Raw genomic sequence first — 71,908 nt, 5'->3', positions numbered from 1 at the left:
ATTCCGTAGGTAGTGATAGAAATATTAAAAGAAAGAAAAGGACTTTAATAAAAAAAAATTCAATTAAAAAACCCCACAGAAGTAAACACAGAACAGTTTAGTACTGGACAATAGCAGACAGGGCAAAATTGTTATTACTGTATTTAATATGTACTCTTTGAAAAAAATATGTAATAGAAGTTCATAATTTCTAATATGACTGTTTGCAAACTGACATGTTCATATTTGATGTTGCTAAGTTAATAATTGAAAAGACAATTTTTTTTTAAAGCACAAAATAATGGTGTCACATAGTACTGGGTCTGCAATAAGAGGGTTTTAATTTTAGAATCCTTGATGCCCCCAGGGCTCCATCCTCTTCTCTTCTCTTTGTCTCTTCTGCTATTTTACTTGATGATCTCGTCAGTTCCCCTGGATTCAATTGTCTTCTCTGCAGATGATTCTCAGGACTTAACCTCAGGATTCAGGCTTAACCTCAGTTTTCCCATCTCTGACCACCTATTGGTCATCTCACCTGTATATCCTGTAGACATAGTAAACTCAGCACGTGGGAATCTGAACTCATCATCTCTTCCCCTGAACTCTTCCTGCTTCTGAGCTTTTGTTACTGTGGAGGACACCACCCACCTCCCAGTTCCCCAGCCCTGCATTGTAGGTCTTATCCTTGTCCTCACTCTCTCTCAACTCTTATTTCCAATCTGTTGCCAAGGCTTGTGGATTTGACCTATATAACATCTCTCATATGCATCCCCTTCTCTCCTCTGATGTTTCCACCATCCTACTGCAAGGCCTTATCGCCTCAGTCCTATACTGTTTCAGTAACCTGTTGTTTGGTCTCTCATCCTCAAATCTCTCCCCACTCCAGTTCATCCTTCATTCAGATGCCAAATTGATCTTCCTAAAGTGTGGGTCCAACCATCTCAGGTCTTCATTTGACAATGAGGGGACTGAACTAGATCGGTAAATTCTTTTAAAGTTCTAATGTTCTAGGCCACCCAGACTTGAAACTTTGGGCCTTTCTCTCTCCTGACCCTAATCTATCCCACCTTCCACCCCATCTACCTAATCAAATCATTTTGATTCCATTCCCACAATTTCTTTCTACTTTAGTTGTTGCAGTCTTTGTTCAGGGTTGAATTATCTCTTGCTTAGACTCAAAGCCTCTAGACACCTTGGCCTGAGAGTGCTGAAAGCATTCATCACCCTTCAGATGCTAGGAGCATCGAGGTTTAGTAATGTTCTTTCCCCTGCCTAAGAGTCGTGCCCAAGTGAAGGCCTTCTTTCTGCCTGGCCAAGATATCTCTGCACTGCCCCCCTCCCCACTGCTGTCCTGGAATCTCTGTAGGAGGCATGAGAGAAAAGAATTGTGGTGATTGGTTCCCAGTACATAGGGGTTGGTGAAACCTCAGGGTCAGCACTGGTGGGCTTGTAGGAATGATGAGGGAGGTCTGACAGTTCATCTTTTCACACACTCCCCCTCACTCCTATCCCCCCCAACCTGCCCAATTCATGCCTTACCCCATCTCTTCCAACCTTCTCATTTTTACAGAAGAGGAAACTGAGGCCCACATAAATGAAGTGGCTTGCCCAGGATTATGCAGGGTTATAGAATGATGGATCTGGACCTGAAAAGGATCCTGGAGTCATCTAATGCAACTTCTTCATTTTATAGATGTGGAAACCTCTGGGGGAGGGGAGGGGGATGGAAGGGGAAGGAAACAAAAGCATGTAAGCACCTACTATATGCCAAAGCATTTTAAAAACACAACAACCTTGGGAGGTAAACAATGTTATAATCTTCATTTTACAGATGAAGAAACTGAGGCAAACAGAGGTTAAGTGACTTGCCCAGGGTCACACAGCTAGTAAGTATCTGAAGCTCTATCCACTGTACCACCTAGCTGAGGCCCAGATAGGAGGGGTGTGACTTGCCTGTGGTACTTCAGGTAATGAGTAGCAGAGTCCAAATTTAACTCAAAGTCTCTTTTCACTTTTACACAACAAAGGAAGGCTCCAGGGAGTGCAGAGAAAGAGAGAGAGCTGGGAATTCATTTACTATTTGAGGTTGGCAACAACCCATATGGCCAGTGGAGAGCTGACTTTGCTACTGACAGGGCACTAAGTTCCAGTTTGGCTTGGGTCCCCAGGTCAGATAATCTTGTTGCAGCCCATTTCTAGTGGGAGAAGAGCCCAATAGCAATAGTATTTATAGATCACTTTAAAATTTGCAGAATGGCCCTTACATATATTACCTTATTTGGTCCTTTTCAGTGCTTTATTTTTTGATATAAGACCCTTTGACGTGGTACACCAGGACCTGAGAGGGAGCAGGTAGTCAGTGGAACAATAAATGTATGTAGAGGTCAGTGTAGATAACAGGAATTGAGGCAGCCAAGATACTGGTAACCAAAGCACAGCCTTAGTTCCTTCGTACTAGTTTCTACTCTGTACAGTGTACGTTAAGCCCTTGCACTCTATGTGATGATAGGACTTCTAGGCAGTGCAGTGGATACAGTGCTGGCCCTGGCATCAGGAAACCTTGAGCTCAAATCTGGCCTCAAATACTTACTATCTAGGTGACCCTAGGCAAGTCACTTAACCCTGTCTGCCTCAGTTTCCTCATTTGTTAAATGAACTGGAGAAGGAAATGGAAAACCACTCCAATATCTTTGCCAAGAAAACCCCAGATGGGGTCAGGAAGCATCAGACATGACTGGAACAATTGAACAACAATATGATGATAATATAGCTGATCATTTTTGTCAGTCAATAAAAACTAAGAGTCTAGCTGGCTTACAGGGGAAGAAAAACTGGATGAATTGCTGAGTCACTACTGTTAAAACAGTTAATCTGGAAATTCTGTGTCTAAGACTCTATCCTGTGAAAACATAGAAGATTAAGTTAATGAGTGACAGTTGTTTGAACCTAATGCCTCCTTCAGGTTGATTTACTTCCAATAGATCAGTATCAAATGTCTTATGCTGGACATAAGGGTCTCCTCATCCGAAGCATAATAATTGCTGTCTGCCTCACAGCACTGACTGATCAAAGTGGGATAATGTAAGTGAAGTGCATGTTAGTGTGAGGTATTATCTTTCTACCTAAGATACTACTCCTTTCTCAGTATTCTCTTTTTTCAGTTGCTTATGCATAGGTTTTATCTCTGCTAACACCACCAAAAACCTACACGTATTTAATGTTTTTAAGATTTGTTTTGTTACTGTTGAGTCATTTCAGTCCTGTCTGACTCTTCATGACCCGATTTGGAGTTTTCTTGGCAAAGATACTAGAGTGGTTTGCTGTTTCCTCCTCCAGCTAATTTTACCAATGAGGGAACTGAGGCAAACAGAGTTAGATGACTTTCCCAGAATCACATAGCTAGTAAGTATCAGAGGCCAGATCTGAATTCATGAAGATGAGTCTTCCTGATTCCAAGCCCAATGCTCTATCCATTGTGCCACCTGCCTGTTCCTCGGTTCCTTTATAATCCTATGTATTTAATTTTATGCATTTAAAAAAACATTATCATGAGAAAAGGTCCATAAGCTTTGCCAGATTGTCAAAGGAGTCCATGACACAAAAAAAGATTAAAGATTCCTGTTCTAATGGGAGATGCTGACAGGTTATTACTTGACTATGGTCATACAACTAGTATGTGTCAGGGGCAGGCCTTCCTTCTTGCAAAGTTTGACCTCTATCCATAAAGTACACTTCCATCATATAGGAACTTAATTTATTGAATTGAATTCAGAGATACCATCAAAGAAACTTTTTTTTTCACACTCTGACCTTAATGTCTCCATCTCCTTTTCTAGCTCCTCATTTCCTCCCAATCACTTAGGTAACTTATCTGTACACATGTCATATCCCTCTAAGCTCCTGGTAGTCAGAGAATGTTTATTTTTTTTTCTCTTTTTCCTCATTGCCTGGAAAAGGACCTTGCAAACTGTAGGCACTTAATAAACGTTTAAATTACCTACTGTATCAGCAAGCACCCCAGCATCCCCAGGGTGTCTGTCAACACAGGTTCTTAGATCTGCTTTGTTAAAGGAAAGCAACTCAAAATGGGTTAACAAGCTTACTTTAATCAGTCAAATATGTATTGTTTACCTAGTTCAGGGGAAAAAGATCAGCACCCCGAACTTCAGAGTATACAAACAGAATTATCAAGACAGAGAAACAGATCAAGTAGACAGGTTTCCAAACTGTCCAACCATTACATCCATACCAAATCAACATCTGGGTTTTGCAAAGCTGGGGGGCTCTCAACAACGGCTTCCCAGAGTCTCATGTGATCAAATCACAGAACACTTCTCAAAGTGAGCCCCAAAGCAAAGCCTCACATCAGGGATTATATAGCCTTCTCCTGGGTCAGAAAATGTAACCACCCTCTTGACCCACTGCCCAATCACACAGCATCAAGGTGTGGGCATTCCTAAAAACCAAGCCTCTTGCCACAGGCTCCATGTGACCATATTCAGCCTATTAGGAGGTAGAGTACATTTTCAAATCAAGGAAGGTTCTCAGAGTCTCTAAAGCCTATCAAAGGGCCTAGGGGCAGGGAAGATCTTTAAATTTGCATTTCCATTACACCTACTTCTTTTCAGAGTCTGACATTTGATATAGGACACATAAACACAACCACTGTTAAATATATTGATTTTAAAAGTAACATGTTAAATTGAATTATGCTAAATATATTAAAAGTAATATGCCCATTCTAAGGCCTAAGATGGTACTATTGTATGGAGACACAAGAGGGTGCTAATTTAAATATCCCTTTGCTATGGTAGCATCTCAGATTGAGATCTGGGAGGGACCTCAGAGGTTATTTTAGCCCTATTAATTTTATAAATGAGGAAACTGAGGCCTCAGGAGGTTAAATTACTTTCTCAGGATCACACAGGCAGTAAGCATCAGAAGCAAGATTTGAACCTAAGTCTTTTGACTGGAGTGCTCTTTCTGTGTGCAGCAAATTCATAGATTGATAGAGCTGGAAGCAGTTTTAGAGCTTATCTTAAACCAGGGGTTCTTGGACAGACTTTGAAAAATAATGGAGTATGGAAGAGTCTGGTGTGCTATGATCCATGGGGTTGCAAAGAGGTGGACATAACTGAATGACCAAAAAACAACACCAACAAACCAGGGTTTTTTTGTGTGTGTCATGGACCCTTTGGACAATCTGGTGAAGCCTGTGGATTCCTTCCCAGAGTTACCATTTTTAAATGCATAGAATAAAATACCAAGGATTACAAAGGAAGCCAATTATATTGAAACATAATTATTAAAATATTTTTAAAAAACAAATTTGCTAACTCCAGATTATAAAGAGGCTTTATAAAGAGTTGTGCCTAAAATCAGACAGCCAGTTAATGGCAAAAGAGAATTAGGGGCCTGGTCAGCTAATTCCTTATCTGGAACTCTGTTTTTTTTTTTTTTCCTTGAGAAATTAATTGGTCATTAAAACTTGGAAAAAATAAAGGTAGCAGCACATTGCTGAGGGCACGTTGGTGACTTCTGGCTTCTACCCTTGATCAGGTTGTTATTCTTGTTCTAAACAATGTGTAACAATTAACATGAACAGAAACCCATTTTTGCAACATTTCTTTATTTTTAAAAGTTTTTTTTAAAAAACTTACTTTTAGAAATTTATTCAGTATTTTATTTTTCCCCATACCTGTAAAAAATAATTCTTAATATTATTTAAAAATTTTTTTGAGTTCCAAATTCTCTTCTCACTCCCTCCCCTTACCCCTTATTGAGAAGGCAAGCAATTTGATATAGATTATATATGTGCAGTCATGCAAAACATGTTTCCATATTAATCATGTACAACATTTCTTTAACTACAGTGTTTATTTATCCAGGCACAGGTAATGAAAGGTAATGAAATAATTGTGTTCCTTAAGAGAATTATAGCAGATTTTTACTCTATAAAAAGTCCTAAGTAGTGATGTTTAGGTCAGATAAAAATAAATGTATTTCTTTAAGAGTTCCTACAACCATGAAAAGAGACTGAATGAACCTGTTTTCATCCCACAGATGGATTTCTGCTCTTTCAACAAGTGCCTTTGGTCGAAATTGATGGAATGAAACTCACCCAAACCCAAGCCATTCTTAGCTACCTGGCTGCTAAATACAACTTGTATGGGAAGGACCTGAAAGAAACAGCATTGTACAGTATCAGTTCTGCCTTTATTTGATTTGGCCATAAGTTTCCCATAATAGAGAACCTATTCTGATGTTACGGCCTTTGGGAAGAGGCCAACCTGAGGGTAGATTGATTAGAAGAGAATGATGGTGGGTTAGATAACAGCAGACTAGACTGACCCAAGGGAAATTTTTTAAATCAAAATTTTTTTTCATTTAAAAAGCATTCTTTTTTTCTAACTCCCCCCTCCCCATCCTTCACCCCCAAAGAAAAAATAAAACCCCTATAACAAATATGCATAGTCAAGCAGAACAAATTCCTGTAATGGCCATGCCCCAAAATGTGAGTTATTCTGAATATTTAGACTGTCACATCTCTGTCAGGAGGTATGGGTATCATTCTTCATCACTGATCTTCGGGAAATCATGGTTAATCCATTGATCAGAATTCGGAAAACTTTTCAAAGTTGTTTTCTTTACAATGTAGTGATTATTGAATAATTGTTCTTCTGGTCCTGCTCACCTCATTCTGAATCAGTTCATATATAAGTCTTCTCAGGTTTCTCTGAACCTATTTCTTTCACAAGACTACTCCATTACATTCGTATACCATAATTTGTTTTGTCATACCCTAATTAATGGGTACTTCCTTAGTTTCCAGATCTTTTTCACCACAAAAAATATTGATATAAATATGGGTCTTTCTTCGATTTCTTTGGGTATAGGCCTACTTGTGATATTTCTGGGTCAAAGAATATGTACAGTGTCGTAACTTTGGGGGTATAATTCCAAACTTCTTTCCAGAACTACTGAACATATGTAGCTCCACCAACAATGGTTTACCATGCCTGTTTTCACCTAGTTCCTCCAACATTTGTCCTTTGCCCTTTTTGTCATCTTTGTCAGTCTTGATGGTGGGAACTAAAATCTCAGAGTTGCTTTAATTTATTTGTGTTTTGGTACATTTTTTCATATGGCTATTGATAGCTTGGATCTCTTTCCTTAAAAAAGTGCCTGTTCATATCTTTTGTAATTTCTTAATTGGGAAAGTGATCCTAAGGGGAATTCAGAAATGGGCACAGTTTGTCTTTACTGTTACCTCTTCTCCTTTCTGGGTCTTTTCCCTAGCTTTAGTGACACCTCCTCCTCCACTCCTCTGCTCCCCCCAGTGTTCTTACAATCCTTGTTCTCACATTTCCTTTTGTAGCTGCTATCAAAATCTGTTTCCCAGGGAAGGATCACATAAACGGGAAAACTGAGATGAAATTATCTAAAGGGTCTTAATAGGTTATATATCCCAGAAATATTTTAGGATCAGAGTATTTGGAGTTGGAAGGGATTTGAGATACCATCTATTCCAATTCCTTCATTTTAGAAATAAGGTAACTGAATCCCAGAGAGAAATGACTTCCCCAAGGTAATAAATACATGCAGTGGGAAGCAGAGCCAGATATAAGCTCAAGTTTTCAATGGCATTCATGGATCTTGGGCCAATTGTTCTAGAAGGCATTGGGAGTGAGCATTAGCACTTGTCCTTCTCTGGAAAAGATAATGTTAGGTAAGAAATATCTTCTTTTAGAGTACCTGTGGCAGGTCACTGCTGCCCAAATAAATCTACTACAATGCAGAAATTAGAGAGGTAACATGCAAGGTTTTGTTATGTTTAAGCACCAGCTCAGGAGGTAGAAAAATAATTAGGATTATAAAGAGGTTTTTTGTAAACAAAATTACATCAGAGTGATGGAGAAATAATTCTTTTACATATTATAATTTCATGCATTCTTTTAGGCTATAAAAATTAAGGCAGATTTATAATCTCATGCCTTCTTTGATGTCAGAAAAGTTGAACAAATTTAAACAGCATCATAATCTCATACATTCTTTAAATAAACTAGCCAGTTAAACAGATTATATAGGTAAACTAAGTCAAGTTATAGATTATATTTAGAAGGTTCATGATAGGCTGGTTGAAAGGGGGAGATTTACATTCCTACAGAGTTGGTATCAGATTAATCCTTCCTCAAATAAGCCGTGTCAAATTACTTGGGTAGCCTTGATTCGTATTTTGGCTGCTTATCTGAGGCCTTAAGTAAATTTTCATATCCCATGGGTTGTTTTTCAGTCAGCTCAATAACCTCCTAACTAAAAGAAATCTCCCACCCCCACCAACAAAAATTAATTAAATTTAAAATCCCATAATAATAATGATGTTAGTAATAGTCTTTTTATGTCATATTAAGGTTTTCAAAACCCTTTTTTTTTTTTGCATTAGCTTATTTGCTCATGACAATTCTGTGAGGTTAGTGCTATTATTATTCCCATTTTGCAGATGAAACTGAGACTGAGAGGGATATGACTTGCTGGGGTTTCAGAATTAGTAAGTGACTGAGGAAGGATGTGAGCTTGGGTCTTTCTTGACTCCAAGTTGTATGCTCTAGTCTTTACACCTTGGTGGTAATCTCTCCAAGGTGAGCCAGCATGCCCTGGTGTACCTAGTCTTTGTTCTATGCATACCTGTGTTTCTGATTATCTTAGAGTGAATTATCTTTCTACTATATTACTCAGGAAAGTATGATGTAGAATTATAGCATCAGCAAGTCAGTTGCAAAAGGTATTTGGTAGATGTGGATCACTCCTCAGCACCCTTGAAATCTCACCACCATTGCCAAAGTCCACTTGTAAGTCTGGCCCAAATCAAATCCAGTTTCATAGCTCCTGAATGCAAGAGATAAAAAAAAAAAGTAATGGCTGGGAAAACATAATTCCTGTCAGTGTGTTAATAGTGAATAGTTAAGGCAACAAGCACCTACTATGTGCCAGGCATGACTTGGGTTTGAATCTTCAGACAATCCTTATCTGTGTGAGTCCAGGCAAGTCATTTTACTTCTCTATGTCTCAGCTTCCTCATCCGTAAAATGAAGGAGTTGGACTGAAACTAAGGTTTTTGGCAGCTCTAAATCTATGAGTCTCTGAACTACTAATTAGCACAGAAAAGACTGGTATGGAAATTAACTTCTCCAAATGCTCTGCTTTCAGGATTAACATGTATACAGGTGGCATCTCAGACCTGATGTTTTTGATAATGGTACATTATTTCAAGCCAGCTGAAGAAAAGGAAAAGGAGATTGAATTTATCCTGGAGAAAGCCAAAAGCCGATATTTCCCCGCCTTTGAAAAGGTAAATCTTTGTCAGCCAAGGATTTCACATGCTCTAACATGACAAATTCCAGTTCTTTGCCACCCCAAAGAGCTGTTGTAAACATTTTAGAACATATAGGTTCTTTTCCTTAATCATCTATATTATGGAAATGCTTATTTTAGTCCGTAAATTTAAAAAAGCGAAGAATTCCTTTTTCTCTTTCTAGTCTTGAACCTAGAACCTCTTTGTTCCAGAGAGACTGACCTGAGAGTTGTTCCCTTTATGCAACATTCTAGGTCCTAATTTCATGATTTTGCATAGCTCCACCAGGGTCTGGAATGTATTTTTCTCTTCACTTCTGCCTCAAAAAATTCCTGGCTTCCAACAAAGCATAATTCAGGCCATTTGTGAATCCTTCCCCATCCTCTTATTGAGGCTCTTTTCCTTTTGAATTTACTTTGCATTTACTTTTTGAGCTTATCTCTGTTGGTATTGTATTCCCCCCCCCCCCCCAGGAGAATGTAAACTCCTTGAACACAAGGACTATTTTGTTTCTGTTTTTATTTCTAGCATGAGACTTTTACTGGAGTGTATACTTAGAACTGTTTGTTAAATTGGATTGGATTAAATTGAAGATTGTCCCAAAAGAGAATATTGTGTATATTGTCTCACAAGGAGGTCATATCAGCTGAAAACCTTATGGGCTTTGGCTAACAGCCATAGAAAAGCTTTGAGGGTGAAGAATAGTTATGAAATTAAGAAAAAAATATTTTAACACTTTAGACAGAACTGGTTGAGTTTAGGAGTTTGAAAGTATGTAACATGTTTCAAGGGAAGCTAGGTGTCAAAGATAGAACACTGGGTCTGGAGTAATGAAGATCTGAGTTCAAATGTGGCTTCATTTACTTACTAGCTGTGTGTGCCTGGGCAAGTCACTTTCCTTCTTTACCTCAGTTTCCTCTTCGGTATAATGAACTAGAGAAAGAAATGGCAAACCACTTCAGTATCTTTGCCCAGAAAGCCCCAGATGAGGTCATGAAGAGTCTGACATGACTGAAAAGGCTCAACAACAACAAAAACATATTCTCCACCTGCCGCCCTCCTCCACCAGCTGCATCCTAGGGGAGTACCTGCTCAGCTCACTTTTCCCTTCCCATCCCTTTCCCCTTCCTGAGGCTCATTGTCCCAAGGTCTCTGCCTCCATTCCACAAGGTAGTGTCCCAGAGTTCCTCTTCCTCATTCATCTGAAATCTGTCTTAAACTGAATTTGTCTTAAAAAGTAGATTTGAATTAGTACTTCATGTTGCTTACTCTGGATGCCAATATTACCATACAGATTTGGACTGAATGAGCTTACTGGCCAAGAATATACACTTTGGGGGTGACCAGTTAGGAGCTCATTATGTGACTAGTACAGTAGAGGGTGGCCAGTAGATCTCAAAACTATAGGTGAGTTAGGGGGATGTCTACCCCAAGTATGACTTCCCCTGGTAGAATGGGTGAATAGAACAATTTGCTCTAATGGCCATGAAAGGTGGCTGAAGCAGGCACTGTGGAGCACTTTAGAGCTTGGTCAAATGTCACGATGACTGCTGGGCTCTATCTCCAGCTGTCTTGACTTTTGTCCTGTCACTAGACTTAGGTGACTTGGTAAAACTCGGCTTCCCTAGAGAATCGAGACATCAACTGGTGATGTTATTATTGGTCTTCTTTGAGAACAAAGGACCAGACAATAAGAATACAGTGGAAAGAGAGTGTGGGATCTGGAGTCAGAGGCCTGTGGTTCCACTTCTGCTTCCGTCACTTATTACCTGGGCGACTTTGGACAAGTCCCTTTACCCACCTCAATTCCCTCATCTTCTACATAAAGGAGTTGGACTAGATGGCCTCTGAGGTGGTCCCTTCCAGTTCTAAACCTGTGATACTATGACTGAAGCAGTTTATCCCAAGGGCCAGCCATTATGAGAATTAAACCTTGGTCTAAGTGCCAACTCAAAGAACCCAGTTCTTTTCCCAGCCTATGAAGGTTTTTTGCATAGTTGTGTCTGACTCTTTGTGACCTCCATTTGAGGTTTTCCTGGCGAAGACATACTGGAGTGGTTTGCCATTTCATTCTCCACCTCATTTTTACAGATGAGAAAACTAAGGCAAACAGGGTTAAGTGACTTGCCCAGGGTCACACTAGTAAATGTCCGAGGCCACATTTGAACTCAGGACAATAAGTCTTCCTGATTCCAGGCCCATCGGTCCATCTGCTGCACCAGCTAGCTGCCCAAAGCAATGTACACAAATGACTGTAATCCAAGTGAGTAAATGATGGCATACTTTAGTGTATACTGAGCCCAGATCAGATAGAGTTTACTTTTATCCAGCATCTGTTTGTTTTTTCCCTTCTACAGATTTTGAAAAACCACGGACAAGATTATCTGGTTGGCAACAGATTTAGTTGGGCAGACATACACCTGCTGGAAGTTATTTTAATGGTAGAAGAATTACGTGCTACCGCCCTCTCTGAATTTCCTCTGCTTCAGGTAGATGGTTAAGCTTGGGGGAAGGAGGGGAAAAGGAGGAAACCCATCTCCCCACATACACCTGAAAGAAATGAGCAGGAACAAAGATTGAAATAGAAGTGATACATCCAAGTTGGTCCCTAGGGCTCTATGTGGTATCTAGAAGAAATTAAGGAGACCAGCTGAGTGTCTCTAGTTAGTGTTTGTTCTTTTGTTGGCCTAACATCTCTAATTTGGAGACATCTTCTGGATAGGGAAAGGATTAAATCCTTTGGACTACTAATTTGACGGTTTAGTAATTTGCCAGGATGTTTTGTTTTGTTTTATTTTTTTAATGGAAGCAAGGACTGACCCTAGGCAAAAAAAAAAAAAATTATTTCTACAGAGATTATCTTGGGTACTGCTCCTACCAAAGCCATCTCACTCACAGCCCTTTCTACATCATACCAAGTGTCCCATACTATCCACTGGCTGTCTAGGGGATCAATCTCATAGTTCCCACACCTATTTATTCTCCAGCTACAGTGATCTGCTTGGAAATACATGTTACTCTATTTCTAGACTCTCTGTGTCTTTATCCTGGCTGTCTCTCAGGCCTGGGATACTTTTTTTTTCCTCACCCATCTCTATCTCTTGGCTATCCTTGTCCCTGGCTTTTTGCAAATCTGACTTGCTGAAAGTGGCCTTTAAGGGTCCCCTTCACCTCCCCTCCCTTTCCTAGTATATTACCTCTGAGACTACTTTTTGTAATCTGTGTAAAATAGTGGGATGGCTATGTGGAGCAGTGGATAGAGCACTGGACCTGGAGTAAAGATGACTGAGTTCAGATGTGACCTCAGATACTAGCTGTATGATCCTGGGCAAGTCACTTGTTTACCTCCAGTTTTCTCGTATAGATATAATGGACATAATATTTTTGTAAAGTATAGATAATATTTTAATGTGCCTGGCATATAGTAGGCCTTATGTTAGCTGCTATTATTATTACTGGGCAGCTAGGTGGTACAGTGGGTAGAGTGCCAGGCCTGGAGTCAGGAAGACTCTTCTCTGAATTGAATTGTAACCTTAGACACTTACTAGTTATGTGACCTCAGCTAGGCACTTAACCTGTGTTTGCCTCCAGTTTTCTCATCTGAAAAAAGAGATAATAATTGTATCTACATCCTAAGTTGTAGGATGTTGTGAGGATAAAATGAGATAGTATTTTTAAAGCTCCTGGCATATAGCAGGCCCTATATAAATGTTAGCTATTCTTCTTCCTGGGCAGCTAGGTGGTGTAGTGGATGAAATGCTGGGACCTAGAGTCAGGAAGACACCTCTTTATAAGTTCAAATTTAGCTTCAGATACTTACTAGCTGTGTGACCCTGGGCAAGTCTCTTACCCTCCCCACTCTGCCTCAGTTTCCCCATCTGTAAAATGAGCAGGAGAAGGAAATGGCAAACCATTCCAGGATCTTTGTTGGAAAACCCTAAATGGGGTCATGAAGAGTTAGGCATGATTGAACAACCAAAATGACTATTATAAAACTTGTATGTACATAGTTACCTACCTATTATATTCCCAATTAAGATATGAATTCTTTGAGGTTGGGAAGGGTGAGATGACTTTGGTAAGAGCAGCACCCAAGATAATCTCTGTAGAAAAAAAATAATTTTTTTGCCTAGGGGCAGGTTTTTTACTTATTTTGTATCCCTAGTGCTTAGCACAGTGCTTGATGCATAGTAAATACTTCTAAGTGCTTGTTGACTGACTATGCTCTGACCTTTCCCCAGCATCAAAACTTAGCTCTCCTCAGTTGTACCAACAATCCTATTCTTCTTGGTATCTGTGAGTAGTGATTTCTTTGAATCAGATAAACTAATCCCTACTAAAGAAGCTGATGTAGCTCCTTATTTTTCCTCCTTACACAATGTCTCAATTCACATAGATCGAGTAATTCTGTCAATATCTTTGGTCAGGGGTCAGTGTGCATTTAGGTAGATTTTTGATCTGCCTTGTGAGTAGTATTTTTTTGCAATTCACCTCCTAATTATGTTTTTCCCCTTGAATTAGGCATTTAAAACAAGAATCAGCAACATCCCTACAATTAAGAAATTCCTTCAGCCTGGTAGTCAGAGGAAACCCCCACCAGATGACCACTATGTGGCCACCGTGAAGAAGGTTCTACAGATTTAATGGCCAAAGGTAGACGAATTGGGAAAAGGAAAGAGATTTCAGCTCATAAATCAGAAGATGTGGATTCAAATGCTGCCTCTGATGCTTACAACTTGTCCTTGGCCCTCAGTTTCCTCATCTGTAAAATGAGGGGGTTGGACCTGATGGTCCCTTCGAGCTTTATATCAACAACTATGAAGTAGAGAGTATAAAGATTTTAGCCGCTTTATCGATAGCACAAACTCAGCATCGTAGTGGATAGCTGAAGCCCATCTTAAGTACTAAAAATAAAATGTTAGATGAGTAGAAAACTAATGATGTCACTAATGGCAAGAGTTGAAATCGAATGCAAAGCTGATTAAATTTAAAGGTGTCTTTGTGGTGTATGGTGTGTGGTTTTTAAAAAAAAATGTATTGCTATTTTTATATTACCTTTATCTCCTAATAAACTCATTCTCTCTGTCAAAGAAAACCATCCCTTAAAATAAAGAATAAAAAAGAAAGGAAAATAAAATAGTTCAGAAAACTTGCCAACACATCATTGAAGTCTGACAATATATGCCATGTTGGTATATTATTAGTTTTTCAAGCAGCTGTTAATTTAGAATGAAGTTCTACAATTTAAAATAAATGTATTATGTAAATAAAACGTAGTAAATTTAATCATGCTTCAAGTGTTGGGTCTCCCTGAGACCTCCCTGAATTCTTTCTGTTCCCTTCCCCCTTCCCCCACTCCAGCCCCAAGGGCTCTCTTTTTCCATGCAAAGACTCCTGGGGCAGGGGGGGGGGGGGTGTTAAGTTCCCTGCTGTTCAGATACAACATCTGTTAGCATTCTTGCTTGCTTCCCAGACATAGAATCTTCTGTGGGTCAGGCACTAGTTTGGGCAGATAGACTCTCTTTCTCTCTCATCTCATCTCTTTCTCTGTCTCTCTGTCTGTCTCCTCTCTCTTCTCTTATCTCTCTTGTTTTGGGGTTTTGTTTTGTTTTGTTTGCTTTTTCAAGGGGAGAAGGCCAGGCAGTTGGGATTAAGTGTCTTGCCCAAGGTCACACAGCTAGTAAGTGTTAAGTGTCTGAGGCTGGATTTGAACCCAGGTCCTCCTGACTCCTCACTGCGTCACCTAGCCACCCCTCATCTCTCTATTGTTAGGCATGCCATCAGGGCTCTTGCACAAGCTGCTGCAAAGCCTAGGCAGTCTTCTGTTGATTACCAGCCTCTGAGGAATGTCTAATCTCTCTTATCACCTAGGACAGGCCTGCACAACATGTGGCCTTCAGCCTGTTTGTGACCCACCAAAGGATTTCAGGCAGCCCCCCAAAAAATGTACAGAATGTCAAAGTAAAGATGTAATGAGTGCTTTTCCCATGCCCTGCTTAACCCATTTTTTCCACTAGTCACTATTGTGCCCATCATGTAACTTGGCAGGTGGCTTGCCACTGTGCACTCTCTCCTGTTTGTCACGTGAGCTACACCAACCAACCATCATCAGTCTGTCTGAGAGGAGCAAGAATCATATCTTTTCCCTGTGTTTTGGTGGTTACTGGCACTGAACAGGGACAAAGTGAGTGTAGCTACGCACCTACACATCTGACTTCCACTATGTGATGAAGGGCAAAAACTCTAGGGCTTCTTCCCCTCCTTGGTCACTCTCCAAGTGACATGAGTGATGCTCTCTCCTAGGTCAGACGCTCAGTTCTGTATTTCTTTGTATGTGAGCAGTTGCTGTGGAGACTATTTGGTTCTAAGATTAAAGTTTTTGAGGTGACTTTGTAAAATGGTGATAAAAAGAAACAGAAGATCAAATAAGAACATAGAGTGTTTAATCCAGAGGGGACAAATAGATACTTGTTTACTTACACGAGAGACAAAATATTGTGCCTTGTTTGCTGAGAAGTAATAGCTGTTGTGAAGAAAGACAATCTTTGTCACCATTTCGAATCAAAACATTCTGACTTAAGCAAATTGAACACCAATGAAAAACAAAGCTTCCAAATTGGTGAAAAATCTCAGTGGGGAATAATGGCATTTCAAGAAAGTGAACTCAGAAAATGAGATGGCTACTAATGTTAGTTTCCAGCTTTCTAAAGAAATCACTTTCAAACACAATTCCAGAGTATGATAAACTGCTGACAAGAAATATAATATGTCGTACTGACTATATGTAAACAGCAAGAAAACCTGAAAAATGTATTAAAACTTGTAGCACTTAACAAACTAATTTTTAACATTAATGTGATTTCATGATAAAAATTTAACTAAGTATAATTAACTGATATTAATTTGAATTTCCCTTTTTAAAAATATTTATTTGCACAATAGTTTAATCATTAACTATGCCTTTACTTGCAAAGTGAGCCACTAAAAACCTTTCTGCAGCCTGAAGAAGTTTAGCCTATTTTAATTTTGGCCCCTACCTACTGCCGAGTTGTGCAGGTCTGACCCAGGAGAACCCCTTCAGACTCTGCAAATGTGAGGCAGATGGTTTGAGGTCACTGGCATAAACAATGCTCAGGGGCCTGGCAAATGATGTGGGAAGCACATTCATTTCAGCCTCCAATTTAGACTGTGCTCCTAATAGTAAGAAAGTGACAACTAAGGGAAGCTCACCCTGGAAATCAAAGGGACTGCACCTGACTCATAAAGGACCATTATGGGTTTCTGGGTGATACCCTTGAGAAAACTTAAGGTGGCTCAGTGGATAGAGCACTGGGTTTGGAATTAGGAAGACTCATTCTCCTGAGTTCAAATCTGACCACAGACACTTCCTAGCTATGTGACCCTGGGCAAGTCACTTAACCCTGTTTGCCTCAGTTTCCTCCTGTGTAAAATGAGCAGAAGAAGGAAATGGCAAACTATTTTAGTATCTCTGCCTTGAAAACCCCAAATGGGGTCACAAAGAATAGGAAACAACTAAAATGACTGAACAAGAAGAGGAAGGAGGCCTCAGTTTTTTGTTGTTGTTTTTTTGGCAGGTGAGGAACTCTCACCACCACAGATATCAATTCATTCAACAAGTGTTTTATTGACCTAGCCTAGGTGTGATGGCTCACACCTACAGACCCTGCTGCTGGGTACACTGAGGCTGGTGGATCACTGGAGTTCAGAGGTTCTGAGCTGCTGTAGGGCTAAAGCTGACCCAGTGCCACACTAAGTCAGGTACTAAAAATGGTGCCACGATGAATCAAAGGTCAGAAAAAATGAAGCAGGCTGACGCTTCCATGCCAATCAGTATTGGTATCGGACCCATGAGTGGTCATTAACTTTCAGCCTGGGTACGTCAGGAAGATACAATTTCCAAAAAAAAAGAAAAAGGCTTAGTGAATGACTACCATGTATAAGACATAGACTAAGCCCTGAGGGGGATAAAAAGGTGAGAGGAGGTCTTTACAAAGTAGTATTGACAATTCACATTTATATATAAGGGTTACATAACCTATCCCTCATAACAACCCTATTAGGTAGGTAATGTATGTATGTTATTCCCAGTTTTACAAATGAGGAAACTGAAGCACAGAGAGAAGTGAGGTTACATATCTTGCAAGTGTCAAAGCTGGGACACAAAACCACATCTCTCCAGACTCTAAATCCATTATTTATTTATTCTACTACTTCTTATAACCCTCATAGAGATAATCTATGTGGATAATCCAGTGGAGGAGATAAGATAGACCATGAAAGCCCTACAATAGAAATACATATGGGAGCTCAGAGCAGGAGAGATCACTTTTCTATAAGGGGATGAGGAAAAGTTTCTTAGAGGAGGTGGCATTTTGACTAAGCCTTGAAAAGCAGGTAGGCATTAATGCATTGTTAGTGGAGTTGTGAACTGATCTAATCATTCTGGAGAGCAATTTGGAACTATGCCCAAAGGGCTCTAAAACTGTGCATACCCTTTGATCTAGCAATAACACTTCTAGGTCTGTATCCTAAAGAGATCATAAAAAAGGGAAAAGATCCTACATGCACAAAAATATTTATAGCAGTTCTTTTTGTGGTGACCAAGAATTAGAAATTGAGGGGATGCCCATCAATTGGGGAATGGCTGAATAAGTTGTGATATATGAATGTAATGGAATACTACTGTTCTATAAGAAATGATGAGCAGGTGGATTTCAGAAAAAAACCTGGAAAGACTTATATGAACTGATGCTGAGTAAAGTAAGCAGAACCAGGAGAACATTATACACAGTAACAGCAACATCGTGTGATGACTAACTTTGATAGACTTAGCTCTTCTCAGCAATGCAAGGATCTAAGACAACTCCAAAAGACTCATGATGGAAAACATTACCCACATCCAGAGAAAGAACTGTGGAGTCTAAATGCAGATTGAAGCATACTGTTTGCTCTCTCTCCCTCTCTCTCTTTTTTTTGTTTCTTCTTTCTCATGGTTCCTCCAATTGGTTCTAATTTTTCTTTATAACATGACTAATGTGAAAATTAAGAAGAAATGAAAAGAAAAGTAGGTAGGGATTGGACTCTAAAATTTAGCAGGTGTTGAAAGTCCCCGTGTGGTGCAGTGAACGGTATGTATTTGGATTCAGAGAATGTGGGTTGGAAGCCTATATCTGTTTTACTGTGTGACCTTGGGTAGGTGACTAAAGCTTTACGAGCCTCATTTCTTCACTGGCATAGTGAAAGGATCTCTAAGATCCCAGCTAGTTCTAAATCTATGATTCCTTTAGCAGCAGGGAAAAAACTGCGTTTACCCCCTAGTTAGCAAGAATAATTAGTTGTTTTTTTTTTTAAAAAAGGGGAAGTTATAGGTAGCATAAAGGCAGCTAGGTGGTGCAGTAGATAGAATGTTGGGCTTGAAGCCTAGAAGATTCATTTTCCTATTAGAATAATTTTATATCTCTATTCAATTTAATCAGTATTTACTTAGTTCATGGTGATTTATAGGTATCAATGATTGTTTTTAAGTAAGATAAATCGGAGAGAAGTAAATTTGATTTAGTTAACACTGTCAGAATAAGAGAAATGTAAATTAGGATTAATTAATCCACTCAGTAGAGATGATTATATTGCCTTTAATTGATTTATAGAATAGATTTATACTGTATTAGGCCTATTATAAAGATTTATATTAACTTGTGTATTAATCTTGCTCTACCCCATTCCTATGAATATGCTATGAGAGCTGTGTTCAAAAAAAAAAGTTTTCCCATTTCCTTTGTTCTCAGGAGAAAGGCACTGAATTTCCAAACCCACAGTCACACTGGCAAATCTGGTGCCCTTAGGCAACACATAAGCCACAAGACTGAATTTGTCAAAACAAAGGGAATCTACCAGATTGCCTGAACACTGCTTCCACTGTAAGTGGCACAAGTTTACATTTTTAAAAGTTAAAAGGGAAAATTATCTATGCAATAACAGAAAATAGTGGGAAAATAGATAAAAGATATTTAATAAATTCTAGTTGATTGATTGTAAGAGATAGTGTTTGAGCTGAGAACCAAAGAATGGATAGGAACTAAAACTGAAGGGGCAGGGCATTTCAGGAGAAGGGAACAGCATGACTAAAGACCTGAAAGGAAAATTGCATGTATTCAGAGAACAGTGAAAAGTCCAGCTTGGCTATAATATATATTAAGTTATTGAAGGGACACAAAAGATAATATGATTTAGAAATGGAGGGAACCTTAGCAATCATCTAGTCTGACTCACTTTACTAATGAAGAAACGAAGGTCAGGAGAGTTTAAATTATTTAGACAAAGTTGTATAAGATAGTAAACAACAGAGCTTAGATTTAATCCTAGGGCTTCAAACTTAGCTAATAGTGTAAAATAAGGTGGAAAAGGTAAATTTTGGTCAGATTTCAAAGGGTTTTGCTCATATACATATTAGGTCCTATTGTTGACTTGAAAACTTCAACCTTAGGAAGTTAGTTCACTATTTTACCATGGACCAGGTCTTGGTCTCCTCCACCAGGAGTTTAAACCTGCTGATTTGGATGGCACAAATTTGAAGGATAGAATGTTTTTGTTGGTCAGAGTCAAATACAATATTTGACTTTGACTGGTAACATAATGATTTTGCCTAAAATTAGGGTTGCATGTTTTTCACCAAAGGGCTGTTGGTCCTAGTTGCCTCTGGAAGAATTATAAATAATCTTCTAGGATAACTTGTCCTAGACTTTAATTCCAATATCTGTATGTTTCCACCACTCTTTTCTTTTCTCTTCCCTTCCCTTTCCCTCTCCCCTCCTCCCCTCCCTTTCCCTTCCCTTCCCTTCTTTTCTATTGGATTTAAGATTTCATTGGTGTAGGGAACTCACACTGTGAAACTTCCCCTGTCAAGAACACAAACAGATTGGTGTCTGTAACCACTGGTCTTAGATAATTGCCTAGCCACTGAGAGGCAGGGCGTTCTAATGGAGAGGCTATTGAAACACGCCAGGTGAGAGTCCTGATGAGGGCTTGACCTAGAGTGATAACCTGTGAGTAGACAGAAAGGAATGAACATGAGATAGAAGCAAAAAGACTTGGCAACTGATTGAATGGTGGGTGAGATTAGGAAGAGTTGAGGATTACTTCAAGTTTGTGAACCTGAGTGTTTAGAAGACTGATGGTATCCTCAATAAAAACAGGGAAGTAAGAAAATGGGTGGGTTGTAGAGAAAAGATAAAAGCCAGCATCCCATTTCATTTTGGGCATATTGAGTTTGAGAAAACTGTGGGGCATCCAGTTGGAAAATGCTCAATAGGTAGGTAGTGATGTGGGCCTGGAGTTCAAAAGAGAAGAGTGGGGAATGGATATGTATATCTATTAATCTATATTGTATATATATATATATATATGTGTATGTACATACATATACATACAATATCATATATTTATACACTCACAAATAATGTCTGGGAGTCATCTGCTGATAATTGAAACCATGTTAGCCGATGAAGGTCATCAAGAGAAAGAGTATAGAGAGAGTAGAAGAGGGCTGAGGATAGACCTTTGGGGCACATGTGAAGGGGCCAAAAATGGATGAAAATGCAGCAAAGGATATTGAGGAGTGGCGTAAGAGAGAACCAAATGGGAGGAGTGTCATAAAGACCTCAAGAGGTGAGAATATTCTGGTGGGGAGGAATTAATCCTAATCAATCTTGCTGAGATGATAGGAGAGTCCTCTTCCAGTCCAAACACAGAACTGCATGTGCTGCCAGGCCAGGGTGGGCTTGAACAGAATTATCAACAGATAGTAAATTAGCACAAGATAACATTATTGCTTCCTTAGTACAGACTGAATCTAGCCAAGAATTCAAGAAACTCAGAATTCAAAAAGGCCATCTTGAAAGGTCTCAAGTAAACATGATAAACTCCCTGTTCTGCACATAGCTATGTTTCCCTTTTAATTTTCCTAATTAGATTGCCCTGGTGTGGTGCGGAGGAAAGAACATCGGACTAGAAGTCAGTAAGACCTGGGTGCTAATTTGAACTTTGTCTTGTGGGATTTGGGGAAACCCCTTTTACTTACTTAAATTTATTTTTCTCATCTATAAAATGAAGGGGTTGAACTATGGTCTTTCAGCTTTAACATCCTATATTCTCTGCCAAATCTTGTTAATTAATTATAGATAACAGTAATACAATGCATTCCTTTTCTAAAGTTCTCCTGTGATGCTTCCTCATGGCATGGAAATAATCCCCACTTGTCAAAAGCTTTGTCAGCAGGATTCAAGGTCTGGCAGGTCCTACCAAACTAAAAAGACTTTCAATTCAGCGTGCATTTATTAAGCACTCAATGCGTACCAGTATATACTAAATGCTGGAAATGCCAATGTAGCCTCGAACATAAATTCTCAGGATCCTTATCCCAACTCACACTTACACTGATGAGCAGGGTCAGTCAATACATATTAATTAAACACCTATTATGTATCAGTCTGTACTAAAATGCTGGAAATACAAATGTAGCTTATGTAAAAACTCTGAGGAAACTTATCCCAATTTCTACTCACAATGATAAGTCAGATCTCCAGAGTATATGACTGGCTATGTATTTCCTTCAAGGTTCTAGAATATTTGAGCAGGGGAGTGCCTGAGCTTTAAGAATATTGATTTGGCAGGTGGGAGGATGATTTATTGAGGCAGGAAGCCCAACTGGAGAGCTTAGTCAAGGCAAGAAGTGATGAGGGCATGAACTAGGGTGGTAGCTAATGGAAAGGGATGAATATAGGTCCAGTGATGGACCATTGGTCATCCAAGGACCAATCTTATTGAGTTCAGAGAGATTCATCACCAGATTAGCCATTCTGTGATAACTCTTTTTCAGTCACAGAAACTCACTAAGGTCTTTCAAATAAAAAGGTTTAGGTCTGTATTGATGGAGTAAGTATCCACACCAAGAAAACTGTCAATTCTTGCAATATTTTTTTAAATTCTGTTTACCGAGCACTTGACATGTATCGGCTAGAGTATATGTCTCAACTGTGGAGACTAAAGGGTGTGTGTGTGTGTGTGTGTGTGTGTGTGTAGGAATGGGGGGGGACTTTAACTGACAGAAACTTATTTTTTGTTGTCAGTGAGAACAATGAACAGCATACACACAATCAAAGACCAATGGAGCATAAGCTATGGGCAAATTTCTAAAAGAAGAGTGGAGTGAAAAACAAGCTAGAATCATAGATTCAGAATGTCAAAGCTGGAAGGAACCTTAGAAATGGTGCAGTTGGACCCCTTCATTTAAAAAAATATATACCTACTTATTAATTTGTTCTTTGAAGGACATCTAGTCTAGCAGTAGATCAGTATTTCTGATAAATAAAATATATTTATTTAGTACCTACTTTGTACTGTGCACTGTGCTAAGCCACTGGGGATACAAAAAAAGTCAAAAGACGGTCTGTGACCTCAAGGAGTTTACAATCTAATGGGGAAGACAACATGCAAAGAAATATAAACAAAACAAGTTATATTCAGGATAAATAGGAAATAATTAACAGAGGGAAAGCACTGGAAATGAGAGGTTGGGAAAGACTTCATATAGAAGGTGGGATCTTAGTTGAGGGAAGGAAACCAGGTAGGTCAGTGGTCGGCATGGAGGAGAGGAGAGTGTTCCAGACACAGAGGACAGCTAGAGAAAATGTCCAGAACCTAGAAATGGAGTGTCTTATTTGTAGAAAAGTTAGGAGACCGCAGTGTCACTGAATCCAAGAGTATGTGGAAGGGAGTAAGGCATGAGACAACTGGAAAGGTAGGAGGGGGCTGGGTTATGAATGGCTTTGAACGCCAAACAGAACATTTTGCATTGATTGCCGATTTTTTTGTTGTGAGAGGATATATGTTTTATTATATTTTCTGAGACCATTACTGACTTTTCTAGGAGTCAGTAAAGTACAGCCCACGGGCCAAATCTGTTATTTTAAAATGTAAAAACGTTTCTTATTTTTGTAGGCACAGTCAAGTGCCCAATGGCAAGAATGAAGATTAGTGACAGAACAGAGCTGAGAGGGAGAAGGTAGGATAGAATGAGATCACTTGTTTATGTAGAGGCATTTATTTGTCTTTCAAGGAAAAAGTGCTCCTCTACACATAATATAGGGGAAAAGGAAATATTAGTGGAAAGGATCTAAGTGATGTGAAAGGAAGTGGCAACAAAAGGGAACTTTCCTTGAATGACCTCAATTTTTTCAGTGAATTATGAGAAAAATTTCTCAGCTGATGGGGGCAGGGAAGAGGAGAGCCAGGGGGTGTTTGAGGTGTGATGAACAGGCTTGGAAAAATGACTGTGAGAGGGATGCTGAACTGATTGGGGGAGATATGAAAAAATTACCTTGTTACAGTGAGGTCCTGGTTGAGATTGTGTAACAAAAATTTATAATGGACCCAGGCAACATAGTTTCATGACGTTTTCCAGCTGTTGAGAACAGCAGTGGGAGGATGGTAGGAATGATCCAAGGCTGAAATTTAGTGAGGCTATATTGGCAATAGGTTGTGGAATAAGAGACCAGAGAGAAAAGGACAGTGTATAGTTGAACTGCTTGACTAAGAGGTCAAGATGGCACAGGGAGGAGTGTATAGCCAGAGCAGGGTGATAACTTGGGAAAGAATGGAAGGGAAGAGAGATTGAAGGTCAAAATGAGGATGAGAACAGGGTTGCAAGGCAGGGGGAGAAGTGGAATAATGACAAGTTGTGATCAGGTAGGGGAATTTCAGAGTTGAGGCTAATGTTCATAATACATATGAGTGACTTTGGCAGGAACAGGGCTCTGAGATTCTGATGTTCTGTTTAATCAAATGTTTTGATTTATAAGTAATTTATATAATTTATATAAATATATTATATTTAAATTATATTTATATTAAATATATTTACATAAATAAATTTATAAATAATTAGTGAAGGAAGACAGGGATTTGGGTGCAGTGACAGGAATTCAGGGATGAGGTTGCCATTTCTGCCCTCCCCCTTCAGAGCCTAAGTGGCTCCTTGAGGGTTATCAAAACTTTAATATAACTTTAAAATGGCCTATATACCATGTGCCAAAACCATGATTTACTCTTTCCAATCTAAATATCTAGGAGGTTAGGAGAATTATTCTGAAGGAGGAGGTTGAGCATTATTGGAAAAAAAAAATCTTGGCAGTAGGTTGAGGATCGCTTGTTTACTGGCTGAGCCTGGCTGTGGGCCTGAGAAACCAAAGGAGCTGAAAATGGTGTTAACTCCAGGCATGTTGCCTAGACACTCACAGAAAAGAATGCTAACACTTTCTTTGAAGAAAGAGCTCCACTCCCAGCCCCAGAAGAAAACTCCCTCGGGGCTGCCAGGTAGCACTGCGAGTAAGAGTAGGCTCCAGTATCAGGATGACGTGGGGGATCGAATCCGGGCTCAGACACTTAGCACCCACCCATAAACACCTGGCTGTGTAACCTTGAGCAAGTTACTTAACCCCAGTTGCTTAAAAAACAAACAAACAACTCCCTCGACTTCAGAAGTAAAGCATCAGAGAGGCACAGACAATTGCTGGGAACTGAACTGTAGAACTCAATTGTAATGGTATTACCACTGCAGCATAGCTCTGGGAGCTTGTAGCTGTTCAGGGAGTATTCCTATTCTCATTGGCAGCTTGGGAATCTATGTAAAATTGTATACCTCTTTAGGTATGAGGTTATTTCCCTTGTTAATTTGAAATGAAGAGGAGAGGAAATGAGGCATATATAGATAAACAAGCCATTTCAGCCGCAGGAAGACCTGGGTTCTAATTCTAACTCTGACTCCTACTGGCTGTGTGACCCTGGGTAAATCGCTTAACCTCTCTGTGCCCCAGGCGAGTCTCAGACTAAAAACCCAAGAACAATGGCACATTTCCTATTGGTAGAGGGAATTTCCTCTCCAGGGAGCTGACTACATAAATGAAAGCACAAGTTCATATCATTTATTTGGTTTGACCTAACTGAAAGATTTTCTATTTGACTTATGAGTTCTGGGTTTTGATAATTAATTCCCTAGAGGAAGGCTTGAGTTATATCTGTAAATAGGATCACACCCAAATAACACCTGGAGTAAAAAAGGGAGTTATAAAGGATCCGTTATGCCCGGACTTGGATGATTGACTTTTATATAATGTTAAAAATTATCCTAGTGGATATTCCTTACACAATGACAGAAACTCCATCTTTACATTTCAAATATCTTATCTGGACCTGGTTAAACTGATAAATCATTGCTCACCGAAGTCCCAAATGCATTTCAATCTGTTCCAAGCCAAGCTGCCTGCAGCCCATATTTGGCGTAAATGGGAGGTCTGAATCCTGCCTTTCACAGGATTCTCCTCCCCCTTCTCCCCTCCACAATCTTCCTCTGGATCCTTGGCCCTGAGAGTTTGGACTTTACAAACAAGTGGAGTGCAGATTACAAAAAGGGCGGCTTGTTCACTTAGGTCCTGGTCAGATTGTTTGTTCTCTCCTGTTTTTCAGAAAACCAGGACTTGAACATCATGGCTGCGAAGCCCAAACTTTATTACTTCGATGGCAGAGGCAGAATGGAATCGGTGCGCTGGCTGCTGGCAGCTGCCGGTGTGGAGGTAGAGCTTTCGCGTCTTACAAGTTCCTTCTTTTCTTTAAGTGGGAGGGAATGTTTACTAGGGGAGCTTCCTGAGCGACTCCCTCCCGAAAGGGGGGTCTAATCACCATGATCCTTAGTCTCCAGAGCAGGTTGAAAGTCACGTTTATCTTGATAATTAAGTGTTGATTGAGTTCTCCTACAAGTGGAAAAGTCACTGCACGTGGAGTCAGCAGATGTGGGTTCAAGTCCTGGTGATACCACCAGCCAGCTAGAAACCTTTTGGCAAACCTCCTCGCATCTCTGAGACTCAGTTTCATCCTTAAAATAAAGGAGTTGGATTAAATTCTCACTGAGATTTAACATTCTGTGATCTTTGCCTATTCTGTAATGACTTTTTAAAAAAAGTTTTCTGTGCTTTCACATAAATTATGACACTAGTTCTGATTAATTTCACTAATAGACAGACTATTATTGCTAACTGTTGTTATTAATTAAAAAGTCCAATATTTTTGAGAATTGACAAATATCAAAGAACAGAGGTTTTGTTGATTTCTAAAGAGATTTAAACAATATTTATTTTTGTGGACTTTAAAAAAAGATTCAGTCAGGATTAGGGAAGGTTCAGATTCATTATATACAAGGTCTTTCTAAAGTCCTTTTGAAGTTTCTAAACTTTTAAACATTAATAATTCAGATTGATATGCTAGAAAACATGTGCAGTAATCTTTCAGGTGGTAATGAATGATTTTTCTGCCTCCTCTCTTATACTGGCAAATCATTTCCCATCTTCTGGGTTCAGTTTCCTCTCCTGCCCAGATGAGGTGATTGGAGGGGATAATCTCCAATGTCTTTTCCAGCTTTGCCTGCCTCCTAGGATCTGAGGGCCTTAGGTTCTGCTAATCACAGTATCTGCTCTGTCACAGGATTGAAAATACATCGACTTTGTGGACAGATGTGTAATGTGATTACTGTAAACTTGAACAAGCTTCTTTTTAAATATTGAAAAGTTCTTTCTACTGTACCTACAACCTAGGTTAGGCATAAAATTCTGCAGAAGTTTTAAGAAGACCCTGGGTGGATACACATATTAGGTTAGTAGGTAATGAATATATTATTGTTATTCTAAATGAATTAAAATTTAAAAATTGATTTGTAGTTACAATATATTGAAATTTAGCTGTTTTAATGTCCACATGGCAAATATCAATAGATAGAACCCAAATAAACAGAAGCTCTTTGGGTAGGATCTCAAAAATGTTGCATTAAGAATGTAAAGGGGGATTCTGAGAATAAAAAGTTGGAGAAGTATTGGATGAGAGCATCATAGAATCATAGATGCAGAGCTGGAAGGGAACCTTGGAGGTCATTTAGTCCAAGGTCCTCATTTTTGCAAAGGAGAAAATTGAAGAGCAGAGAAGTTAAATGACTTGCCCAGGGTCACACAGCTGATAAATATGTACCTAAGGCAGGATTTGAATTTATGCTCTCTCTACACATGATACTATTGAGTTATCTTAGGTGATCTCTAAGGTCCCTCCCAGTGCCCACATTTATGATTCCATTGCTCTGATACCCTGGTGTGTCCTTTTCCTTCTAGTATGAAGAAGTGCTTTTCAAGACAGCTGAAGAGTTTGAGAATTTAATTAAGGGTGAGTTCAAAGCCTTGCTGTTGTGTTGTCCATGAAGACCAGATTAACTACCATTGCCTTGCCTGGAACGATACACAGAAAATCTCTAAGATCCCTCAGAGCTCTAAAATTCTGATTCTATAGTTGTGAAAAAGCACATCATAAATCATAGCCAGATGGGGAATTACATGGTACAATGCGCAAGTGTGCTTCTCTGTACCTCAGAGGTAGGGTTTGAATTTCAAAACAACCACAGCAGGGAAGAAAGTAAGGCTTGTTTCCTCCTGAAATAAAGGGCCCTTGCCTTCCACAGAGGATTTAAAGGCTGGAAAGGTTAGGTTGCAGTTGGGTCATGTGATTCCTTTCATGCATTCGAGGAAAGAGCAGGCAAATGGGGGTTATTGGAGGGTTATTTGTAGAAATAGCTCGATAGGGGCGGCTAGGTGGCACAGTGACTAAAGCCCTGGCCCCAGAGTCAGGAGGACCTGAGTTCGGACACACACACAAAAACAAAACTAGCTGTGTAACCTTGGGCAAGTTACTTAACCCCAATTGCCCTCCAAAAAGGCAAAAAAAAAAAAAAAAGCTTGATAAATGCTGTGTGTTCTTGCTGTTCCCTTGACTACAAAATGGGGATGATGATAAAGTACCAACATCCTAGAGTTGTGAGGATCAAATGAGATATTATTTTAAAAACACTTAGCATAGTACGTGGCACATAGTAGGCACTTAATAAATTCTTATTTCCTTCTTTTTCCCCAGAAGTGGGTCCCCTAAGCCTCCACTCTCTTAGAAAGTAAAACTTTATCCTCTGAAGCAGAGTCCTAGTTCTCTATAAACTGTCTTTACTTAAGGCAGCTCGTTGGTGCAGTGGATAGCCTGCTGAACCTGGAGTCAGGGAGACCAGAGTTCAAATCTTTCCTCAAACCCTTGCTGTGTGACCTTTGTGCTCTGTGATCCTGAGCAAGTCACTAAACTTTCAATCTCAATTTCCTCTAAATGGTTCAGGGTTGTTGTGAGGATCAAGTGAGATAACATATGCAATGCAAAGTTCTTTGCAAATTAAAAATGCTGGTGATTTGCCCAGGAGTCAGAAAATAGGAATGCTGTGACACTGAGTAAGGAGAATTAGGGGACAGCAGACTTGACCTAGCTCAAGAAGGAGAATGGGCAATATGGCAACCCTAGGCCTTATAATGAACCAAGTAAAAATTTAAGACTTATTGCAATACAAGTAGTATTAATCCCATTTTATAGATGAGAAAACTAAAATTCAGAGAGGGTAAATGAATTCTCCAGAGCAACATAGCTAGTAAGTGGCAGTAATCCAAAGTCAGGCCACCTGATTTTAAATCTAGTGCCCACCACACAATACTACATTACTGTGACCTAAAGAGTACCAGGAAGTTCCCATCTACCTGAAATTCTTTGGGGCTAAATATTAATGTGTTCAAGCATATTCATGTAAAATGTAAGCACCAGAATAATGTTTGCTAACACCAGGATATGAATTAGCTTTCATTCATTAAATAAGCATTTATTAAATGATTAGTATTTGAGGAGCTCTAAGCTAAGCAGCTCAGAAAAATACAAGGATAAACAAAACTGGAATCCTGCCGTTAAGAATTTTGCAATCTAATTGAGATGGAAATCTCTAAGATCCTCTATAGCTCTCAACCTAGGATCCTATATTGCAAAGTTTTACCCCCAAATAGTCCATATATAATATTAAAACATGACTAGAACACGGTATGTAAGAGGAATAGAAAGTACTGTGATATCAGCAGATCAGAGAAAATTGCATGGAGGAAGTGGTGTTTGAGTTGGATCTCCCAGGATGGGTAGGATGCCAACAGAAGGAAATAATAGGGAAAGACATTCTAGGAGTAAGGCACAAATATCTTGTGTATGAAATTTGTGCAAGTAATCCATGATTAACAGAAGGAAGAGGTGTCAAATTCCTGGCAAGCTGCCTTAAATGAAGCAAAAACCAGATTAGAATGTAATTGGGAAACATTGAAGAAAATAAATGAAAATACAACACAGATAATGTTAATTTGTTGTTTTCTAAATCAATAGTAGCCCACAGGGATCCCTTTACAGGTGGTATCAGTGGCTAAAGTGCCTGCCCCATAGTCAGGTAGATTCCAATTCCTAAATTCAAATCTGGCCTTGAATACTTCCTAGCTGGGTAACCCTGAAGGGTTAATCTTGTTTGCCTCAGTTTCTTCATCTGTAAAATGCTCTGAAGAAGGAAATGGCAAACCACTCCAATATCTTTACCAAGAAAACCCTAAAAGGGGTCACAAAAAATTGGACATGACAGAAAATGGCGATAGAGGCCACTAAGAGTATGAACTGGGGCGAAGTAGCTACTGGCCAAGAGACGTCTAGGGAAAGAAGTGAAGCACTGATGGGGCCAGTCTGCTATAGGAGACTCTTGGGGCACTCACCAATCCAATCAAGAGAGGCCCAGATCAGGAGTTCTGGAGTTGAAAGGGTTAAGTCTACCAGGCATCTCCTCTGGACCGGTGAACAAAGGCAGTCGATCTGGCCGGAAGAGGGATGAGAAGTAATAGTGATGGGATAAGAGCAGAAAGATTATGGAGGTCATGAAAGAATTTGAATATTTTTTTAGTCTTATGATAATTCTTTAATAGATTTTTAAATGATAAACAATAAAGCTGATACTTTGACAAATGTTATTAAATGATCTGATGAAAGTCTCTAGAGAAATAAATCTTATTTGTTCCTATACAAGCACAGCATTGCCTTCTTATGGTACCAAAAGGACTAAGATTTAAATTCAGCAAATAAATTTTAGCTTAAGGAAAACCATCCATTTCTACACATCTTACTTATAAAACTTAAAAAGAAAATAATCAGATTAAATCTTTTATTTACTCACAAAATAAGCTTCCAGTGAAGTAGCGGTATGGGGAAGTTTGTTTCATATGAGCCCCCAAATTGTTTTTCAGGTATTTCCTTCTGCTTCTTAGTCATTAAGTCCACAGGTTTAAATAGTAAGTCAGTACAAATACAAAATGAACACAAGTCGGCAAAGCTATAAATGTCTGATTAATTATTTATAAAAGGGAGAAAATGTAATTGAAAAACTGATTAAAGATTTAATCATTACTACCCAAAGCAGAAATATGCTATTCTGTGGTACTAGTTTGTCTCTATAAAATCACAAATATAGCTCCTGCCTTCAGGGTAGCTACTTATGCAAAAATAAAGAGTTGATAGTGAAAAGTTTTGGCCATCTTGTTAAACAATCTGAGGCTAACTGCTCAAAAAAAAAACAACCTGAAGAATTTCCAACAGGCAGTTTACTTATCATTTATCACATTTAAACAGAGGAGTATTAATGTGTTATACACAAAAGCTGCTTTACAAAGAGGGAGTTATGAGAGGGGTTTTTTTTGTGCAAAGAAGTAACTTGAAAACTGTAATTGTTCCAAAAGACTAGGAAGGATAGATTGGAAGAGACAGAGACTGGAGGTATGGAGATCAATGAGAAACATATTGAAACAATCTAGATGGGAGTTAATGAGAACTAGGGTATGGCAGTGGGAGCTGGAGGGAGGATGGATCAGTCTATCAACAAGAATTTATTAAGCAACTACTGTGTACCAGCTGCTATCTGAGGCATGTCAAAGATAAAAAAATGAAAGTCTTTTCTCTCAGTGAGATTATATTCTTTAAAAGGAAGCAATACATAAAAATATAATAATTTATATGGCACTTTAAGGCCAGCAAAGCTCTTAATAAATCTAATCCTTACAACAATCCTATAAATTTGGTGCTATTATGATCCCTGTTTTACAGGATGCTAATATTAATAGGTTAAATGATTTGCCCAGAGCCACATAACTAACAAGTGTCTGAGATAGGAATTGAAATCTGGTCTTCCTAATTCCAGATATTAATGAATATTTATTCAGAAATGATTCCATGACCATACTCCAATGAAAGGGAGTAAGCTACTGACTTGACTTTTCTTTCTGTTATTAGGTGGAAACCTAATGTATCAACAAGTGCCAATGGTTGAAATGGATGGAATGTACATGGTACAAACCAGAGCCATCCTGAAATATATAGCTGCAAAATACGACTTGTATGGGAAGGACCTGAAGGAGAGAGCACTGTACAGTAACCATTGCATGCTTATAACAGAACATAGAAGTCACCTTTTTCCATTTTAGGAAATTTCTTCTTAATAATTGAGATTGACCATTGATTTGTCCTGGATCATATGGTCAGTAGAGTTCAAAGGCAAGACTTAAACCCAGGAAATCCTGCCTCCACAGCTTGCTATTTATTTATTACAACCTATCTCCCAATGAAATTGTGTTGAACAGTTATCTTCTTTACTGTATAAAAGCAGTAATGTTTTTATCAGCATGTTATGCATATGTAAAACTTTCTAACTTCCTTTCCTCATCTGAGATGTTCTTGGACTGGGTTTAGCTTTGTAGTGGGTATCTCTACCAGGTGGGAGCAGCAAAATAATGGGAGGTCAAAGGAGAAAACAAAATCTCAGACTTTGTATAATATATATTGGCTTTTGTAGGCTACTTATCGATCAATCAATAAATATTTATTAATCATCTACTATGTGCCAGACATGTGCTACACTTAATAATGAAAAAGGCAAAAAAAAAAAAATCTCTGCCCTCAAAGAGCTTATATTCTAATGGATTGCTTATTAACATTAACATTTTAACATTTAACATTTAACATCCCATTAACATTTTAAGGCCCATTTGCAATGGGCTGGCCTACCCACAAATACCTAAATAACTTGCTCAAGAGAGAAAAAATAATGGCTTTGGGTCTCAAAAACAAAACAAAACAATGACAACAATTTAAAAACAATTTTTACTGATTTGAAAAAGCATGAAATAAAACCATTAAATATCTTTACTACTTATTAACTAAGTGAAATTGGAGGTGTATTAAAAATTAGTGTCTATGTTTATTTGCTCATCATAGGGAGGATGTTGTATAAATGAAAAGCAACCCATAATGGATGAATCATCAACAAGCACTTATTAAGCACCTACTGTATGTTAAGTGCTGTTCTAGGGTATGGGGATATAAAAACAAAGAATGGAAATATTGAAACAATTTTTATTCTCAAGGAATTTTTTATACTCTGGAGTAAGAAAGAACTGAGTTCAAGCCTGGGCTTGGACATTACCTGTTTCACCCTGGAAAGGTTTTTTAACTTCTCAGTGCCCCTTGAAGTGATGTGACAGGTGATTTGTCAGTTTGTGTATTTAAAGGAGAAGCCCATACTGATGAAATCATAAGTGCAGACAACAACACAAAACCAAAACAACTCATGGTGAATTCTGCTTGACAATGGTGATCATAGAACTGTGAGCTCCTTGAAATCAGGGGTGTCTTTTGTCTCTGTATTCCCAGCATTTAACATAGTCCCTGGCACATAGTAGGTGCTTAATAAATGTTGATTTGTTGATTAGTTTTGCATATTTGTCTAAACCAAGTGAAAATGTCCTTAAAAGCAGAGGTTCATGTTTTAAAAGTCCCAAATCAAGCTTTTTTCCATTCTAAAGAAGATTTCTGGTGGCCAGTCTGTAATTGGACTATATTCTCTATCTGGGCCCTAACATATCTGTGTTTGATTAGACAGTGTTCTTCTCCTGGGGTTTGTGACTTTAATTTAATTTAATTAATTTAAATTTAAATACTTTGATAACTATATTTTATTTATTTTTTTCCCTTATAATCTTATGTATTTTGTTTTATGCATTTAAAAATATTATTCTGAGAAAGGATACACAGGCTTAACTAGATTGCTAATGAAGTTTGTGGACTCAGTAACAAAAGGTTAAAAATCTCTGGAATAGAAGAAAAGTGGGAAGTGTTCAACACAATAGGACCATAGATGTAGAGCTGAAAGTGACCTTAGAAATCATCTAGTCCAGCCCCCTTATTTTACAGATGAGGAAACTAAGGTTCAAAGGAGTTAATTATCCTATTCAATTTGAATTGCATCTGCTGCCTGCTCTTGAAATGAATGCGTCTGTTTCAAGAGAGAGACAACAATTTCAAACTAATACCTTTTCTGTTGGTCGATCTATTCTTCAAGGTAGGTCAGGTATTCAAAGTTTCTCCAAGAAGTCTTTGGTCCAGCCCCTGGTAGTACAATTTTGGCCTGACTTAGGATTTCATTGGTAAAGAATTCCAGGAAGGCAACCCTTTCTAACAATACAAGTCAGCAATAGCTATGACTTAGGGTCTATGAGAATTGCTTTCAGTCACCTGTCTTGAGTCATGCAGCCAGTATGTGTCAGAGATGGGACCTGAACACGGGAACCTGAACACGAGTCACCTAATTCCAAGACTGACTCCATAATGAAGGGTTCTTAACCTGGAGTCCATGAACCTGGTTTGTTTGGTTTTTTACAATTTGATAACTGTCGTTCAACATAATTGGTTTCCTTTATAATTCTATGTGTTTTATTTATACATTCAAAACATTATTCTGAGAAAGGGTCTATAGGCTTAACCAGAAAGGATCCTAAAATGCCTTATGACACATAAAATGTTCCCTGCTCTTTACTTCTCCATGATGAATCTTAAAGCCTACACTATAATGATGGAGTAATAGCTTATGTATGACATCTTTCACTGGTATGTCATAACAACACTTTATACTTTTAAAAGTATGGTCATGGACAAGATTTCATTTTATCCTGACATTAATTCTGCAAGGTAGAGTGAATTATGATTCCCATTGTATGAGATCACTAAGGTCCAGGGAGGAGAAATGGCCAAGAAATGCCCTAAAGTCTTTGGGTTATTTTGTGCTAACACTGGGATTAGAACCCATGTTTTCAGAGAATCCCAGAATTTTAGAGCCAAACTCTGTGTTAGAAATCATCTCATCCATCTAGGTTTTCAAAATCTGAGCCACTGTTCTTTCTATAGTTCCATTTGGGCTCATCAACATGTTTCTTCCCATTCATTCTGGAGAGGAGGGATTATTGGTGTTGGCAAAGGTGAATTGATGAAATAAGTCTTTTTTCCCAGCAAAGGGGTCCTGGGACTGAAAATAATTAAAAAACAAAACACCATATGCTTAGAATGTATTTCCTTCTCACTTCCACTTCTTAAGACTCCCAACTTCCCAAGGCTTAGTTCATGGACCACGTCCTATGGGAAGTGTTTCATAATTTCCTTAGTTGGTATTTCTCTCTCCTTTATCAAATTATCCTTATATATACCCCAAGGAGACTGTAAGCTCCTTGAGGGGAGGAACTGTTTCATTTATGTCTTTATATCCTCAGGCCTACTATAGTACATTATAGTACACACTTCACATAGCTACCAGAAAAAGAACACTATCTTGAGTTGGAAGACTGGAGTTCAAATCTTACCTCTGATACACACGACTTGTGTGACCTTTTGTAATTACCCTGGTTCTCTTAAATATAAAGTGTTGGGGGAGGGGTTGGACTAGTTGGCTTTTGAGATCCTTTTTTTATATCTACATCTATGATACTGTATTGTTGTTCAGTCATTTCACTTGTGTCCAACTGTTTGTGACTCCATTTGAGGTTTCCTTGGCCAAGATACTAGAGTGGTTTGCCATTTCCTTCTCTAGCTCATTTTACAGATGAGGAAACTGAGGCAATCGGAATCAAGTGACTTGCCTAGGATCACACATATAATAAGTGTCTGAGGCTGAATTTGAACCCAGATGTTCCTGACTCTAGGTCTGGCACTCTATCCACTGAGACACCTACTGTGTTTCCCCGATAATAAGACCTATCCCGAAAATAAGCCCTCCCCTTACTGTGTAAGATTCCTCTAAAATAAGCCCTCCCCCGAAAATAAGCCCTATTGAGATTGCTACTGTAGTGAAGGTGATCCACTGCGCTACACACTACATTACGGTACCCTCTGTATGCACTGTCCCCCCCCCCCGGGGTGAAACACACGCCGCGCTCCGTGATGCATCCAATCAGAGCTGCAGCAGTGAGCGCGTCATCCTGTTCTTTCCCAGTGATTTGCTTGCTGGTGCCATTGAGAGCAGTGCCGTGGAGGAGAGCTGAGGCAGGACAACATAAGCCCTCCCCTGAAAATAAGCCCTCTGGTGTTTTTCTTAAAAAAAAAAAAAAAAGACAGTGTCTTATTATCGGGGAAACACGGTAGCTGCCCTATGACTTGAGTTCAAATCTCACCTCTGATGTTATACTACTTATGTAAACTTTTTTAATTACTCTGGTCCTTAGTTTCCTTATCTTTAAAATGAGGTGGTTGGACTGATTGGCTTTTGAGGTCCCTTCGAACTCTATTTCTATGATCCTATGACTTAAGTTCAAAACTCACATTGAGGCTTACTATTTGTACGACCCTGGAAAAATCATCAAACGTCCCTGAGTCTCAATTTTCTCATCTATAAAGTGAGGGGTATACTGGTTTTGAGGTTCCTCTTGTTCCAAATCTATAATCCTATATTTTTAGAGTGCAGGTATGAAAGTTTCTGTGTGGTGACCAATAAGATGCCAATCAGACATTTTCTCTGGTCCTCACTAATTCTCAAGCCCCCTCTCAAAAGAGTAACTGTGCCAGATGTTGAATAATACCATTGAATCTATAGGAAAAGAACGTAAGATGCCAAAAAAGGTAACAGCCTTATGAATGAACACTGGGCAACACTAATCCTTAAAATATTCACCTATCATCCTCCTATGAACAATGTCATCATGCCCCATAGGGCATACAAAGCAATCTGTGGGCTGGTGCCTTGGATCTGCATAAGTACTCTCCTCCTGCTGCAGACACTGAGCACACATCCCACCTCTAGCTGCCACTGAAACAAGCAGTAGGCTTTGGTTCTGCCTAGCTATGTGAGGAGGAAGTGGATTGGGGAAGGAAATCTGGCTTCCTTCTGCCTGGGGCAGTCCCTAAGGAACCTCAAGACTATAGAGACCGTGCAGAAGATACACTTCATCTCCCTCAAATCTCCAAAAGCAGTAGAAGCTGATGCATTCCAGTTAGAGGAGAAAGAATCATGGAAGGAACTTGGTTAAGATCTCAAGGTGTTTGCACCCCATCTAAAGGAAAGGGAATTGAAATACAACTGAAACAGCTCTGTCCAACCTCTAAGGTACTTAGGCCAGAGACAAGGCCCTAGCCTGGGAAAAGCCTCCTTCAACAGGAGAAGAGATTGAGGCAGATTTGCAATACAGCCCTGGGAATATACCTACCAACAAAGGGAGAGTTTTAAGAAGTGAGTAATACACTTTTAAAGGGAAAAAAGGCTAAAACTACAGATAATTTTAAAGAGATGAAAATTTGAAACCCTAAAGCACAAGCAGACATACAAATTAGAAGGAAGCCTGAGTACTAAAGTCTCCAAAAGATGATCAAGTTCTACAAATAGTACAAGACAAAGGAAATTGGACCTTGCTCAAAAGTCTCCAGGGGTTTCCCAATTCCAGATAAAATACAAACTTTTCTGTTTTACATTCATAGCCATTCAAAACTTAGGTTAAGCCCCAGGCTATGTCTTTCTAGATTTCTCACATGTTACTCACTTTGACACACTCTACCTTCTGGCCTATTTTCCTTCTTGCTGCTTCAGGCACAGTATGAAGGCTCCAGTCTCTGCCTTTGTAAAAGCCTTCTGGTCCGTATGTCTGGAATGCACTCCCTCTTCACTTCTGCCTCTTAGAATTCTGAAATCCTTTCAAACCTCAGCTCAAGGGCCTACAAGAGACCTTTTTTTACTTCCCTCATTACCCATCTCCCCCAATTATTTTGTGTTTATTATACATAAACTTTTCATTTACCTATATGTTCACATCTTATTTCTCTCAATACGATATAAATTCTTTGAACAATACTATTGTTTCTTTTTTAGCTTTATCTCCCTAGCATAGTGCCTGGAACATAGTAGGTGATTAGTAAATGCTTATTGATTGATACTACATAAAAGGGACTCAAGAAGTGTTTGTTGCCTACAGTGAACTGGAACCATTGTTCTAAGTGACAAAGAGAGGCTGCAGGGGCCACCTTGAATCTCTTCTCCTATAGGAACTGTCCCTACTTTTGAGGCCACTTCAGTATTATTTGAGGCCACTCAATAGAGTCAATTTTAATCTTTCTTTGCCCAGCTGACCATTTCCTGACTCATTCAAATACTGTATATTTTGGGGCATCAATTATATTCCCTACATTTATTAAGTGCTGAAATTTATATCTTTTGAGGTCTACATTTCTGAACATTCCTGGGGAATAAACATTCTTTTCAGGAAAAAATTCCAATAACTTTGATTTTAGGTAGTGGGACCCTGAGTCAACTGCCTTTTGGGAAGGAATAAAGTGAATAGATGTCAGGATCTGAGATTTAGAGCAGGAAGAGACCTTAGGAGTCTTCTAGTCCAAACACTTCCTTTTACAGATGAGGAAATGGAGGCACAGAGAGTTCAAGTGACTTGCCCAAGGTCACACAGATAGTAAGTGGCATATCTAGGATATATACATTAGACATGGAGCCAGAATGGCTAGGTGGTACTGATCTCAGACACTTACTAGCTGTGACCTTGGATAAGTCACTTAATCCTGTTTGCCGCTTCTTCATCTGCAAAATAAGCTGGAGAAGGAAATGACAAACACACTCCAGTACCTCTGCCAAGAAAACCCCAAATGCAGTCACAAAGAGTCAGGCATGACTGAAATGACTGAGCAAGAACAATAACAGGAACACCAGGTTCTAACCTTGTCCCTGACTCATCCTAGCTGAGTGAACCTTGGGCAAGTCATTCTCTGAACCTCAGTGTTCTTAGCTCTAAAATGGGGATAATACTACTGCAGCATGTAGCTTATAGTGTTGAGAAGCTTAAATGAAATAATGTCGGCAAAATGCTTTACAAATTTTAAAGCCTTTTCTCTCTGTCAGTTATTATTAAATGCCTCTTCAGTCATGTCCCCTAGTAATCATGTTTTTATTTATGCCATTTTTCTTTTCCAGTATTGACATGTATGTGGAAGGGATGAGGGATCTGAATGACATGATTATGTTCTTCCCATTTTCTTTACCTGAAGAAAAACAAAAGAATTTCAACTACATCCTGGAGAGAGCCACTCAAAGATTCTTCCCAGTGTATGAGAAGGTATGGAACAATGAGGCTGTGGGTGATCTGCCTGTATAGTCACTGAAATTACATGCATCTTGTCTACCCCATTCTGAGCAAATATGGGAAGCATTGGATGCCCCATTGTACAGAGGGAAGACTGTAGTACAGAAGGAAGGCTTTGTAGATGGAGGATCTGAATTCATATCCTGCCTCTGACCACTTTTTAGTTGGGGAAATGTGGGCCCATCACTTATTAACCCTGGACTTAAGTTTCCTAAACTTTACAAATAAGGCAGCAATATATAGAGGATAGAGTGCTGGACTTGGCGTCAGGAAGACCTTGGTTCAAATCCTATATGAGATACCAGTTGTGTGACCCTGGACAAATAACTTTTCCTCTCTGGGCCTTAGTTTCTTCATCTGTAAAATGAGGAATCTGGACTTCACGACCCCTAAGGTCTCTTCTAGCTCATAATCTATGATCCTGTGAATTCATAGAGAACTAGAAACAGGGGGAAATAAGATAGGCAGTCACCTAGAACTCAGCATCAGGGGATGTGATGAAGGGCATTTAATGTTCATTTTCAATGTTGAAAAACGATCTGGCTAATCTTGACGCCAATCTTCTTGGGTTTGTATGCACCTTTTTAGACTGGTAAATGAGAGAAATGCTGGTGGCAAAGCTCCGTGTGTTCTTTCCATAAAAATGGAATGTTTCTGAATCTCTCTACAAAGTTAGTACAATCTAATCCTTTTGGGACTCAGACTTACTAAATTATTTAATACACACACATTAATTACACATTTTTTAATCAGAAGACCCAGTAGTATCAACCTATGCACAAGCATTTATTAAAGAGCCAACTGTATATCAGGGACTGTGCTTATCCCTGAGGACACAAAGGCAAAATCAAATAGGCCCTGCCCTCCATTTGGGGGGAAGATATTACTAAATAGGGGGGAGGGCCAGTCAGGGAGGTCATGTTGTAGGATGTGATTTTTGAGATGAGCTTTTTAAGGAGACTCTGTGAAGGCTGAGGTAAAAAGTGAGTATATTCTAGGCATGGGGTCAAACTGTGCAAAGATATGTAGTCTGGACATGGGATGCAATGTGTGGGGAATAGAAAAAAGGCTGGTTTGTCTGGACTTTAGACTGTGTGAATAGGAGTATTGTAAAATGAAGACTGAAAAGGTAGGTTTGTGTCAAGGTGGTAAAAGTTTTAAATCCTATAATAACAGCATCTTACACTTATCAAGTGCTTTATGTTTATGAAGTAGTTTATAAGCACCATTTTGCTTGATCCTCACAATAACCCTGTTAGGTAAGCAATGCAAGTCTTACCCCCATTTTGTGGATAATGAAATGGAATCTCAGAGAAGTGCAGTGACTTATCCACGGTTACACAGTAAGTGGCAAAGCTAGAAGGAGAATCAAGTCCTTCTGTTTCCAACTTGAGAATTTCATCCATAAGACATCCTCAGTAAATTACTAGACTGTGAGTTTCCAGATCATAGTTTTACTGGAATATGGAAGGCAACAAAATATAACACTAGGTTTGAGATCTAAAATCTAGGTTCCAATTCCAGTTCTGCCATTTTCTACCTGTGTACCTTGGGGAAATCCCTTTAACCTCAGTGGGCACCTTTTCTTCACCTGAAAATGAAGGGAGTTGCACCAGGTTCTAGGTTCCTTGCAAAACTCAATCCTATATATTATTTTCAGTGACAACAAAGTGAATGCTTTACACAGCCCTTCATCGTGCTTTTCACCATATATACTGTCTATGTATATTCTCTTCCTAGTGTATTACAAGCTCCTTGATGACAGAGATTGGTTTTTTGCTTTTATCACCTTACCCAATGCATAGCATTGTTATGGTTATTCAGTAGTTTTCAGTTGCATCTGACTCTTTGCTGCTCCATTTGGGATTTTCTTTGCAGAGATACTGGAGTGGTTTTGTCATTTTCTTCTTTGGCTCATTTTACAACTCATTTTACTGCTTCATTTCGTCTTCATTTCATTTTACAGATGAGAAAACTGAATCAAACAGGGTTAAGTGATTTGCCCAGGGTCACCCAGCTAGTAGAGGTCTGAGGCTGATTTGAACTCTGGAAGATGAGTTTTCTTTACTCTAGACATGGCACTCTATCCATTGTGAGACCTAGGTGCCATGCATGGAGAAAGTATTTAATGACTGTGTGATTTGTTGACAAATGTCTGAAACAGAAAAATATGTTATACCAGACTTGTTACACAAATTGTTGTGTTGTTACACAACACAATTGTTGTGTTGTTACACAACACAATTGTTGTGTTGTTACACAACACAATTGTTGTGTTATACCTAGATCTTTGTCATAGTGGAGAAGAAATTTATCCACGGTTCTGTCAGTTTCATTTTGTATTGACAGATAATTCACAGACTCTGTCAAAGGAAAAAAATCTATTTCAAACTGTTTGGGGTTTTGGTCCTTGGTGGAAAAAAAAAAGTATTTTATCTTCTTTTTGAGACAACTCTGAAATTATCCTGTCTTACTTGTTTGTATGTAGTTGTTTACATGTTGTCTCCTCCATTAGACCAACATCCTTGAGAGGGGTACCTTTTTTGGGCTTTACTTTACAGGTTTACCACTTAGCACAGACCCCAGTACACAGAACATGTTTAATAAATACCTGTTTCCTGAATAACTAACAAGGTAGAAATAAAATTGCTCTCTATCTTCTTTTACCCTATGTTTTCTTCTGTGTATTTTGGCTCTTTCCATTATAATACAACATTGTCATAACTTCTTTCCTTTCTCTCCTTGTCGCTAATCCTACAGGGATTAAAAGAACATGGGAAAAATTACCTTGTTGGCAACCAGTTGAGCTGGGCAGATGTACAGCTGCTTGAAGTCATCCTAATGACTGAAGAACTCAAGTCTGGCATTCTCTCTGCATTCCCTAAACTTCAGGTAATTCCATCAAAAGTGGTCACCATTTATCTTGTACATATTCATTGCTTTACATGTTGTCTTGCCCTTTAGATATAAGTTCCTTGAGGGCAGAGATGGTGTTTGTTTTTTTCTTTTTATCTCCAGAATTTATTGTAGTGTCTAGAACATAATGAATGAGGTGCTGTGGCCCAAAACAGTCAACAACTGTTGAGGACTCTTCTGTTGATGAATCTTAATGAATTTAGCTGAAAATATTTTCAGGTGGTGGGCAGACAGCCTAGGGCCAGGTCCAAAACTCAAAGTCTTTCCAGCTTGGTGGGACCCCTAAAACTTTCATTTTACTAGTACAGATTTTGAGAATTAGTGGTCTCTTCTGCACCAGTTTGAGCAAACAGAAGAGAATTTTAATGGAAGACATGCTAGAACTAGGCCCTAAATTTGATAAATTCATCAATTTATTCACTAATAAATCAGGACAGCATCTATTATGCACAAAATACTGAACTAGTCTCTGGGAGTGGAGTTAGGGAAATATATATATAAATGAATGTCATGATCTTTGCCCTCTGTGGGCTAACAATCTATCAGATTTTGCTAAAACTTTCCTTTTTTAATTTCCCATGTAGCTATTTTTATTGTGGGCAAGAGTGATCTAGTGTAGGGAAATCCTGTTGGGCAAACGCAACCCATCAATGAAAATCAACACTAACTTTGTAGCTTAAAGTCATAGAAGAGTGTCTGGGAGTGATAAGAGGTAAGTTAGTTGCTCTGAGTCACAGAGCCAGTATGTGTTAGAGGCAAGACATGAACCCATGTCTTCTTTGAGTATGGAGGCTAATTGGTGCTCCATCCACTACCTCAAGTTGCCTCTACCAATTTGGTTTTTAACAAGCGTATACAAAAAAAAAAATTAATGGAAAAACATGTACTTGTGATATACATTTTGAAAAGAGAAGCCTGTTTCTTCGTATTTTATATAACGGAAAAGTGGGCCTTACACATTTACAGAGCTGGGAGTGCCTTCAGACTTTCAAAAGTCACTGCCCATAGGGTGAAAATGCTTTCCACAGCTTTCTCCCAGGATGAAATAGTTTCCAAAGGGTCTTGGCAAGAGCAACCCTGGATTCCTGCTCCAGTGTGCAAGGCTTATTGTTTCATTTGCTGGTGGTCATTTTTTTCTTTTTAATTTTAGGAGTTCAAAGCTAGAGTCAGCAAGTTCCCCAGAATTCAGAAATTCCTTCAGCCCGGCAGTCCAAGAAAGCCACTAACGGATGATGCCAGTCTGGAAGCCGCAAAGAAGGCATTCAAGATTGCTAAAAACTCATTTCTTAAACCCATGAGCTGAATATTCACAAAGAGTTAAAAGAGCAAAATGAATATTTTAGTTTGCCTCTCTAGTCATGCCTACAGAAAAAATAGGATGTGCTCTCACAGCATTCCTGGGTTCTATAACTAGCAAACATGATTCCTTTCTATAGAGCTTATTGTAAACCAGAAAACCTAATCTTTACATTGCTTAATATAAAACTTCATTCAGTTAGAACTTCACCTTACTCAGGGTTGTAGAATCATAGATTATGTTCTCATTTTTATTCCAAATTTGATAAACAGCTAAATTTAGAGCCAGAAGACACCTTAGAGCTTGTTGAGTATAATTCTGCCCCCACCTCCAAGCCCCTCCCCAGTGTTTTTTATTGGAACAGTAAGTGAAGTATCACAAGGTCACACACATACAGTAAGTGATGGAGCAGGATTCAAGTTCAGGTCAACTATAAAATATGGATGATAATAGCACTTACTTCCAAGGATTGCTGTGGGGACCAAGTGAGATAATATTTGTAAAGTGCTTAGTATAATGCCAGGCACATAGTAGGTGCTCAAGAAATGCCTGTTCCCTTCCCTGGCACCCCCCATTACAGATTGAACACTAGTTCCACTCTTATGCTACCTCCCCTCCAATTAATCTGAAGTTTTTCTGCATTCTGCCTTTGGGAGAAAGTTATAAATCATGAGTAAATAAGAAAGTTTTAGTGTAGATCCGAACCTTTTATACCTATCCTCATGCTCTTAAGGATCCTCAACAAAAGAAGAAATATTCAGTCATATTCATTCCACAGGATTTAGGCAGGAACATAGTCTGATAATATCTTCGAGAGATTTTCAGTTTCAAAAAATGGTTAACACTCAGTTAACTAGAAATTTTGATTAAAGAAAATGCCTTTTCTCTCTCTGTGTAACATTGCTTTATTATGGTTTTTTATTTGTGTAAAAAAATACTTTTAATGCTATCAAGAAAAACAACTGAAGATTAACTTTGAAAATTTCTGCCTTTGAAATAGCCATTGCCTTGTAAATTCAAGCAACAGTTTCAGGAGAGAACCAGTGGTTTCATTTTTCCAAGGAAATGATTCACCTGTGCACCTTTTTGTTAGAATTTATTGTAAAGCAAGTTAAGAAGAAACTTACTAGCACTTAGAGGTAGGGTCAAGGGAAGTCTTAAGTTTTTATTTGGGTTACCTAGTTTTTGTGTGTCTCTTCTATCCTTTCAGTGTTACTTATTAAAGTGTAATCTTGTAAACCTAAAGTAAGTGTAACAGTGGTGGCTTAGAGTGGTAAACAGTTGTTGAGTTAATCTTCCTGCCTCATTTTATTGCTTAAATAATGACTAGAGAAGGATGGTTCCCAATATAAAAATTCTCTCTTAACTCTGGAAGTTGTTAAAAAAAAAAAAAGGAATCTATAATTCTCTACCTTTTTTCCTTGGAAAGTGTGCCCAGGTCCAAGATGGACTGAACAGTCTGACCCTACTGGAACCTGAAAGGTGTCAGGCTACAATGCCCTCCCAGTCTGCCTAGGTGTTTGGAGAGCAACCCCCAACCGCTGAGAGAGAGGAGACTTATGTGGCTTCTAATTTTGAATGGAGGAGGGCCTGAGAGTCAGGCAGGTCCCAGTACCAGGCTACCAATATGATGAAAGTAAGGGTGATAGGAACCCCAAGAATGCCAGGGCATTATTGCCTGGGACGAATTCATGTACTCAAGCCTTCCCTTTCAAAGTGGCAAAGTTTATTTTAATGCTTTAGGAAAGGAGGTGAAGTTCCCTGGGAACTTGAAAACTTGTAAGGATGGTGCTGGGGCTTATGTGAAAAAGGGACAAAGGGAATTAATTCCAAGGATGCTAATTAGGTAATCTAGGGACTTAGAAGAAATGTGCAAGGGGTCCAGGTGCCTTTGGAAGCAGGCATCAGTGATCTATGGATAGGAAAATACAGGGAGTCTGCAGAAATACCTTTGTAGATACCAGATACTGAGGGAGAAAAGATAATTTTTGTTCAGTTGCCATAGGCATGGACCTGGGGGATCTGGTGCCAAAGAGAGTCTTTGGGTCAGTTTACCTGTATCTGTTCTGATAAGGGAATTGCAGAGTCAGGCCTGCATGTGTTCTGCAACGAGAGTAAATTTTCTCACAGGCAGGGGCCTACTGTATTGCCTCTTTCTTGAGGTTCTTAGGACTTTTTGGGGTCCAGGTCTCAGCACCTCATCAAATGGAATAAACCTTTTTTGATCCCTAAGAAAATAAGCCTGAAGACCAGAATTCGGCAAACTAGAAATTAGTGAAAGTTATTCCACTGACTTGAGGAAGAAAATGGAATCATGGATTCTTAAATATTTAGTCTATTCACTCAAACTTCAGGGGAAGCAATTTGAGTGAGGCAATAAAGTAGAACCAGTTCCCCCCACACACAAATTTTTCATTTTTCTATATAAGTTTCAAATCCATGAACATGCAAAAGATCTGTGATTTCTTCTGCATGGTGATTCCCTCCATTACAGTTTTCAATTAATCTATTACTTAGTTGTGTGTGTGTGTGTGTGTGTGTGTGTGTGTATTTTTTAAGAATGACCTACAGAATTGCTAAAGGAAATTTAAACACTTAGGTGATTTGCCCAGGGTCACAAAGCTAGTAAATGTCAGAAGTTGGATTTAAACCCAGGTCTTCTTGATTATGGGTCCAGCACTCTGTCCACTGTTCTACCTCACCTCTAAAGTTGAACATATAACATAACCAATGTATGGATTTGTTTCACTTGACTAAATTTACTTGTTATGAGACAGTATTCTATTGGTAATGGGCAGAGAAAGTGGAAAGTAATGGTGATGTACAAAAAAGAAAAAAAAGGAAAATATTAACAATAAATATTTTTAAGAAAGATATAATTACTTGGTTATTTTGAGGAGGTGAAACTGTAAAGAAGTGGTGGGTTCAGCAACATTGCAGGTCAAAGTCTATAAGCTGATGCGCAGGAAGATTTGGTTCACGAGTGACCGCTGCACTTCCAGCCAAAATGAGATGAGAGTTGGGGACAACGAAAGGCAACAAGCATTTATTAAGCACTGACTGTGTCCCAAGCACAATGTTAAACACTTTACAGATAGTAAAACCTCATTTGATTGAAGTAGGAAGACACAGTCTCAAAAAGAAACTGTACTGATCCAGGTTTCACCTATACCTTATGTTTTAGAAATTAAAAAAAAAGGACCTCTAATCTGAACTTCTGGGTCTTAATGAATTTCCCTAAGCAGTACTTCACCAGTTCTGCGAGTAGCTACAGCAGTACCAATAAGAGGGCTGGATATTTCAACTGTGAAAATGTCATCAACTTTGATTTGCTAAGTGATATCGAAAAGTGTGCACATTGCATTAATTGTACAGGTTGTGTTGGTAACCTTAATCTTGCCAATTAATTCTTCAGTGAGAGGAATGTCAAGATTACCAAGGATTTGGTGGATCTTCTTGTTGAAAGTATGTTGTAGAAAGTATGGCTGATGAACATCACTATAAGGGAAGCAGAGGTGGACTTCTAAGAGAAGTAGATTCAGCAGAAGTTTTGGTGCCAGAGTCCATTGACAAAGTAGTGATGCCAGCAGTTCTAGTCAAGCAAGCAGTGATCACAATGGCGGTAGTCATGGCAGCAGCAGAGGATTTGGTGGAGGTGACTGGAGGCATCAAAAACAGCGATGAATATGGAGGAAATAATAACTCCCAAGGGGTTGACTGGTGGGGTAATTAAATCTGCTCACAGCAGGTCACCCTACCAAACAGACTACACCTCATGTTGTTTCAAGGGTATGCAGTATATTACCAGCTATGATTCTCCATTGAAATATTTATTTCAGGAAGTTCAAAATCACAAGAAGAAATGAAAGGAACAATCAACAGCCCTATTCAGGAGGTGGTTTGAAGACTTCATTGCTGTATTTTGGATTAACTCCCCTTCCCCCAATCCCTTATCCAAACCACATTTATAATTTTGTGACTGAGGATCATGTTTATTAATGCACCGTGCCTTTAACTTTAGACAACTTTTATTTTGATGTCCTCTTGGCTCAGGGATGCTCAAAATATCCATTGTTTGGACAAAATAAATTTCCTGAACTTGAGCTAAAATCAAACCTTGGCACAGAGGTATGATATGAGTTAAACAGGAATCACTGAGTCATCCAAAAATATTACAAAGGAAAACTTATGCAGTAACCAGCATTAGGGCTTTTGATACTTGTAGATTTGGAAAACCAAAACCAAAAATCAAAAAGACACACCTTGAAGCACATCAATGCAATTATTTTCTAATGTGGCAAATTGTACTAAGTTAAAGTTCTAATTTATGCACTTTAAACTGGACAGGTACTTGGTAGTCATTGAAAAGTCATTCTAGTCATGATGGGGAAGCTAAGTGGCACATAGTACGTTAAGTGCTGGACCTGGAGTCATGAAAGCTCATCTTTCTGAGTTCAAATATGGCCTCAGACACTTACTAGCTGTGTGACCTCGGGCAAGTCACTTCACTTCACAAGCCTCAGTTTCCTCATCTCTAAAATGAGCTGGAGAAGGAAATGGTAAATCATTCCAGTATCTCTGCCAGAAGAACCCCAAATGGGTTCACAAAGAGTCTGAAAAGACTGAATAACAACAACCTGTCATGATGAGGTTCCATATGAATACATGCATACATTAAAAGCACTGTTTTTGAACTTAATGCAAGTAAACACAACAATTCCTCTTTCAATGTTTAGACCAGTCATTAATGTGAGCTAGCCAAATGTGGACAGAATATTACAGGGAAAGTTTAGAGGTATAATAACTTGAAATGATTTTTAGGAGAATTTGTCCATTTAGATTTTTTAAATGCCTGCCATAAGTGAAAATCGAATGGTAGAATGGCAGACCACAGCAAGGAACTCTGAAAGGGTCTGGTTGATTTTGGTCTAATAACACATGCTAAAGTTAAAAAAGGAAGTTACATGATAACTTTGGTATATATTTAAAAGGAATAGAAAGTATATACCTAATAGATGTGCAGTTTCATGTACAATCATCCTTTTTTTCTATTCTACTATGTTATGGAAATGCTTGTTTTATTTCTTAAGTTCAAAATTAAATAAATAATTTTTTAAAAAGAAGAGGGCATGAACAAGATAATAATCAAATAAAATTGGCAACTGGAAATGAAAACATGCCAAGGTTTTGATATACTTGTCTTACGATATTAATGAAACACTTCAAAACACTGATGTGAATTGTCCAGATTCTCAGATGTTTGTTGCATTAATTTTGTTTATTTGTGTTTTCTTTTTTTCTCCTATGAATGTCTGTTACCTTGCAATCCTCAAACAGGTGGTTGTCTTTGTTATACTGGCATAATCTGTGACTTGCACATATGTCTTGTGTGCATGTCCTTGAACTGCTGATCTTGTCTGTTGGAAATGGTTATATGCAATAAGGGACTAGATTCTAAAACATATTTGGGACTATGGGAATGAGAACTGGAAAGAAAAGTATTTGCCCATGACAGATTTCTAAATACTTTTTGCTGCTTGTTTTGCATAATATTTACTGAGCCTTTTAAAAAAATATTTATTTTTATAAGTCTAAAAGTGATTTTTTGAAAATTTAGAGAAACTGGAACAAAAGACTGTACAAAAACAATGACACTTGACTGTATAAAAGCCCACACATGTGTGTGTGTGAAATTACATACTTTGGGATAGAGTGAGCTTTTAATGTTAGGTCATAGTAAACTCTGAAGCCAATTAAGCAGACCCAGTGTTGGCAGTGTAGCCATAACTTTCTGATGTTAGTCAAATAAAATTGACAACTTGAAATTAAAACATGCCAAGGTTTTGATACCCTTCAGACATTAATGAAACACTTTTTTTTTTTCCTTTTGGAGGACAATTGGGGTTAAGTAACTTGCCCAAGGTTACACGCCTAGTGTTTTGTGTGTGTGTGTGTGTGTGTGTGTGTGTGTGTGTGTGTGTGTGTGTGAGCACTAAGTGTCTGAGGCCGGAATGGAACTCGGGTTCTCCTGACTCTGGGGCCAGCGCTTTACTCACTGTGCCACCTAGCCCCACTTCTCCCCCCAGTGAAACACTTCTAAACACTGATGTGAAGTGTCCAGATTCTCAGATGTTTGTTGTATGAGTTTTGTTTATGTTTTCTTTTTTCCCCCCATGGATGTCTAATATATTGAAATCCTCCAACAGGTGGTTATCTTTGTTGCATTGGCATAATCAGTGACTTCTGCAGTCAGCAGTAACACCTTAGCAAGTTTTATCAGTCAGCAATGTTGTCAGTTCATAAATAAGGATTCAAAGATCATATATAAGAATGGATTCAATCCTGCTAAATGTAAAGATTGGCCTTCAAGTCACTGTAAGTTTAGTTATTGCTTACTTGATTAGTTATGTATGTGCTGTTCATATTCTGGTGTTAATAAAATAAAAAGTTGAACTGCCATATACATGTATACACACACACACACACACACATATATATATATATATAATTATTGTTCATATGTTTCCATGAATAGTCTATAATCTGCAACTTATATTAAAGGGAGATTTGTCATGGTGGTCTCAAGACCATTGGGCCTAATTTTATGATACTAGCCTTTAAGGACTTTCAAAGTCAAATAAAGCCAAGAAGCATTTATTCATTGCTCACAATACTCCAGGCAGGGTCAGTTAAATAATACTGTGGATAAAGCACTGGGTTTAGAGTTCAGAAGATTCATCTTTCATGAGTCAAACCCAGTGTCAAACACTTCCTAGCTGTGTGACCCAGGGCTAATCATTTATTCATGTTTGCCTCAGTTTCCTCATCTGTCAAAAGAGCTGGAGAAGGAAATGGCAAACTACTCCAGTATCTTTGCCCAGAAATCCCCAAATGGGGTCATGAAGAGGATGTGACTAAATAAGAACAAATGTTCCTGGCATTGTGCTACGTGGTAGGAATAAAAATATAGGTAGAAATAAAAATAGTCCCTGCTCTCAAAGAGCTTACATTCTAATAGGGGAAATCAACATATAAAAGTGAGCTGAAAGGAAGAGCCAATGTAGCATAATGGTGGGAGGGCAGGGCCTTGAAGATAGGAAGACCTGGATTCAAATTTTGCCTCTGATATTTACTGGTTAGATTTATACTTTAGAAAACTCATTGTGATAGTTGGTTGTGGATTGGAAGGAAGTAGAAACTGAAGGCCTAGAGACCAGTTAGAAGGCTATTCAATTAGTTAATAAGCATTTATTAAGTACCAGGTGCCAGATACAGAGCTAAGCACTTCCAAGAAAGGTGGGCAGCAAGGTGGCACAGTAGATAGAGGGCTAAGCCTGGAGTCAAGATGATCTGAGTTCAAAACTGACCTCAGACACTTACTAGCTGTGTGACCCTGGGAAAGTCACTTAACCCTCTTTGTCTCAGTTTTCTCATCTATTCAATGAAATGAAAGAAATGGAAAACCACTCCAGTATCTTTGCCAAGTAAACCCCAAATGGGGTCATGAAACTATTATATATTTGGGTGGATATGACTGAAAACAATATTACTTGCTGCAAGAGAACCTCCATGCCCTGTTGTTCTTGTAGGAAGTTCTTACATCCAACAGATATTAATTAATGGGGTTAATTTATTCCCGTAACATCCTTTTTCAGATGAGGAAATTGAAAACCAATGAGGTTCAATGACTTGCCCCATGCCACACATGTGGCAAAGGCAAGGTTTGAATGAGGTCCTTTGGCTCCAAATTCAGCATTCTTTCCCCTGAGCCATGCTGCCATATCAATGAGGCAAAACCCATATTACCAATTGTGACAGTCATAAATTGTTCATCTTGGGCAACTGCTGAGTCCTGTCACTATACTACGTTTGTTTGGAGAAGAGAAACCAGTGTGAACATGAGAACTGTCTCCAAATTTTTGAAGAGCCATTACATGGGAGAGGAAAAATAAATTCTGTGTAGCTCTGTGGGGCAAAACGTGTACCATACCTGGAAGTTATTTGGAGGTGATTTTGACTCAATGTAAGAAAGAACAATCTAGCAATTTTATCTGTCCAACAGTAAATTAGGCTGTTTTCTAAGACAGTAATTTACCCATCACTGGAAGTTTTCAAACAAAGGGGAATCCTATGCTGGGTGGAATGTTGGAATTTGATGTACAACACATTTAGTGTATAGCAAAAATTCCATGCTTCATTTTCTCTTATTTCCTTAGAACTATTGTTTGATTGGTCACTCTATCATACTTAATGTATATGTACTATAAACCCAGTTTTATTTCTTCAGAGGATTTGGATGTCAGTGAATGGGCCATTCCATTTGAAAAATATCAGTTGAAAAAAGCTCTTTTGTACAAATGAAAGGCTTATTTGAGTTCTGGTGCTCTCCAGGGTCCCTTATGCAAGCATGTTATATCCATGTTTATTTCTATCTCAAGCTTTGTTTAAACTGGCTGCTTCAGCTACCCTTGGCTTTGATTTTCTGACCTCTTTTGTTTTACACCTATTCTTTTTGCTTAATGAATAGAAGTCAGGAAATCCCCTCACCAAATGTTCAACTCTTACTGTTGAAAATTGTACTGAAGCAACAAATAATATCAATTTCTGATGTTAGAGACCTGCCCTTGTTGTCGCTGATCAAAACCTCTAGAAGAACTAAGAAAATGAACATGAAAAATTCTAGTATGCCATCTATACTTCCTGAGGCTTAAAATTAGGTATTTTTAATGACTAGCCGAAGGGTTACTCATTAACTTTTGAAGGCTTCCAGGTAGTATAAACCAAGAGGAAGTGCTTAATAAATACTTATTGATTGAGAACTATCAATAGTTACTACTTTCACTGGTGCTTCCAAAGATAAGAAAGTGGAATTCATAAAGTGAAGTTCTAATACAATTCAACAAGCATGTAGGTACCGCTAGGTGGCTCAGTGAATAGAGCACCGACCCTGGGGTCAGGGAGACCTGAGTTCAAATCCAGCCTCAGATACAACACAAAACTAGCCATGCGACCTTGCAAAAGTCACTTAATCCCAATTGCCCTACCTTCCCCCTCCAAAAAGAAAAAAAAAACCAAGCATGTATTGAAGTCTTACTATATTCCAGGCACTGGGCAAATTGATGGAAATGTTAGGGAGAGGGAAACCTTTAAAAGGGGACAGGTGTCAGGGTTTTATTTGTGGTTTTACTGGTATAGGAAACATAGGGACTTTAGACTGAATTTAAACTGCCCTGTGCTTTAGTTTCAGAGAATTCCTGGCATGAGTAAAGGTTGAACAGTTTCCTCTGGAGGATACACTGGATTTTGAGTCAATCAATCAATAAACATTTATTGAGTGGCTATTATGAGCAAGTGAGGGCAGCTAGGTGGCATAGTGACTACAGTGCCAAGCGTGGAGTTAGTAGGATTCATCTTTCTTAGTTCAAATCTGGCCACCATATTTCCTATGTGACCCTGGGCAAGTCACTTCACCCTATTTGCCTCAGTTTCCTCATAGGTAAAATGAGCTAGAGAAGGAAATGGCAAATCACTTCCATATCTTTGTAAAGAAAACCCCAAATAGGGTCAGATAGAGTTAGGCACAACTGAAAATACTAAGCAACACTCTGACCCAGTGTAGCAGCAAGCACCCCAAGTGTCCTCAGGGTTGCTACCAACACAGGTTCTTAGATCTGCTTTGTTAAAGGAAAGCAACTCAAAATGGGTTAACAAACTTACTTTAATCAGTCAAATATGTATCGTTTACCTAGTTCAGGGGAAAAAGGTCAGCACCCCAAACTTCAGAATATACAGACAGAATTATCAAGACAGAGACAGATCAAGTAGACAGCTTTCCAAACTGTCCAACCATTACATCCATACCAAATCAACATCTGGGTTTTTCAAAGCCGAGGGGGGGCTCTCAACAACGGCTTCCCAGAATCCAGATCAAATCACAGAACACTTCTCAAAGTGAGCCCCAAAACAAAGCTACACATCAGGGCTTATATAGCCTTCTCCTGGCTCAGAGAATGTAATGACCTTATAGACTCACTGGCCAATCAAGAAGTATCTATGAAAAACAAGCCTCCCACCCCAGGATCCAGGTGCACTTTAGCCTAGGGGCAGGGAAGATCTTTAAATTTGCATTTCCATTACACCCAAGAAATGTGCTAAGCACTGGAGGAGTCAGGATAACTTGAATAAAAGTTGGATCTCAGACACTAGCTATTGAAAATCACTTACTGTGTGCCTCAGTTTTTTTCATCTATAAAATGGGAATATTAATAGTACCTACTTCCCAGAGTTGTAAGGCTCAGATGAGGTATTAGTGATGGAATCCTAATAAAGCTGCCCCCTCCCAATATTCTAACTTCATTATAGGCCTGGCCCCACTGAACAGAAGACTCACTGTACCTACCTACCCCGCCAACCTTCCCCCCCAATGCCCTAACTTCTTCATATATACCTCACTGCTCACTGGAACAACAGGTGTGTCCCTGAACTTTTAATTCCCACAGAAGCAGCAGGTGTGTCCATGTGATAGTAACCCAGCTACTGCCTCTACCTAGTCACTACCCTCAGACCATTCCCACAGAAACAGGTGTGTTCTTATATTCAATCACAGTCACATCATCCATCTAGCCCAAGAAAGGACCACAATACCTAACTATCTATCTTGACCAGACAGGACCACAATAGCTAGTCAATTGGAGGGCAGCATGATCAGAATGTTTAATCACAGAACCCTAGATGGGACCTTTCCTCCATTGCCTAATCCTTTAACAAACTTGTCCTGCCTTTTTGATATTAATCATATTCCTATATTCTAGGTAAATTTTGATTGTGTAATCAGCATCTTTACCCTATAAAAAATCATCTTGTTCTCTCTGAAGCTACTGGTTCCTCTTGGAATTTAGCCTGCTTCATGAAAATAAATGCCTATACTTGGATTAGAGGTGGTCTGACTGAATTCTTTGAGTTCCACCACAACACATCATGAAACCCCATTGGTTTTTGGGTGGGCATAGGCCTCACCTCAGCAATAGTTGTAAAGCACTCTGCAAACCTTAAAACACCATGTAAATCCTAGCTATTATTATTAGCTCCAACTTCAGCCATTGGTATTTCCTAAACTCTTCCTCAAATTTGGGCAGTATACTTCTTTGGAGCTAATGCATTGGCAAGATGCATCTTCCATATCCTCCAACCTCCCTTTTCATAGCTTCTCCTCTCTCCCAGGATGCCTTTGTCATTTGAAATAACGTTTCCTTTATTAGCTTTTTCTGTCCAAGTTCTCAAAGTTTTATATGAAAAACAGAAACCAGTCACACTAGATTGAGATAAGATAAGGGAATTTCAGAGTTAAGTATAATGTCTGGGATGCATATGAGGGACTTTGGTAAAGACAATGCTCTGGGACTGGACTCTTTTGCTTACTCAAAGAGACTAATATATAATTAAGTTATGTAATGGAGGCCAAACCACTAGTACAATATCTCTTCCAGGAAAACCCAAAATGGGGTCCTGGAGAATCAGACACAGTTGAAAAGATTTGACAGCAACTAAGAGGGTCATGTTCTTGGCTGCAATTGACAGTAATGCAGAAAGGAGGTTGCTAGCTCTGTCCTGGAATCACACAATGTTCCTTAGAGTTATCAACAAATATTTATTGTTTCTCTTGTGTGCAAGGTACTCTGCTTGATACTGGGGATTTAAGGGAAAAATGAAAAACTGTTTTAGAATTTAGAAATAAATTCTACTATGGGAACACTTGACATTTATCTGCAAAATTATTGATGGGAACTAAAAGGAATTTACTCTTCCCACCCAAAATATCAGGGAGGCTTGGAGAATTCCTTTGAAGGAGGATGTTGAATATCGTTAAGCTAAAAGAGCTAAAAACACAATTAACTCCAGGTATGTTGGCTGGACAGTCTCACAAAAGAGTGGCTAACACTTCCTCTGAAGGAGACCCAACCCCAGCCCTACCGTGTTTCCCCGATAATAAGACACTGTCTTATTAATTTTTTTGGACAGAAAAACACCAGAGGGCTTATTTTCAGGGGAGGGCTTATTTTAATGAACATTGACAGCAATTTTAATAAACAGGTAAATGTGAACAAAAAAATGTAGCTTTATTCAATGATGAATTCAATAAAGAACAGGATGATGCGCTCACTGCTGCAGCTCTGATTGGATGCAGCTCGGTGCGCTGCCTGCGTTTCATGGGGGGGGGCGTGTAGCGCAAGGGATCACCTTCACTACAGTAGCAATCTCAATAGGGCTTATTTTCGGGGGAGGGCTTATTTTAGAGGAATCTTACACAGTAAGGGGAGGGCTTATTTTCGGGATAGGTCTTATTATCGGGGAAACACAGTAGATGAAAACTCCAGAAACTTGAGAAAACAGAATAGAACATCAGTGGGAGATACACAATTGTCTGGTAAGAGAACCCTTAAAATGATTCCAGCTGAGTAATAATCCTGGGATGTTATACGTAACTGGCAGCATGGAAATCCACTGGTATTTCTTTAAGTATTGAATTATTTCCCTTGTCAATTTGAAATGAGCCCTTATGGCAAGGTAACAATATTTTATTGGAATGGATTTCTACAGTGGAGAGGAAAAGAGATCTTCTATGTAGATAGACAAACCATTTCAGCCTCAGGAACACCTGGGTTCTAATCCTGCCTCTGACTCCTACTGGCTGTATGACCCTGGACAAATTGCTTAACCTCTGTGTCTAGACAACTCTCAGATCAAAATCCCCAGGACAGTGGCAGATGCGCCCTTGGTAGAGGGAACTTCCTCTCCAGGGAGCTCACTACAGAAATCAGCACTGGACTCTGCAGGATTTATTTTGCTATTCGTCCTAAATGAAAACTTCTCCATTTGATTTGTGGTTCCTGGGTTCTGATAGTGAATTCCACAGCTGCATAGCTAGGCTCACGCCCCAACAAGACCTGGAGTAAAACACGGAGTTATTTGGGATCCATGACACTGAGATCTAGGTGACTAACTTTACTATACTGATAAAAATTATTCTAGGAGACATAGCTTACTCAAAGAAGGAAACTCCATCTTTACATTTCAAATATCCTATAGGGACCAGGTTAAGCTGATCAGTGTCTAGCTCGCCGAAGTCCCAAAGGCATTTCAAACAGTCAAACAAGACCCGAGCCTCAACCAGTAAAATAGATACCTTCCCAGCTGCCTGCAGCAACTAGTTGGGGAAATGGGAGGTCTGAGTCCTGCCGATCACGTGACCCTCCCTCCTCTTCCCCTCCCTCCCCCCTGCCCCGCCCCCCCCGGGTTAGTTGCTGGCTGTTAGGTTTTGGACATTCCTCTCCTGTCTCCCAGGGAGTGCAGATTACAAAAAGGGCGGCTTGCCCCCTTAGGTCCTGGTCAGATTGTTTGCTCTCTCTTGTTTTGCAGAAAACCAGGACTTGAACATCATGGCTGCGAAGCCCAAACTTTATTACTTCGATGGCAGAGGCAGAATGGAATCGGTGCGCTGGCTGCTGGCAGCTGCCGGTGTGGAGGTAGAGCTTTCGCGTCTTACAAGTTCCTTCTTTTCTTTAAGTGGGAGGGGATGTTTACTAGGGGAGCTTCCTGAGCGACTCCCTCCCGAAAGGTGTCTAATCATCGTGATCCGCATCTTTCTGTTTCTCTTTAACCGTGAACTGAGTCTCCCCAGCAGGTTGAAAGTCACGTTTATCTTGATAATTAAGTGTTGATTGAGTTCTTCTTCTGCAAGTGCCAGCAGAGCCTGGACTCGGCAGCCTTGGGTCCAAGTCGTGGCCCTTCTGCCTCCTAGCTCCACGTCCTTAGGCAAACCAGCTTGCATCTCTGAGTCTCAGCTTCATCACTTGTTGAAGAGGAGCTGGCATTAGATTATTTCTGAGATCCCCTTCTAGCGTCAATGTTCTGTGATCTTTGCCTTCAACGACACTTAAAATTTTTTTTTTTCTATGCCATAACACAAAGAATGATTGTGGTTGCCATTTATTTCATTAACTGCCTGGCTATTATTGCTTAGTGTTGTTATTCATCTAAAAGCTCACCATTTTGGAAAATTGAAAAAAATGCCAAGAAACAGAGGTTGAGTTGGTTTCTAAAGAGATTTTTAGCAATCTTTATTTTTGTTGGATTTCTTTTTTCTTGGGTAGAGAGTGGGATGATTCGGATTCTCTGTGTACAAGGCTTTCATAAAGTCTTCATGAAATTTCTAAACTTTTAAACATTAATAGTTGAGGTTGATATGCTAGAAAAATGTGTAATAATCTTTCAGCTGCTGAGGAATGATTTCCCCCAAGGCCTAACAGATATTAGTAAGTCACTTCACCTCTCTGGGTCTTAGTTTCCTCTCCTGCCAGTTGAGGGGATTGGAGGAGATAACCTCTAATATCCTTTCCTGCCTGCATCCTAGAATCCTAGGGACTTTTGCTTTGCTAATCATAGGACCCACTCTGTCACAGGATTGAAAATAAGACTATTCCATGTACTCTATCCACCACACTATTTAGTTGCCTTGTAGATAGACTAAGAGTCTCAATCTATGAGCCTATGATTTTTTTTTAAAGCAATCTGGGATAAGTAACTTGCTCAAGGTTACATGGCCAGTTATTTCTGGGTGTGGTGCTAAGTATCTGAGCCCGGATTTGATCCCCCAGGTCATCCCAACACTGGAGCCTGGTGCTCTTACTTGCTGTGCTACCTGGCCACCCCATAGCATATGATTAATAATCGTCACAATATTAATTAGGCAGTGTGGCATAGTGAAAAACACTGGTCTGGGGGTCAGGAGACTCACATTGTAGTCATGGCTCTTTCACTAGCTTTGTGACCTTGGGTAAGTCATAGGATCATGGGATAATAAATAGAGAGCTAGAAGGGATATTGAGGCCATCTAGTTTGTGCCTCTTCCAATTTTATGGATAAGGAATCTGAGGCATAGAAAAGTTAAGTGACTTGCCTAAGGTCACTCAAGCAGTAAGTTACAGAGGTAGGTTTTGAACCCAGGTCTTTTGATTCTAAGACTATACATTGTAGAGCAGTTACTGATTTACCCTGGTAAATAGGATTTCCTCAGCAAGAGTTCCCTCCGTCAGCAGTGTCAAACTCACATAGAAATGGGGATCACTACATCATATGCATCTAATTTTGTTTATGAACCCTTCCCCATTGCATTTTAATCTGGTTGGGGATGCACTCAGGACTATTGCAGACAGCCTGTTTGTCACCTCTGTCCTATGTCTGTGAAATCACCCATCCAGGCACCTCTCTCCTTTCTGTCCCCCAGAGGCATAGAGAGGTAGCCTGTAGTGATTGTAGTGACAGAATGCTGGGCCTAGAGTTGGGAACAACTGAAGTCTAATCTTACTCCTGACACTTATTAGTAGTATGACCCTGGGTAAGTCTCTTTTTCTATGTGCCTCAGACAGCAGCACTTATGTAAGAAGTCATAATGATTTCCAGCATCACAAATCCTTTGTATTGACTTACAATTACAATTGACTTACAACTCTGAAGGCACTGGGTAGATACAAAAAATGAAAAACTACAAATTGTTACCCTCTAGGAAATCTATTAAGCATTTCTCTAAGACTCAGCTTTTAATTAAAAAAAAAAAGTTGGGGGAGTGAGGGTAGACTAGAACAGTGGTTCTCAATACGTAGTCTGAAGTTGCCCAGGATCCTCTTAGGGGGTCCTTGAGATCAAAAGTATTTTCATAATAATGCTAAGATAAAATACTTTTCCCTTTTCGAATTACATATCTGTGTGGAGCAGGATACATACATACACATATACACATACATCACATGTATAATAATACATACACGTGTGTATAAATATATAAAATATATATATTATGTGTGTCTGTATGTGCATGTATGTATAAGTGTGTATTTATATACATCTATTCCACCCAGAACAACATTGCAACAAACTGAATCCAGAAGCAAATATAAGAATCCAGTTAACTTCTATTAGATTAGACATTAAAGAGATTTGTGAAAATATGGTAAAACAATGCCAGTCTTCTCACTAATTTTTTGTTTTGAAAAACATAGCCCTTTTCCATTAAAGTATGTTATATATATTAGTATGTAATGGGTCTGTTTTTAACGAATTAACATATTTAAAATTCAAATTTTTATTTTCTAATATGGCAAATATTGATAGAAGCCACATAAATGGAAGCTTCTTGGTTAGGTCCTCAATAATATTACATTTAAGAATGTAATGGTATTCTGAGACCATAACGTTTGAGAAATGTTGCACGAGAACCTCAGAATCACTGATGTAGAACTGGAAGAAACCTTAGAGATAATTTAGTCCAAGGTCTTCATTTTTTGCAGATGTGGAAACTGAGGCACAGAGAAGTTGAGTGACTTGCCCAGGGTCTCCCAGCTAGTAAATACCCAAGGTAGGGTTTGAACTCAGGTCTTTGTGACTCCTATTCCTGTACTCCACCACCAAGTCGCCATAGGTGATCTATAGGGTCCTCAGTGCTATGATTCTGTTGCTCTGATACCCTCATGTGTCCTCCTTTCTAGTATGAAGAAGTGCTTTTCAAAACAGCTGAAGAATTTCAGAATTTAATTAAGGGTAAGTTCAAAGCCTTGCTGTTGTGCTGTTCTGCTCCATGAACATCAGATTTAACTACTGTTGCCTTCCCTGTAAAGTCCCACAGAAAGTCTCTAAGATCCCTTGGAGCCCTACGGTTCTCTGATTCTGAAAAAGTATGTTGCAAAGCATAGCATGGATGGGGAATTATACAGAATAGTACACAAGGGTGTTCCTCTGTACCTCAGGGTAGGGTTTGAATTTCAAAACAACCACACCAGGGAAGAAAATAAGGCTTTTTTTGCCCCCTCAAACAAAAGATCCTTGCCAGGAATCTTGGTGGAAGTAAAAAGTGATGGGACTTAAGACTGGAAAGATTAATTTGGAGTTAGGTCTTAGAGGAGCTTGAATGTGAGGAAAGAGTAGACAGTAATTATGGGAGGGTTTTTTGTGTGTGGACAAAGAAGTATCTAGATAATTGCTGTATTTCAGGAAGACTAGTTATGAAGGTCTGATTTGGAATAGACAGAGACTGGAGGTATGGAGACCCATGAGAAACACTGAAAGAATCTAGGTGGGAAAGACCCTGGCCTAAGGTATGGCACTGGAAGCTAAAGAAAGGGAGTAAGGGTGGATCAATTAATTGATCAGCAAGCATTTGTGAAGTACTTACTGTGCTAGATACAAAGATAGAAAAATGAAATAGTCCCTTCCCTCAATGAGCTTATATTCTTTAGAGGGAAACATCATGCATAAACACCCCCACCACCACCTTTGTTATCATCATACCGGTTATATATTTCCAAACTATTTTACAAATAAAATATAACCTCCTTTGATCCTCACAACTTCAGGAGGTAGGTGCTGTCATCATCCCCATTTCATGGATGAGCAAACTGAGGCTGAGAGCTTTAGTGACTTGCTCAGGGCCACACAGCTAGTAGATGTCTGAGACAAGGTTGGAACTCTAAATCTAGTACTATTCAAAGAGCCACCTAGCTGCCTATATAAGTAAATATAGAGTATATTCAAATATAATGGCACTTCAGGAGAAAAGGAACTTTCAGGGGAAGGTGGGTGCTGGCAACTAGTGGGATCCATAAAAGTGGAAGAGAGAGGGAATTCTAGGGATGGAAATCAGCCCATATAAAAGCAAGGAGACTGAAGGTGTAATGTTTTGTGCGCAGAAAAGTAAGTAAGCCAATTTTTCTGGGAGGCAGGGTGTCTGAAGAAGAGTCATGTGTAATAAGTCTAGAAGGACAGGCTAGAACCAGACCATGAAGGGTTTAGGATGCAAAAAGAAGAGTTCATATTTGAGGCTAAAGGCAGGAGGGAGTAGATGTCACTTTGTGAGAGAAGATTTGAAGGCAGACTCCTTTAAGTCAAGAATCATAGATTATCCAGCAGACACTATATAGACCAAGTCATAGACAGAGTTGTTATTTGGGTTGGTGGTGGAAGATCCCACACAGGGAGTTCCCGGGTTGGACAAGATCATAGATAAAGCCTTAGGGATCCTTCCTGGGTTCATGTATAACACCCAAAGTGCCTAACATACTGAAGTGCACATAGTAGGTTCTCAAAACTACTGTTGTTAATTAATGGCATGCCAGCAGGAGCTTTCCATCAGTCAAGAAACATTTATGAAGCACCTACTATGTGCCAGGTATGGCACTACTCACTGGGGACAGGAAGAAAGGCAAAAGCATCTTTTTTTTAACTGTAAAAAAAGATGTTTTTGCCTTTTTTTTTTCTATCCCCAGTGATTTTTTTCTGTTCTACTATGTTATGGAAATGCTTGTTTTATTTCTTAAGTTCAGAAATATAAATTAAAAAGTAAAAATAAGAGTAGATGCATTGGGGGAAAAAAGCGAACAGCTCCTGATCCTGAGGAGCTCACAGTCTAATGTGGTAGAGACAACAAACACACAAATATGAACAGACAAGACATATCCAGGGTAAACTGCAGATAACCCACGTGCGGCAGACACTAGCATGAAGCTGGAGATCAGGAATCACTTCTTGTGGAAGGTAGGATTTGGGCTGGGACTTGAGGGAAACCAGGAGAGACTAGAGGCAGAGAAGAGGAGGCAGAGCCTTCTAGGCCTGGGGGACACAGTCAGAATGCCATCAGTCATTGAAGGGTTTTCTTTGAGGAACAATAAAGAGGTCAGTGTCTCTCAACACATGAAGGAAGTCAGTCACTCATAGTGACTTTATTTGTTAGCAAGCACAATCCCATTTGCAGCATGGGAGGCAGTGTCTCTAGAATGAAAAGCACCCCCCATGGACCACAGTGTGGTGTGATACAGTTGGAAAGAGCATTGGTTCTAAAATCAGAGCTCATGGATTCCAATCCTGCTTCTCATATTTAGTCATGTGACCTTGAGAAAGTCCCTCTCCCTTCTTGGGCCTCAGTTTCCCCTTCTGTAGAACAAAAGTGTTAAACTAGACAACCACTTAGATCCTTTCTGGTTCCAGAACTATGCTTCCATGACCATACTCTTAACGAGGGGGAGGGAGTAAGCCACTGACTTGACTTCTCTTTTTTTTTTTAGGTGGGAAATTAATGTATGAACAAGTGCCAATGGTGGAAATTGATGGAATGAAGATGGTACAAACCAGAGCCATCCTAAGATATATAGCTGCAAAATACAACTTGTATGGGAAGGACCTGAAAGAGCAACTCCTGTACAGTAATCGTTGCATGTTTATAATATAACATATTTGCTACCCTTTTTTATTTAGGAAATTTCTACCTAACTGAATTCTGATAAATGATTAGCCCAGGGTCGCACCGCCAAGTAGAGGTTAAAGACAAAACTTGACGTTAGGTCTTCCTGATTTTAAGCCTAGCTCTTTATTATTTTTCTTGCTTCTCACTGAAATTGTTAAGAAATTATCTCCTTTTAAATAATGGACAAAACAAGAATGTTCTTATCAGCATGTTATGAAAGTAAACATATAAAATTTTTTGAGGTTTTCCTTTTCCCAAATGATCTAAGTCCAAAATACCCTGATATTGATATATCTCTAGTAGATGGTTTAATCAAAGTGTGGCCAGTCAAAGGAGGAAATTAAATCCCATAACTGCTTAGTAGAATGGTATTAAAAGTAATGATACTGGCTTCTGTAGGCTGCTTATCAATCAGTCAATATCTATCAAGTACTTACTATTTGCCAGGAACTGTGCTAAGTTCTGAAGATACAAAAAGGGACAAAAGACATTTCCAGACAGCCTATAGTCTAATGGAATTTTTATGGAACTCAATTTTACTGGCATGCTGGGAATACTTTTCTACTAATTTGTTAAGGCTCATATTTAATAAACTGGCACACTCACAGACGATTTGTTCAGAAGAGAAGAAATACTGGCTTTGGGTCTCAAACTAGAATAACTATAATTTTAAAACCAATTTTTTTAAATGATTTATAAATGCATGAGTTCAAAAACAATACATAAATTCACTATTAACTTAAGGAAAGTGGGGATGTTTAAAAAATTAACTTCTATGTTTCTTAACTCATTATGGAGAGGCCATGCCACCTATATTAGATGAATCAATCTATCAGTAAGTATTTATAAAGTGGCTACTATATGCTGGGGGGTAGCTAGGTGGTATAGTGGATAGACTGCTGGATCTGGAGTCAGGAAGACTTATCTTCCTGAGTTCAAACTGGGGCTCAGGCACTTACCAGCTGTGTAACCCTGGGGGAAAGTCACTTAACCCTGTTTGCCTCAGTTTCCTCAAATGTAAAATAAGCTGAAGAAGCAAATGACAAGTCATTCCAGTATCTTTGCCAAGAAGACCTTAAATGGGGTCACGAAGATTCAGACCCAACTGAAATGACTGAACAACAACAACTTTATACTTTTAAAAACGCATTTTCAGATATTTTCAAATATTTTATTTGCTCCTGCATAAATAATAATGACATATATAAAAAGAACTTTAAAGTTTGCAAAGCATTTTATATACATTATTTGACTGCAGTTTCTCAATAACAGTCTTACTGTTTGTTTTTATTTTCATTATATTTATATTTTATGATTATTATTATAATTACTACCCTGAGCTAGTAATCATATTTTTCTTGGTGTCTCTTTCCTTTTTCAGTATTGACATGTATGTGGAAGGAATGAGAGATCTGTACGACATGATTATGTTACTCCCACTTGCTTTGCCTGAAGATCAGGAGAAGAATCTTGGCATCATCGCTGAGAGAGCCACTCAAAGATTCTTCCCAGTGTATGAGAAGGTATGGAACAATGAGGCAGAGTGGGAACTATCTGCATATTCACTGAAATTTCAAACTCTTTCTCTACTCCAATCTGAGCAAATACCTGACCAAGCAGAAACATTGGAGGCCCCCTGATACAGAAGAAAGACAGAGGAGACAAGAGGTTCTGAATTCAGATCCTCCCTCTGATACTTATTACTTGTGGAAATGTGGGCACATCACTTACTAACCCTGGACCTCAGTTTCCTAAACTTTACAAAGTAAGACAGCAACCTGTAGTGAATAAAGCCAGCTATGTGACCCTTGTCCTATCTGGGCCTCAATTTCTTCATCTGTAAAATAAGGGAGTTGGACTTAATGACTCCTAAGGTCACTTCAGCTCTATGATCTATAATTGTATGAATTCATAAAGAGCTAGAGCTAGATATGATAAGTAGCCACTTAAAACACAATGTGCAGGGTGTCGCAAGAGAGACCTTTGGTAATATTCCTTCATTACACTTAAAAATTATATGGCTAGTCCTGGTTCTGTCCTCTTAAGTACTTGTGCACATTTTTAGACTGGTAATTGTGGGAAGGGCTGGGAGCAGTGCTCTGTGAGGATCAAAATGGAAAGGTTTGATGACATTTTTTGTACCTACATATAAAGTTGGTATGATCCAGCCCTTCTGGGACAGATTTAAATCATTTAATACACACCCATTATGTACCATGTTTCCCCGATAATAAGACCTATCCCGAAAATAAGCCCTCCCCTTACTGTGTAAGATTTCTCTAAAATAAGCCCTCCCCCGAAAATAAGCCCTATTGAGATTGCTACTGTAGTGAAGGTGATCCCCTGCACTACACGCTACATTACAGTACCCTCTGTATGCACCATTCCCCCCTCCGTGAAACGCACGCCGCTCTCCGAGCTGCATCCAATCAGAGCTGCAGCAGTGAGCGCGTCATCCTGTTCTTCCCCAGTGATTTGCTTATTGAATAAAGGTACATTTTTTTGTTCACATTTACCTGTTTATTAAAATTGCTGTCAATGTTCATTAAAATAAGCCCTCCCCTGAAAATAAGCCCTCTGGTGTTTTTCTGTCCAAAAAAATTAATAAGACAGTGTCTTATTATTGGGGAAACACGGTATATAGAATGACCAAGAATCTCAACCTGTCCGCAGGTGTTTATTAAAGAACCAGCTATATACCAGAGTCGGTGCTCAGCGCTGAGGACAGAAAGGCAAAATGAAATAGAGCCTGCCCTCAAGGAGCTTACATTCTATACTGGGATACAACATTTATGCCTGAAAGTGTACATACACATACATAAAAATAGAGATATTGTTAAACAATGTCTGCTGTTTTTATTGTTTTGTGTGTGTATATTTTTTAGTTTTCATTACTACATACTACTATATGTTTTTTGTTTACATTGGCTCTAGTGCTTTCCTGAATACGCTTTTAAATAGAATTTGAGCAAAATGGAGGTCAGGACTTTAGATAATTTAGTGTGCAGTGATACCAAGGAAAAACTCCAAAAGAATTTTTCATTATAGTCATAGAATTTGACCATAAAAATAAGGCCACTGTAAAAGTTTTGAATAGTATTATAAAGGATTTAGGATAAATATGAGGTGATTACTGAGAGTTATGACTAGAGAAATAAATACCCTATCTGTTTTCTGTTATTTGTGAAAAATAATTACTCATTCAATAATTCTGATGTGATCAGAAATTGAGATTACTTAGATACCAATTCCTAAATATCTCTCTCAGGAAGGGAGGGAAGGAAAGAAGAAAGAAGGAAAGAAAAGAGGGAGGAAGGGAAGAAAGAAGGAAGAAAAGGATGAAGGAGAGAGGAAGGGAGGAAGAAAAAACCTTTTGTTTTTAAACAAATTTTCTTTTGTGACCTTGTATTTCTCTCCCTTACATGGAGTAATACACACTGAGGAATAAAGGAAGAAAGGAAGGAAATAAAAATTTATTTATTTATTTTTTTTTTGAAGCAATCGGGGTTAAGTAACTTGCTCAAGGTTACACGGCCAGTTATTTCTGGGTGTGGTGCTAAGTATCTGAGCCCGGATTTGATCCCAGATCCTCCCAACACTGGGGCTGGTGCTCTTACTTGCTGAGCCACCTGGCCACCCCTGAAATAAACATTTATTAAGCATAACCTATGTGCCAGGCACTGTGTTACATAATTTACAAATATTTTCTGATTTGATAAAATAACCTTGGAAGGTAGATACTATTTTTTCAGCTGAAGTTTTCAGCTGAAGAAACTGAGGCAGACAGAGGTAAAGTGAATTGCCCAAGGTCACAACTCTTAGTGTCAGAGAGTTTGAACTCTGGTTTTCTTTACTTCAGATGTAGTCTTCTCTCCACTTTTCTAACAGCCTTAGGTGGCTTAGACTTGGTGCTTAGATAGTCTGAGAGGTTTTAGAGTGGAGGAACTGAAGTGTCTGATCAAGGTTGAAAAAGATACTGTGGTCAAGGGGGTTAGACCTTCCCCCATAACAGAGATACCACAGGCCCAAGTTAAGGTCTTCTCAGGAAAAGACTCCAAGGCCCATTGGGGAAGAACCACTTGAAGCATGGATTGGCCATATGTGCTAGGTACTACAGCACTGTGAAGCAGCTGACATAGGAAAAAGGATAGTTCAGCCAGCTCCATTTACATATGAGGAAGCTCAGGACTTGAGAATTTTTGAAGATCACAGAGCTAGGGCCTAGTAGAGTCAGAAAAAGAATGCAGGTTCCCTAACTCCTGACCCAATACTCTTGTTTTTAAAAACTTTTTCTTATGTGACACTAGGTTACATAACACACACACACACACACACACATACATACATATACACACAAACACACTCTCTCTCTCCCTCCCTCCCCCCCTCCCCTCTTCTCTCTCTCTCTCTCTCTCTCTCTCTCTCTCTCTCTCTCCCTCTCCCTCTCCCTCTCCCTCTCTCTCCCTCCCCTCCACCCCTCTTTCTCTTTCTCCCTCTGTCTCTCCCCCATAATGGGGGAATATAATTTTTTCACTTGTAAGAGTATACCAGCTTATATTTTTTTATTACGAACTCAACAATATTCAACAAACATGAACTTTTTGATGTTTGTAAGTGATTTATTAAGTGACTGTTATGTACCAGGAAGTCTGCTGAGTGCTGGTGATACAAAAAGAGGCAAAAGGCAGCCCCTGCCCTCAAAGAGCTTCCAATCGAATGGGGAAGACAACATGCAAACAAATATCTACAAGGCTAGCTATATCCAGGATAAATAGGAAATAATTGGCAGAGCTTGTAATGTATTCCATGCCTGGACTATGGCAGTAGCTGGCTGGTTGATCTTTCTGCCTTCAGTCACTCCCCAGCACAGGGCATCTTCTACTTAGCTGTCAAATTGAATTTCCTTAAGCTCTGAACTGACCATGTCATCTCCCCCAGCCAATCCAACTCAGCAAACTCCAGTGGCTCTCTTTTCCCTCCATTAACACATATAAAGACTGTATTTGACTTTTAAATCCCTTCAAGATAGGCTAGGTCCTAACCCCTTCCTACCTTTCCAGCCTTCTTAAAGCTTAGCCCCCTCACACTGGCCTCCTTAGAGATCCTGGAACAAACATTACATGGCCCTGCAGGCATTTTCCCTGGTGTCTCCCATGCCTGGAACCTTCTCCCTCCTCATTTGTGCCTCCTGACTTCTCTGGATTCCCGTCAAGTCTCAGGTAAAGTCCTGTATTCTGCAAGAAGCCTTTCCTGGCCCTTCTTTCATCTGAGAGTATTTCCAGTTCATTAGGTATATATCATTTCTACGTAGTTGTTTATGTGTTGCTTGCCCCATTAGTGTGGGAGGATCTTGAGAGCAGGGACTGTATTTTGCCTTTCTTTGTACCCCTAGCCCTTAGCACAGTGCCTGTCATGTATATGGTAGGTGCTGAATAAATTTTATTAAATGAATAAATGAAAAATATAATGAAAACAGCAAAAATACACAAAGAGGATACAAACAAATAGAGAAATTATTACTACCCTGTTAGTCAGAAAATATTTATTAACCGCCTGCCATATGCTAACCACTGGGGATACAAGAAGAGGCAAAAGATAGTCCCTGACCTCAAAGAGTTTCCAGTCTAAAGAAGGAGACAACATACAAACAAATATACAAATCAAGCTATGTTCAGGATAAATTTTATTGTTTAGTCTTGTCCCACTTGGGATTTTCTTTTCTTTAGATCATTTGACAGATGGGGAAACTGAGGCAAACAGGGTGAAGTGGCTTGCCCAGGGTCACAACTAGTAGGTATCTGAGGCCAGATACCTACTTTGTATTTCCAGAGAAAACTCAAGTTTCCCTGATTCTAGGCCTGGCTCTCTATCTACCACTGCTCCACCTAGCTGCTCACAGGATAAATAAATTAATTAATAGAGAAAGGACTGCAATTAAGAGGGGTTGGGGAAGGCTTTCTGTAGAATATGGAATTTTAGTTGGGACTTGAAGGAAGCTAGGGAGGTCAGTTGTCAGAACAGATGAGGGAGGGTGTTCCAGGCATGGAGACACCAGAGAAAATGTCCTGTCTTCAAATAATACACTGTCTTCACATAATGTGCCCTAATTCCCTCCCTTTTCTCCTTGTCATTGTTCCTATAGGCATTAAAAGACCCTGGGAAAAATTACCTTGTTGGCAACCAGCTGAGCTGGGCAGATGTACATCTGCTTGAACTCATCTTAATGGTTGAAGAATGCAAGTCTGGTGTTCTCTCAGCATTCCCTAAACTTCAGGTAATTGCATCAAAAGCATTCACTATATATATTGTAAATATCTGTTGACTTACATGTCCTCTTCTCCATCAGAATGTAAGCTCCCTGTGGGCAGGTGTAGTTTTTGCTTTTTCTTTGTATTTCCAGAGCTTAGCACAATGCTGAACACATAATCAATACATGCTTGTTTAAAAGATCAGGAATTTCCTCTGTGTACCTGTCCGCCAAGGAAACAAATCCTTAGATAGTGGTCATGAATTGCTGTGGCCCAAACCAAAAATCTGTTGTCCACTCTTCAGATGATGAGGCTTTCTGATCTTAGCTGGCCGGATGTCTTTCAGATGGTAGGTATGGAGCCCACTGGCAAGCCTAGAACTTGCCTTTCCAGCAATTAAGCAAGTAAACCTTTATACATTTTGAAAAGAGAAGGATGTTTCTTCATATATTTATTATATTATGGTATATGATATGATATTACTTGATATAATATCTGAAAAACAGTGGCCTTACACGTTTGCGGAGCAGAGAGTTCTGGAAGACTTTCAAATGTCACTGCCCATAGAGTCAAAATGCTTGTCACGGCTTTCCCCGAGGCTGACAGAGCTTCCAAAGGGTCTTGGCAAGAGCATTCCTGGGGTTCTGCTCCGATATGCAAGGCTAATTGGTTTATTTATAGGTGGTGTCTTTTTTTTCCCCCATTTTAGGAGTTTAAAGCTAGAGTCAGCAAAATTCCCAGGATTCAGAAATTCCTTCAGCCTGGTAGTCAAAGAAAGCCGCCGATGGATGATGCAGGTCTTGAAGCTATAAAGAAGATATTCAATTTGCAAAAAGGCTTGCTTTTTAAACACTCTAGTATGGTATTAGCTTACTTTTAGTCATGGCATAATTTCTAGGTTCAATAACTAGTAAATACGATGCCTCCCTGTAGATCTCGTAATCAAAAAAACCTAATCTTCACATTGCTTGTCATAAAACTTAAGTCTTATGGGAACTTTGCCTTAATTAGGGTTATAGAATCATAGATTAAAATTTTTTTTTTATTACATATTGGGAATGGGAATTTGAAGATCTTCCCTGCCCCTTAATAGACCTTGAGGATTTCCTGTGCTTTGAAAGTAAACTCTGCCTGCTGATAGACTGAATGTAATCACATGAAGCCTGTGGTAGGAGGAGTTTGCTGAAGAGTGGAGCAAAGCCCACAGGAAGCTTCCCTGCTAAAAAGATAAACTCTGCCCCCTAAAAGGCTGAATGTAGTCACATGGAGCCTGTGGTGGGAAGAGTTTGCTGAAGGGAAGCAGAGCCCACAGGAAGCTGGTTCAGAGCAAGCTAGGTGGTGGGGGACAGAGGAGGACCTCAGGCAAGGAGATAGTTTTGTGAGTAAATATTGATCTTGTATTGGTTTGTGGGGAGGCTAAAGGATGCTGTGGCTCTCTGTTATTATAGCTTCTGAATATCTTTGGTACTATGATGGAATCGGCTCACTGGTTTTGGGATTGGGTTTTCTGGTGTCTAAAATAAATGCTTCACTTCTATCCTCTATCTGGAGAGTTTGGTATATTTTACGATCAAACATCATGCAATACTTATAGTCACAGTCATTATTGTGATCCTGGGTGCTGTAAATATTGCATTGGCGCTATACATGTTTAGAGCCAAATTTAGAGCAAAATAGACTTAGAGGGCATTGAGTCTGTATAACCTCTTCATTTTACTAATGTGGAAGCTGAGGAAGAGAGGTTAAATGACTTACCAGAGGTCACACAGGCAACATATGGTAGACTCAGAATTCAGACTTGGGTCTCCTGTTTCCAAATTCCATCCTTTTTCAGCTGTTACACAATCTCCTTTTAATTAATCTAAGTTTTTCAGGAATGTAGGAATATTTGGAATAAAACTGAAAATCATGTGAAAACAAGATGATACTACAGGTTTCTTTAAAAAAGCAAACAGTCATATTAGATGATGCATTAGGTTCCTTTTAGATGCAGACCTTTTAACACCTGTCCTGATAGTCTTCAGGATCCTCAACAAAAGAAGTAATGTTCACTTTACAGGATTTAGGCCAGAAATCAATCTGCCACTATTTTAGAAAGATTTTCATTGAAACTGCAGGCCCCCCGGCTCCCCTCCCCTCCCCGAAAAAAAGGTTTTTTTAGTTCCTAGTTAATGAGAAATTTCAGTTAAACAAAATACCCTATTCCTTTTTCCTCAGGACACTATTTAATCATGGTTTTATTCTACTTTTTTGAAAAAAAGAATGATTAGTTTTACTACAATCAAGGAAAAAAAAAACCTGAAGGGTAACTTTGAAAATTTCCCCTTCTAAAACAGCCTTTGATTTAAAGATGCATTTTCAGGAGAAAATCAGTGTTTATATTTCTCCAAGCAGATAATCTGTTGGTACTATTTTGTCAGATCTCATTGTAAAGTAAGCTAAGAAGAGACTTATCCACACTTGAAGGCAGAGTCAAAGGAGGCTTAAAGTTTGAGTGTCACTAATTAAAGTTCAATCTTATAAACCCAAAGTAAGTTTAAAAGTGGCAGGTGGAGTGGTAAGCAGAGTTGTTTAGTCTTATTTCATTTTCCTAGTCCACTCTACTACTGACTTAATGAAAGGGGAAGGAGTGAGGAGTAAGTTCCCAGTATAAATCCTGACAGGCCTTGGTGAGTTAGGGGGGTGTCTGCCCCAAGGATGTGACGACTTCCCCAGGTGGAATGGGCAGAGGAGAACAGTTTGTTCCAATGGTCATGAAGATGACAGCACTTAAAGCTTGGTCAGACATCAAAGACAACAAGGTGCCAGTCATCCTGACTTTTGTATGGGGTCCAAAATTGTCCAGTCTTCAAGAAAAAACACTGAGGCAGATCTCCAAGCCAATAGCACTTTACAAACTGGTTCATGACTCCCTCCGATGCAGTGGACCTGAGATCTTCCTCACAATCTGAGGTGCCTTCTTTCCCCAGGGCCTTACTTTTTGGGGGTTTGATACCCAAACATGCAGAAGAGGCATGGTAAATTTCTCAGTCTTGTTGGTTGGCAGACTCTGATTTTGACTCTCCAGGAGAGCCAGAAATGATGCATCACTGCATCATTTGCCAGAAATGATGCATCAGGATGGGTATTCACAAGATAGGCAAGGCAAGGGTCATTTCTGCTAACTAAGTGGCCATAAGATGGTCACCTGCTCATGTTGGACAAGAGAGGGTGGAAGTAGAAAAACAAATTGGGGAACTTTTCATATCAAGCTACCCATGTTAGGCTTGGGCATGGAATTTGAGCAAAACAGAATGGAGCTGTCTTTGTAATCATTCTTGTTCATAACTGTAAACATGGTGAACTTTGGATTAAAGTTTGAGGCCTTATAATCACTACCCCTGTAGAATT

General features: G+C 39.2%; 3 protein-coding genes across 10 annotated transcripts in view; all 3 read left to right on the top strand.

The window, feature by feature from the left end:
* LOC138147995 (glutathione S-transferase A4-like) overlaps positions 1–14,480 on the top strand; it is a 39,796-nt gene extending 25,316 nt beyond the window's left edge. For 6 of the 7 annotated variants that reach the window (XM_069070607.1, XM_069070606.1, XM_069070603.1 and 3 more), the window contains 4 exons: positions 6,043–6,175; positions 9,187–9,328; positions 11,689–11,820; positions 13,853–14,480. In XM_069070607.1, the coding sequence (XP_068926708.1) occupies positions 6,043–6,175; positions 9,187–9,328; positions 11,689–11,820; positions 13,853–13,975 (530 nt within the window). In that variant the 3' untranslated portion in view covers positions 13,976–14,480. The remainder of the gene's footprint in view (positions 1–6,042; positions 6,176–9,186; positions 9,329–11,688; positions 11,821–13,852) is intronic. The other variant, XM_069070609.1, reaches the window with a different exon arrangement.
* Positions 14,481–25,695: 11,215 nt separating this feature from the next.
* Positions 25,696–43,869, top strand: LOC138147994 (glutathione S-transferase-like). Its single transcript, XM_069070601.1, has 6 exons — positions 25,696–25,977; positions 27,556–27,607; positions 31,604–31,736; positions 38,601–38,742; positions 41,530–41,661; positions 42,836–43,869. Exons 1-6 carry the CDS (start codon positions 25,891–25,893, stop codon positions 42,986–42,988), a joined length of 699 nt encoding a protein of 232 aa, XP_068926702.1. The 5' UTR covers positions 25,696–25,890; the 3' UTR covers positions 42,989–43,869.
* A 12,391-nt stretch (positions 43,870–56,260) lies between these two features.
* LOC138147993 (glutathione S-transferase-like) lies at positions 56,261–70,062 on the top strand. Of its 2 annotated transcripts, XM_069070599.1 has the most exons (6): positions 56,261–56,505; positions 59,524–59,575; positions 62,092–62,224; positions 63,652–63,793; positions 68,413–68,544; positions 69,228–70,062. In XM_069070599.1, exons 1-6 carry the CDS (start codon positions 56,419–56,421, stop codon positions 69,396–69,398), a joined length of 717 nt encoding a protein of 238 aa, XP_068926700.1. In that variant the 5' UTR covers positions 56,261–56,418; the 3' UTR covers positions 69,399–70,062. The 2 variants fall into 2 exon arrangements, with proteins under 2 accessions (XP_068926700.1, XP_068926701.1); XM_069070600.1 differs by lacking the exon at positions 59,524–59,575.
* Positions 70,063–71,908: the final 1,846 nt, after the last annotated feature.

The sequence above is a fragment of the Petaurus breviceps genome, unplaced genomic scaffold, assembly GCF_028583685.1.
Source record: "Petaurus breviceps papuanus isolate PSGF00001 unplaced genomic scaffold, PetGlider_PUasm1.0 90822, whole genome shotgun sequence".
In the NCBI taxonomy this organism is placed as follows: Eukaryota; Metazoa; Chordata; class Mammalia; order Diprotodontia; family Petauridae; genus Petaurus; species Petaurus breviceps.
Note: the sequence above shows the minus strand (reverse complement) of the source record. Positions and strands in the feature narration are given on the sequence as shown.

Bases quoted from the DNA above. Each gene is read 5' to 3' on its own strand.
- LOC138147994 (XM_069070601.1), top strand. From the start codon at position 25,891: ATGGCTGCGAAGCCCAAACTTTATTACTTCGATGGCAGAGGCAGAATG. The intron at 31,737-38,600 runs GTACAGTAACCA...TTTCTTTTCCAG, and splicing joins GACCTGAAGGAGAGAGCACT to TATTGACATGTATGTGGAAG. The intron at 41,662-42,835 runs GTAATTCCATCA...TTTTAATTTTAG, and splicing joins CTGCATTCCCTAAACTTCAG to GAGTTCAAAGCTAGAGTCAG.
- LOC138147993 (XM_069070599.1), top strand. From the start codon at position 56,419: ATGGCTGCGAAGCCCAAACTTTATTACTTCGATGGCAGAGGCAGAATG. The intron at 62,225-63,651 runs GTACAGTAATCG...TTCCTTTTTCAG, and splicing joins GACCTGAAAGAGCAACTCCT to TATTGACATGTATGTGGAAG. The intron at 63,794-68,412 runs GTATGGAACAAT...TTGTTCCTATAG, and splicing joins TCTTCCCAGTGTATGAGAAG to GCATTAAAAGACCCTGGGAA.